The 72,089-nt window shown below is 35.9% G+C and overlaps 2 protein-coding genes and 1 long non-coding RNA gene across 5 annotated transcripts; 1 reads left to right on the top strand and 2 right to left on the bottom strand.

Moving 5' to 3' along the window:
• Positions 1-31,211: 31,211 nt before the first annotated feature.
• LOC114419386 (pentatricopeptide repeat-containing protein At2g15820, chloroplastic-like) lies at positions 31,212-35,684 on the bottom strand. The gene is made up of 2 exons (XM_028385036.1): positions 35,156-35,684; positions 31,212-33,410 (listed from the first exon to the last, which is right to left on the bottom strand). Exons 1-2 carry the CDS (start codon positions 35,606-35,608, stop codon positions 31,572-31,574), a joined length of 2,292 nt encoding a protein of 763 aa, XP_028240837.1. The 5' UTR covers positions 35,609-35,684; the 3' UTR covers positions 31,212-31,571.
• Positions 35,685-37,648: 1,964 nt separating this feature from the next.
• LOC114419385 lies at positions 37,649-41,652 on the bottom strand. 2 transcript variants are annotated; one of them, XR_003668249.1, is made up of 5 exons: positions 41,316-41,652; positions 40,391-41,179; positions 40,233-40,316; positions 39,670-39,902; positions 37,649-38,063 (listed from the first exon to the last, which is right to left on the bottom strand). It is a non-coding gene; the product is annotated as an uncharacterized LOC114419385 (long non-coding RNA). The 2 variants fall into 2 exon arrangements; XR_003668250.1 differs by having other exon boundaries at positions 40,233-40,290.
• Positions 41,653-44,347: 2,695 nt separating this feature from the next.
• On the top strand, positions 44,348-48,492 carry LOC114419383 (serine/threonine-protein kinase SRK2E-like). 2 transcript variants are annotated; one of them, XM_028385034.1, is made up of 9 exons: positions 44,348-45,059; positions 45,914-46,006; positions 46,090-46,191; positions 46,278-46,331; positions 46,421-46,513; positions 46,736-46,828; positions 47,388-47,492; positions 47,573-47,671; positions 47,917-48,492. In XM_028385034.1, exons 1-9 carry the CDS (start codon positions 44,883-44,885, stop codon positions 48,211-48,213), a joined length of 1,113 nt encoding a protein of 370 aa, XP_028240835.1. In that variant the 5' UTR covers positions 44,348-44,882; the 3' UTR covers positions 48,214-48,492. The 2 variants fall into 2 exon arrangements, with proteins under 2 accessions (XP_028240835.1, XP_028240836.1); XM_028385035.1 differs by having other exon boundaries at positions 44,351-45,059; positions 45,914-45,988.
• The last annotated feature ends 23,597 nt before the right edge of the window (positions 48,493-72,089 follow it).

Here is a 72,089-nt window from a genome sequence, read left to right as displayed (position 1 = left end):
TTCATCTTCCTCCGGTGCTTCAACTTCCACCCCTTTAGTGGTTCTCAAACTCGGGAGCCAATCCAGACCTTGCATGTGGGCTTTCAACCACCTACGGTAGCCGTCGATGGGCCCGTTGTTACTGCCTCTGAGTTCCTTGTACTTCTTTTGCACCATCTCCCATGCCTTGCGGACCTTCTGAAGCGCCTCCACGTTGTTGTTATTGAAACATCGTGCAATAATAGGTGCGAGCTCTTCCTCTAGTGGCGCCCCTCTCATAGGGTAGTCAAGCTGTCTTATAGCAAGAACGGGATTGTAACTGATGCAACCTCTTGTCCCCATCAAGGGAACATTTGGAAATCCTCCGCACGAAATAAGAACCCCGGTTCTTCCTTCTTTCCATCGGGGGAACCAGTTGACAGACGCTCCTTCTTTGCTTGCTAAGAGTCGGTTCCAACTTGCCTCTCTCTTCTCTGTGCATAAACGGTGGCTTTCTAGCGGGCAAGCATGTCTCACCTCTTGGTGGAAAAGGTGCGAAACCAACCATACGTAGAGGGCCGGAGTACAGCAAACAATCCTTGTACTGCTCTTTTCACATCTTCGGTCGAAGGTGTCATATAGATCGGCTAAGATAGCGACAACCGGACTTTCCTTGCGGTCATGAAAGGCGAGAAAAGCGTCGATCGCCGCTAGGTCCACCAACCCATCCATATTTGGAAAGAGGACTCCTCCAAAGATCAAAAGTGCGAGGATGTCTATGAACGGGGCCCATTCACCTCTACCTGCCAAGATTCTTGCTTTTGCCTCCAATCATTTCCTCGATACTCCAACCACCCCATTTTCGACTTGCTTTCTGTGGTCTAATTCTTGCGCCGAGATTTGGACTATCTTAGAAATTCTAGCTAAAGAGGGATAGAATCCTGAGAAGAGGTATGGTTTCCTTCCCCCTAGAGGGCATCCTAGGATCTCTTCAAATTCTTCCACCATTGGTGATAGCTGGAAGTCCCCAAAGGTGAAGCACCTCAACAGCTGGTCATAATACTGGGCGAGGGAGGCAATGGCCTCTGTGGAGACTTCTGCCATGGCTAGGTCCCAGATTTTACCATAAGCTTTGCAAAAAGCTTGTCATTGGAGCTGACCCATCAACTGCCCTAACTCTTTCAGACTAGTGATTCCTAGGCTCTTGACCTTGACTTGATAGAACCTCTTTTTAAGCGAAGGCGCCTGACTCGATCCCATGTTTTACTAAAGTGAAACAAAACCCAGTGCGAATCAAAACTCCGACATCTATCATGGGTGGAATGGATGAATGCATGAAGAAATGCACATGGCACAGATGCAATTTATGAATACGGGAGCTCGGGAAATTGTCCCCTTCTTAGATACAACATTTGGGCAGCATGGCGCCCAACGTATGTATTTAAGAAGGCGACATGGACCCTCCGTCGGTTTGACAAAGTGAGGGGATCAAGACGCAATCCGTGCATGATGCATATGCGAAAGGCACAACACGGGGATGTACATAGTACGACAATATCCACAAACAATTATAAGCAAAGGCAGTGTTAAAAATGGCACGCAGGGTGTTTGCTCCATGCCCCTATTTTAGGGACCTACACGGGAGGAAACTAAAAGGGCTTTTAGTGATAATTCCCAAGGTGGTCATATCTCTTTTGATGGTCTCTAGAGGTATCATCCCCTTCAAAGAACATATTGCGGCAGTAGGGACTACTAGCAACAATATGTTATCAAAGAGAAAAACTCTAGATGAGAGTTCACTGTTATCAAGCAAGTCGGAGACCTAGCATGACCACAGATTCACCTCCACTCCTTATGTTCCCATGGACCCGGGTATAGGGCCCATTTTCAACTCACCGTGTGTGCAAATAGTGTTGGTGTTTGTGTGCATCAAATGAATAAATATTTACCTCATGCATACATTTTAAAAAACACACTAAAAGCATTAAAAGAGTTTATATATACAAGAACATAAGGAAAAAGACAAAAAAAGGAACAAAAGGGAAGTCATGGTAAGGAAAGCACACTGATTGATTGGCCTAACTCTCTAAAAAAGTCCCTAGTGGAGTCGCCAACTGTCACAACCTACCCTTCGGCGGGAGGGCGACGCGGGAGCTCACGGGTGCGTCTTCCAAGAAAGGAAAATGTGTGGAGTCGCCACCAACGTTTATTCGAGGAAAACATCGGAAAAACCGAAAATGTGTGGTCTACGAACTTTAAATGTGAAAGGTTCGGGAGTTGTATTTACGCACGGGGAAGATATTAGCACCCCACGCGTCCGTCACAAGGGACAACAGCCTTTAATCAAGTGTGCAAATATGACTTTAATTTGTTTTATTTTCCCTTTTATATATATATATATATATATATATATATATATATATATATATATATATATATATATATATATATATATATATATACGTCTTTGCTCATACAAATACCACCCGCTAAATACTCCCATGTTTGCTCCCACACATGTTTAGGCCTATTTATGCTATTACAGATAAGCATTGTAACAAATAGCTTCCTTAAAAATGGCTTGGTTCTCAATTGCTAGCTTATTTGATAGCATTAATGTATTCTCTATCTTCATGCAAAAATCCCATTGTAAAACATGCATCGCGAAAAGTAGGATAAAGTATTCAAGAAACAATTCTAATATCCTTAAAGCTACATGGTCCCTTTGCAACAAAGAGTATCATCCTCAAATAAAAGAGGCCACCAATGGTGGGAGGTACCCAATTCAATCTCCCAATAGTGTAATCTTGTTTCCTCACTTGCCAACATCTTTTTGAAGGTATGTAGACAAATTGAGACAAACTGTGTGTAAGTTAGATTTCTACCTTCACTATATAGTTTTGTTTGCTTACAACCAAGATGTAAACACTAACACCTTAACAGTTGGCTTAGAAAGCAATGAATCTATATCCTCAAAATCGCCAAATAGGACAAATTGTTCTCTGGGGAAATGAAAGTATAATCTTTCAATTGCAAGTGTTCTTCCATGGATTGGAAAAACAAAGGTTCTCCAACAATCCTCAAATAGTGAAATGTACCTGCAATCCAAATATTGCTTTACTTCATCTTTGCATTGCATTTCAGAATCATCAGCATTCTCTAAAGGTATAATGACAATTGTAATCATATCATAGCCCTTGTTGATGTACTTGATAGAAGTACTTTAGTTGCATTATTTAATATTAAGAAGAGATTTGCACCTTACCAATAACTGTGGATTATAAGGGACCACATAACGATTGTCAAGAGACATGCCATTTTTTTTCAACAACATTTCAATATTCTCTTCTTCTATAAAAAGGGTAATCGTCCTATTTTTCATGCATGGTGATGTCCTATTGACTGACCCACAAGGACCATGCATCATATGATTTTTTACACATTCATACAATTTTGGATCTTCCTTTTGATTGGGTGAGAGCTGAGATGATTTGTCAATATCTGCAAGAGATGGATACTTGTTGGAAGGATGTAGGAATATAAGGATATGGTCATGAGGCAAATCCCTTTCTTGGAACTCTATTGTGTAGATATTTGTATATAGGAAATGAAGTTCATTATAAATCACTATGTATTTATAGATATATAGGTTGAATGCAAAAATAATAGAGAAAATAATTCAAACTAGTAAATTTGACTTACATGCAAGGACTTTGCCAAATATTTGATTCTTCTTCAAGTCCATGAGAAGTTGGTCTAGTTTTATTTTGAACACTCTTGAGATAACATCAAGACGAATAGAAGTAGTTAAATTCATAGGACTCAAGAAACTTTGTATTTCTAGCCATTGGGGATTACATGTAAAAGTCAAGAACAAATTTGAAAAATCAACGTAGTTGCATATTGTCGTACCATCAAAGTACATTTGGTTCAAATACCTTTGACCACCAATAAAGGATGAAGCCAATATAACTCTTTTTCCTAGATTTGATGGTTGAGACTAATTATAGTCCTGAGAATTTTCAAACTGATATATTTATCAACCCTGAGTTGCTTTTGATGAGTCTTGATGTAGAACACGCTTTCTTACTTCATCATGGTATAACCATCAACCACCAATTGTTGAAAAAGCCTTCTAGATCTTAAAGGAATTCTCTTATGGTAATTTTGTTCCTTTTTCTTTCTTTTGAGTTTATCATATGCCTATGTTGTACATCATTTCTATATCCATCTTCTCCATAGGGAAATAGGATTGGATATTGCTAATACAAATAACTTACATGTATTTCATTTATTCTTTACAGCTTACCACTTTGTGTTTCAAGTATTATGCCCATATTCAATGAAATGTCTTCATCACCAACAATTAGAGCATCAACCTTAGAAACTGTGGGCAAGTTATATATCCTTCCATTAGTGTCTCTATTTGAAATCATATTTAATCTAAAGATCATTTGTATAAGTGGTAACAAACCTCTCATTGTCCATTCTAAATGACTGAGCAAAGACATTATGCTGATGAAGCATGGTTTTTTCACTTGATCATAATTTGTTCATCAATATGGCATCTATGGCTGCAAAGCATAACCAAGTGGAATTGTTAGTGATATGGAATGTTAGATGTTAAGATACAATTAATATTTTTCAGATATATGAATTGTTTTAGAAAAGAAATTCTTTACTAACCTCAAGCCTCCAAGTCTATTTTGAATTTTATTTTCAGTGTCATAAATTTAGAGCTGAGCAAATTTGCGAGATTGACTAGGCATAGGCAATAAACTCCCAATGAGATGACAAGATTGGCCTTGTATTCTAAAAGATGGTGGTCCTCCCATTGTTGAAGGATTTGTCAAGCTTTGCTCCTAGTGATGTGAAAACAAACATTCGGTTATAAGCCCGAATATGTTTTTGGTAATTTTTGCTATCACAGGAGTCTTGGTCAAATAAGAGATTGTGAAGAGGATCTGGTGAATGTTTCAAAAGAGGAAGTTGAATCTTTGCTATTCATGTCCCAACCATCTTGAATTAAGTTGAGAAGTGAAATCAAATTAATCTTACTAAAAATATTGGTGTATATATAATTGAAATTTTGTTGTGTAGAGTAGACTGGAACTACATATTATTTCTTCAATTCCACAATCTTAGGGATATCAAGATTGAAAACCACATTAGTGATTGTTGGTTGATTCTTAATCACTACATAACCTAAAAAATAATAATTGATAATAGTTAAGATTTTCTTTTTCATAGCAGGAAAATAATATTGTGAAAGAGAACTAATGAAACAACATATAATCATAAGGTCAGATAATTGCATAATGTATTATTAACATTGAAATAGAGTCATCAGTGTCCTCAAAGAATTCCTTGATAGTGTCAACACATTCATTAGATAAAGCACATCCTATTGAGCCACTAAGTTTAATAAATTATGGACAAAGTCGTCAAAACTCAAATAATAGAAAGTGTGAAAGCAAATTTAAAAAATGGACAAAAAATAGTAAGCTAGAATAAATACGTGTTATTAGTTATTTGCAAGAAAATTCTCCTAACAGCTTGTCCATCTTTTATATAAGTTTTTTAAGATGACATTACAGTTAGCAATCCAACAACGTCAAACATATAGGTTGTGTTAAACAGTATGTACAAAACCCTATTAAATAAAGGAAAACGATCTTAAACACTTTTAATGAAGCCTAACCTATTAGGTGAGTTGCATTATGTCAAGTTGACAATATCCTTAAGTTTTTTCTATTTGATAGATCTAATAACAAAATACCTTGTCAAAACCAACCTATATTTGTGATTTGTTATTCTCTCAATTGTACACTTATTAGCTACATTGAGATTCTGAAACATATAGACCCCATACTTCTATATCAAAATCAAGTAGGGTAAGCTTGTACCTTTGAAACACATCAAATATTCACTTATTAGCTACATTGGATTGGGCTTCTACCAATTCAATTAAATTTATTTTCAACCACACACATCAAATATTCACTTAGTGCATGTGAAATTACAAAACTACCCCTAATACAAAAAACTAGTCTAGGTGCCCTAAAATACAAGGGCTGAAAAATCCTATATTTCTAAGGTACTCTACCTACATTATGGAGCCCTAAATACAAGGCCCAAAAATAATGAAACCTTAATCTAATATTTACAAAGATAAGTGGGCTCATACTTAGCCCATGGGCCCAAAATCTATCCTAAGACTCATAAGAACCCTAGGGCCTTCTCTTGCATCTCTGGCCCAATCTACTTGGAGTCTTCTATCCAATACCCTTGCGGGGTAGGATTGCATCAAAAGGTTACAGAGAACTTACATTGAGAAATCCTTGGTAAATAGCAGATAACCCAAGTAAAGCAATAGGGCAAAACATGGCCAAAATACAAGCCTATATATCAAGCCACATCCAGGTACCTACTACATATTTTGCTAACAGGTAAAGCTTACACGTGATTAGCTAGCTGAAAGAGAAGTATCAGATTTATCACATATTATCTAAGTGTAACACTCTATTTTTCGTAAAATAAATTAAAAAAAGTGTTATTCAAAAATAAATAGAGTTTTTAAAAAATAATGAGATTTTTGTAATTAAATAAATAAGGAGAAATAGTTTTATTAATCAAAATAATGGTTTCGGGATAAATAAAATAAATGTTTTTAGAAAATAAAAAGAATATTTTATTTATTCATTTGAAAAGGAGTAAAATAAAATTCATTTTTATAAAATAATAAAATAAAGAAAAATAGAATAAATAATAGGTTCAGAGTACCCTAACTATAAATAGAAACATATTAGATCAGTTTTTACATTTACAATATGTTTCTACACTGTCTATTCCTCCCAAATTCATTTTCCTTATTCCTCTCCAAAATTCCTTTTTTTTTCACACACTAAAACTTGTTCCAATAAAACTATGATGTCAAACTCGTTAATCGTTGGATCACCCTAAAATTTGGACACCACCTTTAGAACTCATTTTTGCACATTCTCACCATTGCGATTTGTGGAATAATGTTTGTAGAGAGAAATATCCCTCGCACGGAGATAGTGAAATTAAGGCTTTAATATCTTCTCCTTCTCTCTAATGCTTGGAAACCCTAGCAAAGAAACCAAAGGAAAAGCTTGAACAATCTTAGAGAGCTGCTAGAGACACTGCTATCACTACTGGAATACACACGCGATCCCACTTAGAGATAAGAGATGAGTTTATTGCAATTGAGGTTAGAGTGAATATGTGTAGGGATCCTTAGAGAATCAAATTGGGAATAATTTTGGGGCGTTTTATGCGTTTTAATTTTTCATGTACAATTATAACTACAAATTGACTGTATTTGACAGATCGATTGACGTCCCGATGCCGAAATTGTTGTGAAATTGATATGTTCTTGTGTTGAGTGTGAACCCGAGAAATTGGAAATTTTCTAATTAGCGTGAATTGATGAAATTAAATAAGGAAAGATTTCCCATAAGAGTGAGATATTGATTTTGTATTTTTCCCTTTTCGTGCTTTCTAGGGTTTCTTTTATATAGTTTGGAACTAATATTATAATTGAAATTGACCGAAGATTCCTAGTAGATTGTGTGATGTATTCTTAGATAATATATATGAATTCATATATACTTATTTTTACATTTATATATATATATATATATATATATATATATATATATATGTGTGTGTGTGTGTGTGTGTGTGTGTGTGTGTTTTTAAAATATTTGAGATTAAGTCATGTTAATAATATCATATTATGCATGTTAGTTTGGAAAGGTATTTTCAATGACAACTTTAGTTACTATATAAATATTTACTTATGATAATGTTTTTTATATAATTGAGTCCAGTAGATTTGCTTTCTACTTTTTATATATTTGAATTGTTTACTCTTATGCCTTGTGTCATGTTAGTTATGTGTGTGTGGGGGGGGGGGGGTAAAGTGTTCATATGATTATTTGGAATTGGTGTATTGAAAGCTTACTTTGAAATTCATGATCTAGTATGATGTGTGCTAGTTTTATATACATAGATTTGATGTAAATAATATTGTAGTGTTTTTATAGTATGATTCAGAAAATTATTCAAGTATTAGAGTTTGAGAATATTATGGTTAGATTTGATGTACATGTGTATGTTGTACCTTATGAATATTGTTATGAATGTTATGAAAATGTATAAATAAACATGAGGTGTAATGACATATCATTTTGGGATTATGAAATTATGATTGAGATTGAGTATAAGTGACAAGTTGAGCATGTATTAATATGTAGGATACATGTGAACATATGATGATGGATTGTGATATTGTGAGATGTTAAATTATGGACATGGGATATGGTTGTGAATAAGTGTGTGTTTAATACTTGATATGATATTACTTGCGTTATGAGTTGTGGGTATTGTATAATTCATGAGTAGTGCCTACGTGCAAAAGTTGTTTTAGGGGTTGGACCTGAATCAGAAAGGTGAGACCCTAACGGATTCTTCGGAGTCTAGGCCTTGGGGGTAAATACACTCAGTTTAAGTGCTCCTTTAAGCTTATGTTGATCCCATATGGTTAGAAGATTCTCGCAAAAGAGAGTGACCCTGATAAGTCACCTTATAATTTTACTTAATGAGAGTGACCTGACATACCCATTGTATGGCATGTCTTGTTATATACTCCTTAAAACTTTGGTGTTGTTTTTCATTGATATGATATCACATTGCATATATATTTGAGTCTTAATATAATTGTTGCATAATACATGTGAATTGCTTATTATGAATTGGTAAGTGTTGTTACGTCTTAAGTCGAGTGTGTGATTCATGTGTAATGTGATTGGTGATTGAAAAACGAATTTTAAATAATAAAGCGGTGAAGTGATGTGGATTGTATTAAGTTGAACTATGTGATAAATATTTCCATAATGTATTTTGCTTATGTCTTTCTTTATTTGTATTTTATTTTATTCTCTTGTGTTGTTTGTGTTTGAATTTTATGATGATCTCAATCCTTGTGTTCATAAGAGCATATGATTAGGTATATTGTTTTAAGGAACCTCGTGCTAAAGGACGCTAGGACACAATGTTTTAATAGGATGTGACATTAGGATACATTTTTTTGTTTTAATTACATGATATTCCGAATATATTATTTTATTTTGCTATTTAACTTGAGTTTTTTTGTAAACTTGAACGACCTTATTTTTGAGCTAGAAATGTTTCTGAAAAATTTTATTTAGTAACTGTGAAATGAATGTGGATCTTTTACTCACATAGATTTACTTACGATTTTATTAAATAAAAATTAATTTAATTAGATTTCATATTTTATACGTTTTTCCCATTTATATATATGTTTGGGTAGAGAGTGTCACACTAAGTACCCTGATCTCCTATTCAATCATTTATTTTATGATATAAGTTTATTTATATCAGCATAATATGTATACAGTTAGACATGGAATGAAATGAGAAGTAACACCAGCGTAGATAGCATATAAAGTGCAAAATGAAACATTAATTGCAATTAAATTCACCTGTCAAACAGTATGAGTTGCAAATATGGGACTCGTGTATTATCTTTCTTGTCTTGGGTAGTCCACATTTGAATGGTTTTTGCTTTCACGGGCCACGAATGTAAACCTGGATGTATCTCACTTACTTTGATTTGACTAAGTTGAGACCAAGCCATTCTTGTTTCAAGCAACAAAACATGAAAACATAAAGTGAAAAAATATATCAGAGAAGCAAATAACATATTAATCGTGATAGGGTGTTGCTAAGTTAGAAAGTCATGATCTTCATAGAGTAGAAAGACATGGTCTTATGAAGAAGAAAATGGAAACTTGATGTTGGAAGGGAAAACCGGATTGTAAATCAAGTGTAAGAGGAAAAGGAGGGGGAAATGAAAACACGAGAAAACTTGTTGTCTTGCCTTCGTAACAACTGCTTGTATTTCCTCGAGTAAGAACAAGGGAAAGGAAATCTAAAGGTAAAAAAAGTAATGGAAACCCACTTGATGCAAGTATTGAAAAACACAATGAATTAATTATTTTAATTGGAAAAATAAGTACTGATATATGAGCAGAGAAGTCACTTCTAGGGGAAGCTATAGATCTGACAAAGTTGTATTGTCAAATCAAAACTTCATATAAAAAAATATACAAAACAATTGAGGGAAAATGACATGTTAAAAAAACGCTACATGTATAGAACAATTGTAGCTTTTATAGGTACAATATACTTTTATAGAAAGTAGGTACCATAATTCACATGTAAATTTTGTACTTTAATTTAAATGCTTTTTAAATTTTACATGTTACCGAAAAAGGAAAATTTTAAAAATAAATACAAAAAGTTGATTTAGATACAAAGATTAAAAAAATGAAATAAAAAACATAAAATCATTGTTGTAAAACATTATAAAAAAATGTTAACCAAATTTATGAGATAACAAAATAAAAAAAGGTAAAAATATAAAAAATGAAAAAAAAAAAGATAAAATGTTTGTTATAAAACATAAAACATGTTAAGTAAACTTATCAACTGAGAAAAATAAAAATTAAAAAACAGGCCGAAGTTACTTAAAATAATGAAGTGTTAAACACATTATTGTTTTCTTCAAATTCTCCCATTTTTTATATACCGTATCTAATTCTTAGCATCATGAAAGATCATATACTTGAAAATGACAAACGAAATAGTTTTTTTTTTGCATCAAATTCTAATAATCTTAATTTTTAAGAAAAATTTTGTAAGTAAAGGAATCATAAAATGATAAGCACGTGTCCTTAATCATGATATAAGCAAATAATTTTTAAATTACAAAACATTGACCCATGACAACATTCTCAAAAAATGAAACACAAAACTAAGTACAAAATTATATAATATAGTTACAAACCAAAAGGGATCGATACCCAAAAGTGTTACAAGATATTGTAGCTCATACACACTTCCTACTCCAGCTCCATGCATCAGTGTTCTAATATAAAAAAATAAAAAAAATAAAAAAAATACATGTTATAACCATCAATAGATCATATTTAGACCACATTCACACACACATAAAAAAACAGATATGCTTAAAGCACCACATTCATTCATATATAATTTGTTTTGATAACTTTGATGAAGATAGTTGAAGAGGAACACTATCTTTCAGACTAAAATCATCAAGTTAGACTCAGTTGACAATCTCTTAGCTGGTGCATAAGACTACGATAGTTCAGGATCATACTCGGCTAATGCAAAGGCAACTTGCTGAACACTCAAGGCATAATATTAATAAAATTTTAGCTTGGAGAAAATCAAAGCAATTGATAATGTCATATAATATGAAATAAGATAGAGGAAGCTGACTTTTATGTCTCAATGTTTGCAAAATACTAAGGAGATTAAAAGTGCGAACAAATGAATTAGACTTAAAAAGTTTTTTTTCTTAGAATTTATAGAATTGAACATACTATTTAGGACCACTTATACAACATGACATCTTCAAGAGATAGTAAAGAAGAAAGATGGAAACATAAGTAAAACAAAATTAACCTGATCACTTCCAACATAAGTAAAACAAAATTAACCTGACCACTTCCAATTTTTTCATAATTGATTTAATCACCTCTAAATCTTCATATAGTTCCACAACAGAATAATGATTGGTATTCGGAATCACTTTGGCCTTGAAAGAAAATTATTTGCCCAATACATTGTCTATTACCTCGGGCATAGAGTTTGGATCAAACTGACCTTCCTGCATACAATTTGATATAAATATTATTGAAAGTCAATAAAGTGAAAGGTACAAAGTAAAGTAGTATACACTTGTATCCATACCTTATCAATCAATAGTTTCTTATGTCAGCCGCAAATTGCCCTATCAATTGAGTACATTCTTATTCCACAACATAAAAGTTCAAGTGTGTTTCTAGTGTGAAACTCTGACTTTCAATCTGTGAAATAAAACATGATTGATCATATTCCTAGGTAAAAACAAAATTCTTTACTTATTTTTGAACTTTTTTGTCATCACATTCTTTAGCCTAGCTGCACCTTAACATATCCTTACACACATTCACAAAAATTTGCTACAAAATGTCTTGTTGAATATAAACAAATTGCTATTTGCAAAAAAGAAAAAAAAATTGTCTTACAAAATATGATAGTATTTCATATAGATTTCATCTAATACTACCTATACATTTAAAGAATGTAAAAGAGATAGAGTATATATCATCGATCACCTAAGCGTCAAATTTTCATTCCCACACCGTTTGCAAATGAATAGTGACATGGCGACTTCATCTTTTTTGATACATTTAGGACAACCTTCATAGCTTCATCCATTGGCTACCAGTAGCTTCTTAGTGGTTGCAACAGTAACATAGTTGTCATGATGTTAAATTAAAAAATATTAAATTGTCAATAACAAAACCACTAGATAAGCGATTCAATTAATACTTCTTAAGTTCATAACAACCCTTCTTATGTCACTGAGCTCACTTAGAGCCTTGACTTGAGCAATCTAAAGAAACTTGTGATGTGAGTTGATCTAAGAGTTTTGAGACAACTGAATAATTTTTTGATTGAATAAAGCTACTGTATTCTAACTTGAATCCAAATTGCATATAGAAACAAGACACAATGATTATTACATTGTACTGAACAATAATACATTAGGTCAATTAACAAATACCTTTTTTATAAATCTCCAATCTCTTTGATGCTTTCATTAATGAACAACCTTAAAGCATACTTAGATTTTTGAATGCAGGCAAGAGTTTCCTAATTATAGATTAATAAAAATAGGTATCAAATCTATATTTTAAAAAACACACAAAATACACGTGAATATAACAAATAGATTATAGTAAATTCATGGTAACAAACCTTTAGCTATAACAAATAGATTCATTTTGATGCGCATCCATGTAGGCTTTCAATTGGATTGCAAAAGCTCCCCAAAAATTGCATATGAGTGTATTACTCATGGTACCACAAAAACAATTGTGACAATTTGATTGAAACAGAGTAAAAACATTCAAATAGGTATGTTGAGCTTCATTTACCTTTCAGTCCTCAAAGTCAAAATAACTTGTTTTGGGTCATTCTCAAGTTGCCACTGCTTTATGTCAATTAACTGACCAATGATATCTGTTCATTCTAAACATGGATGAAATGAGATTAAAAAAGAAAAAGTCTTGCAAATAAAAGTAATTAATGTATTAGAAAAAGTATTTTAGTATTAGTGATAGATATGCTAATGAATAAACTACCTATTTGAATATCAACACAAGCCTTTCCATTGATAATTGCCTCAAATTGAGTGAAATGATAGACATTTTAGGGTATGTCTGGTTTATCTTGTTCCTTGACAATAGTTGTTTCAGCAAAACATAACTTGTAAGGATGATTTGGTGCCCTAAATTCACCAATGTATTTTTGTATTTCAAAGTTTTGCACAATATAAGTCTGGTCCTATTTCAACTATCCTGGCCATTTTTTCAATGCATATATTTTCCACACGAGCAAATATTTTATCTCCTACAACACCAACCAACAGAACAAACAAAACACATTCACACAGTAACCAATCAAAAATATAGAAACCAAAATTTTCATTCAATTGACAATGTTGCATTTTTGTCCACAAAGATCATTTCAACTATTTCTTTTGAGACCACAATCTACTCCAAATATTTGTTATTCTCACATCCAATTTCCAAGTCTCTCTGAAGTCATCAATCTCTTCAATGATATTTACTTTCAGCAACATCCTTCGATTTTCCACCAAAAATAAAAAACACATCTATAAGTATTACTCTGACTAAATATGATACCAGTAAATATGCACAAACATAAAAAGAAAAGTGATTAAGAACATAGCTGCTAAAAACATACACTAATAATCATAAACAAAAGTCATACAGAAAGTCATGAATAAAGGCATTACTCTGACTAAATACGATACTAGTAATATACACAAACAGAAAAGGAAAGAAAAAGCAACTAAGAATAGAGTGCCCAAACAGAAAAAAGTGATTAAGAAAAAAAGTCATACAAAAAGGTATGAAACAAGCTTTCTCTCTCTCTCTCTCTCCTGTGTTGATTTTTTTGGAGTGACAAGAAAAATACATTAACCATAAACAAAAGGCATACCTAAAGGTATGAACAAAGCTTTGTCTCTCGCTCTCTTCTGTGTTGATTATTTGAAGTGATAGGAAACATGTAACAGCCGTAATTTTTAATAAATAAATAAATAAGTAAAAGTAAATAGGTCATAATTTCTCATTATATAAGCCAAATGTTAACCTAGAGCAACTTTAAAAAAAACACATTCTATTCCTTTCTTCTTCTTCTGATGCACAAGAACCCTAACAGAGTAACCGGAAGAGGAGTTCTAGAGAGCACCAGAAATGCCTCAATTGCTAACGGAGAACATTTGAGCGACTACATCGAGATAAGGGATGAGTTATTCACGCTTGGGGATTAGAATGAACATGTATAGGAATTCCTAGAGGATCAATTTTTGAATATTCTGGGTTGTTTTTATAAAATTTTAATTCATGAACCCTTTCAAATTGAATTTTTCATACGCTAAATTAAGTGTAATATCTATTATTATGAAATTTTATGATCCTATTTAGTGTATATTGATATCATATTGTTTAGTGTATATCAGATTTTTTTTGTTAAATTGTCAATTGTTATTAGTTGATTTATTTTTGTATATTAACGCATTTTGCGCTTGTGATTTACCGCTTTTTTTTATGTGTCAGTGAATTGTTATCATTGGAATGAAAAATTTGATACAAATAATTGTATTTCTTTTTGTTTGTAATCAAATTTTATGAACCACGCATACTGGACTTTGTTATATATATATATAAAGTAGATATTAAGCTTGCCTTTTGGGGGAAAGTGCCTATACGTTGGTTTTGTACATATATATATACTATATATACTAAGCCTTTTTTGTGCAAATGCTTGTACGTTGGTTTTGTACATATATATATATATATATATATATATATATATATATATATATATATGAAGTAGATATTTAGCTTTTTGGGTGAAAATGCCCTATACGTGATTCCTCGTGGCATTGTTTTGCTTTGTTGTTTGAGATTTCTCATAATTTAACATATATATTAGAGCATTAAGAAACATTTGGAAGTATAAAAAAAAGGGTTTGGTACGGTGTTTATTTTGTCTTAGTGTATTTCAAGTATGCATTTTCATTGTAATGTGTAATAATAATAATAATAATAATAAAGTAAATAAATAATAATAATAGGAATAATCAAAATAAGGTTATAGAAATTATTGTTTCATAGTAATTATTTTTTTTATTTTATAAATTAATTGTTGTAGAAGTTTTTTTTATTTATTTTGTTGAGTTAATATATTTCGGTTTAATTTATATTCTTTTTGCTGTGTCAAGTAAATGTTACTATTAAATGATATGTGTAGGATGCATGGAATGCGATAAATTATTTTATTATGAAATTGTGATGGGAATTGTGTGTAAGTGATAATCATTTAGTACGTAATGGATTCTGAATTACATGATTGTTGGGACGTTGTATGTTTTGAGTTGTGAGCCATGAATTATGTAATCACACAACTGTAAGACCTTTTAAGGCGCGATGAGTTGTGATGGGATCCACTATGGGAACCCGACGAGTTTAAACACTTGAGACGCGATGAGTTAATATATATATATATATATATATATATATATATATATATATATATATATATATATATATATATATATATATATATATATATATAATTGAGATTTTGAAAACAATTGAGTAGTTGTGTGCATTGCATAATTCATAGGTAGAGTCTGTGTGTTCAAATGTGTTTTTTGGGTTGGACCTGAATCAGGAGGGAGAGGCCCTGACAGACTCTTCAGAGTGTAGGCCTTAGGATTCATCTAGTTTGAGTGCTCCTTTAAGCCTGTGTCGATCCCACATGGTTGGAGCATTCTCGCAAAACAGCGTGATCCTGACTGGTCTCCCTATGATTTCACTTAGTGAGAGAGACATGACTTATCCATTGTGAGGCATGTCCTTTCATGTACTCCTAGGCGCCCGACGAGGTTTTTCACTGAAAAATGGTACCACATTGCATGTAGGCTTGAGTCTAGTGTATCTGTCACATAACGCTTGTGTTTGACTTTCATTGAGTTAACAATTGTGGTTTGATGTTGTTGTCTAGAGTGTATGAACTCAAATGGGTGTGAATAATGTGTGTGATTTTGTGAAGTGATGTTATTTATATAAATTTAGCTTTAAGTATTATATGTTTCACATGCTCTAATATTTTATTATATACGAATGTGATAACTCACTCCCAGTGTGTGTTTGTGTTTAGGCTGATTGTCATTTTGTTTCAGGTGAGCCATCATATGATGAGTCCATGATAGAGACTGAGAGACTTAGTCTATGATAGAGACATGTTCTGATAAGTGTGACATTGGGGCATAGGATTTTACTTCGCATGTTATAATTTTCCGTAAACAATATAATTGTGTTATGTTTCTGTTTTAGTTTTTTTTTATTTATTCAGCATGGATGGCCTTGTTTTGAGCCAGGATAACTTTGTTTTTATTCAAACAATTTCTACTATGTTTTCATTAAGTGAATGTGAACCCTTTATCTTTTGAAATTAATTTAAATTCAATGTGTTAAAAAATATTCTGCATGATTTTATTTCCTTTTATTCGTTATTTGTGAGGGTAGAGGGTGTCACAACATATGTTAACCATAAACAAAAGTCATTCATAAATGTACGAATAAAGCTATTAACAAAAAAGACAACAAATTAAAGAGATGAAGACATTCACAAACCTTGTAGAAAATCAGTAGAAAATGATAACTTGTTTCTTTAACTTCTGAAAAAATCCCACCAGTTGTCTAGCCAGAAGAGAAAATGTGAGTAAAGCAGGAGAAAAAGAAAGCAAGAGGCTCGCTCTCTACCCATGCTAGAGAGCGTGAAATGAGAAGCAGAAAAAGAGAGGAATAGGTCAATTCTCTACCAGAACATAGGGTGTGAAAAGAGGAGAAAAGGAATGGAAGAGGCGTAAAAGATTGTAGAAGGTTGTAGATGAAAGAAGGGAAAATGAGAATCACAAAAGGTATTTTGATTTGATTTTGGCCAAGAAATAAAAATGGGCAACGTAGAAAATTTCATTTTGGCAGCAGAGAAACATCACATCCACTGGAGAAGTCTAGTCTTGCAGATAAGGATGGGTAAGCGGGTCGGCCCACCTCGCATTCTTACACGAACCTAATAAATTGGTCTGCCCCCGCCTCGCGGACCCCGTGGGCCAAACGGGTCGGTCCACAGGCCTAGTTTTAAAAGAATTACAATTTTAACAAAAATACAACACAATCAAATTAAGTTCAACATAGATATAAATAAAATCTCAACAATTAGTCAATTACATCAATAAATTAAATAATGTGAAGTAGCTCCATGTAGAGCTTGTAGGCCTTGGATCTTCTTCATCAACGGAGTCTTTTGCTTCTTGAAGATCAATGTCAGCGGAATGGAGAAGGAGGAAAGGTGATTGGAGACGCCACTTCAAGGAGAAGATGAGCCAAGAACAAGCTCACCACCACAGGAGGCCATGGATAAGAGCTTGAAGGTAGGAGAAGATCCAAGGCCTACAAGTTCTACATGGAGCTACATCATGTGGTATCAATGAGGACTCTATTTATAGCCTAAGTGTCACACAAAATTGGAGGAAAATTTGAATTTGAATTTGTGGAGCCAAATATGGAGCCAAAATTTCACTAATTATGATTAATGAATTTTAGTTATGGTTCAGCCCACTAATCCAAGTTCAAGTCCAAGATTTTCCACTAAGTGTGCTTAGGTGTCATGAGACATGTAAAACATGAATGACATGCACAAAGTGTGACTATATGATGTGACAATGGGGTGTAGCAAGCAAATGCTCACCTCCCCCTTAGGATGATTCAAAATTTAATTGGATTGGGTTTCTCTCAATTCATTTAAATTTCTCTCCCAACACACACATATCAGATAGTACACTTAATGCATGTGAAATTACAAAACTACCCCTAATACAAAAACTAGTCTAGGTGCCCTAAAATACAAGGGTTGAAAAATCCTACATTACTAAGGTACCCTCCCTACACTATGAAGCCCTAAATACAATGCCCAAAAATAATGAAACCCTAATCTAATATATACAAAGATAAGTGGGTTATACTTAGTCCATTGACCCAAAATCTATATTAAAGCTCATGAGAACTATAGGGCCTTCTCCTACATCTTTGGCCCAATCTTCTTGGAGTTTCCTAGCCATGGCTCTGGTGATGGGTCCCCTCCAAGGGAGGATTTCATCATAATGTCTTAACAAAAGAAAATTCAAACAATAAATCTAAAATATGAAACTTAAATATCTCCAACAACAAATGATTTCATATTTGAAGTAGCTTGAGCCTTCTCCATCTCCACATCTTCATCTTCTTTTCCTAAAACTCAAAACAATAATAAATATTAGAATTAACTCAAGTTAAGTGATTAAAAGACAATGATTATTACACATTATTTACCTTGCACATCAAATCCTAGTAACCAATTTTAGTACATATCAAGGCTTGCACGTTGTCGGCAAGAAACCTAATTCGATATTTGTTAACCACCCATGAGCCAATACTAAATGCCGATTCGGAAGCCACGGTCGTAATTTGGATGCTTAAAATACCACAAGCCAATAATTAAAGATCTAGAAACTGCTTGATTGTCCTTCCAATATTGCAAAACATCAAGATTGGGATGATATTTATTTGGAATATTTGCCTCTTCCAAATATGTATCTAGTTGAGATTTACCCACTTGCGACATATCTTCATCTTCAAATTGTATAAACTCCTATGTTAATTCCACAAAAATAAAAAATAGTTAGTCAAAGTGAAAAAGAATAAATGGTTGATAGTTAAAAAAATTAAGTGAAACCTTGACTTACATCCATAGCATCAACTTGAGCAATACTAATAGTGCTAGTAGTAGCCATAGTCTCTTGTGATGAACCTTGACTTAAACCAACATTGCTTGTTGTTTGTTCAGAATACATTTGAACATACTCATTATATAGAGTATACAACTTGTGCTCCACAACTTTCAACTTTGCTTGACAAGATATTGGATCAAGACCAAGTTTTGAATAACAATACTTCAAAAGTTTGATTTTAAAGCGTGGATCTAGAATGCACCCAAAGGAAAACACATTGATATAATCACTCCAATATTTATCAAACTTTGTTTTCATATCAATTGCCATGATTCTAATCAACTCATCTTCATTACTCAAATTTTGAAGCAACAAACGTTCAATTTTCCACACTTGCATGAAATACAAATTAGATGTTGGGTAAGAGAAACCAAATATCAACTTTGTGATTTGAAAGAAAGGACACAGAAAATCACACATTTTTTGTCCTCTCTCCCATTCTTCATTAGTAGGATAACTTGAATAGCTCCTATCATTAAATGCAAGACTACAAAAAGCACGTCGATATACAAGGGCACTCTCAAGCATCAAAAAAGTAGAATTCCACCTAGTAATGACATCTAAGCGCAAACCCATCTTTGTGTGAATACCACCAACTTTTGCAACACAAACTTTAAAAACTTTCATTCTACCCTTTGATCCCTTAACATACTTAATGTTTTCTCTGATTTTGTTTATAGCAGGACCGACTACTTTCAACCCCTCTTGAACAATAAGGTTTAAAATGTGAGCACAACATCGGATATGAAAAAATTCACCACAACTTACTAAATCATTATTATGCAAAAGAAGTCTTTCCTTCAAATAGTCTTGCATTTTATCATTAGAAGAAGCATTATCCAAAGTTAATGAAAAAAAAATTTCTCAATCCCCCATTCTTCCAAAAAACTATATATAAATTTAGTCATCTCACGCCCCGAGTGTGGAGGAGGAAAATGAGAAAAATTAAGCATTTTACTATTCAACTTCCAATTTGCATCAACATACGAAATATAACCCTCAGAAGTACAAGATGTCCATACATCGTATGTCTAGCTTATTCTACTACAGACTTTAGACAACATGCATTTCATTTTTTTCTTTTCAAAATCATACAAATTGTTCACATTCATGGTAGCAACACGCCTAGAGGGTACCTTCTCATCATGATGCAAATATTGTATTGTAATAACTCTTTAAACCTCTTATGTTCAACAAAAGAGAATGGAAGATCATGCTCAATAATCATCATAGATATCATCTCATGTACCACACTTTGATCAATTTTTTTAGTTCTTAATCTCCCAGCATGATCAAGAATAATATTTACATCACTATTAGAATGCGTCTAAAAATATACATCACATTTCCCCATATGACATAAGATTGAAGTCCCATTCTTATTGTCACTGTCCACATGATCTTTCAAACAATATTTGCATTTACTCCTCACTTTTCCATCACTATGTATAGCAGGTTTGTCAAAAAATTCCACACAAGTGATGAATAATTTCTAGCCCTCTTTTTTGGCATTTTAGACTCAATGGGTTCATCTTCATGAATAACATTTTCATGCACATCCACATCATTACTCTCATTGTCATTCTCATCAACATTAACTTCAAAAGAATCCATATTTAAAAGCTGGAATAGTAAAATTAAATGAACTCAATTCTAAATTCAAATAAATGACACGCAAACTCAATTCATCATGTTTATAACTTGCAAATCAAGAGTTACGTGGTTCATTCCCTTATCCCATGATTTTATCATATAATAATAATTAGAGAAATGACTTCTTTGAAAGTTAATTTTAATTATAGGTATACCCTTTAAATATAAAAACCATTTTAAGAATACTTTGTACAATCTCCATAGTCCATATATAAAAGTAAACGAGATACTTTTCATTCTAAAGTTATAGACTTTTCTCATTTTTCTTTTATTTTAAGACTATTCTCCTTCTAGAAATTTAAGGATGTCAACTGTCCATATTACAACAGCAGTGAATCTCTTAGGCATCCATTGAGCATTCCACATAAAGCCCCAATTTTAGAAAGAAAAAAAAGCCCCAACAAAAATAGGACAAAAATAAATTCTAGACAAAGAGAATAGAAGTACCTTGCGTGGTGGCACGGTGGTGGCGCGGTGATGGCCCAAGGCGTGCGACACAAAGGGATGCGTGACTACGTGAGGCATGTCCTATCGTGTGGAGAAGAAATGTTGCAACCATGAGGAGAAGAAGAAAGAAAAGTTGTGGTGTGTTATGTGTTTAGTCGAATTAGGTTTGTAAGAGAGAGAGAGCAGAATTATGCCTATGTCTATGTCTAATTGTCTATGTGACGATTAATATTATTATAAAATTATTATAAATTTATAAATAATAGTGGTCCTTAAAGTGAAAGAGAGAAAATCCAAGGTACTAAAAGGCACTGTGGCTGGTTGCAAGACAAATGGATAACACCACGTGTCTATCTTTAGAAAACAAGGTGTTGTAGTTGGTGGATTTCTCAAACCATGGATTAAGTGGGGTGGGCCCAAAAATACTGTATAACCATGGATTATTTAAAAAAATTGGTCCGTTACCTGTGACACCCTCTACCCCTCACATATATACTAATAAAGGAATAAAAATTCAAATACTAATTAAAAGTATTTTTAAAACATTTTTAAATACAAGCCTTTCAAAGGGGTAAAAGGCTCACATTCACTTTCTTCTACATCATATTCAAACATGTCCAAATAAATAATAAAGTCATCTCGGCTCAAACAAGGTCGCCTAAGCTTTATACAATTAATATAGAACCTATATCCTAATGTTACATCCTATCAAAGCGTTGTGTTTCCGTGTCCTCTAGCATGAGGTTCTTCATAGTCATCCACCTATTCATCTACTCCCCCGAACACAAAGTTCAAGATCATCACAGGATCCAAACACAAACAACAAACCGGGAGTGAGTTATCGCATTCCTAGCTACTAGAGAGAAACAAGACAACATATAGTAGCCAAATACAATTTACTTAGCATATCTCACATTATTTCATCACTTTGTCATTCAAAATTTACTTTTCAATCATCAATCACAATACACAAGAATCACACACTCCGATCAAGACATAATAACACATCAATTTCTTAATAAACAATTAGCAAGCGTATGCAATAGTTATGCTAAGACTCAAACTTATATGCAATGTGGTACCATGTCAATGAAAAACCTTGTCGGGCGCCTAGGAGTACATGACAAGACAAACCACACACTAGCAAGTCAAGTCACTCTCACTAGGTAATATCATAGGGAGACCAGTCAGGGTCACAGTGTTTTGCGAGAATGCTCCAACCATATGGGATCAACATAGGCTTAAAGGAGCACTCAAACCGTGTGACCCCCAAGGCCTACACTCCGAAGAGTCCGTCAGGGCCTCTCCCTCCTGATTCAGGTCCAACCCAAAAAACATTTTAGTACACAGACTCTATCTATGAATTGTACAAAACACACGACTCCTCAATTGTTCTCAAAATAGTTTTTGTATATTGTTCCTTTTTGGGTATAAGGCTTGACTATGTTGCATTTCTATATTTCGTTTGAACAAGATATTATTAAGCTTGAAGGACCCAAGAAGCTTTTTCACAATAGTTTCTTTCAGACTTCACACCAATTTGTTTCAAACATGAAATTTATTTTTACCTAAAATTCGTCTTGCTTTTGCTTATTTTAATTGTTGAAATTTGTTTTACTTATGAGGTGTTTGACAAAATATTTCTAATAGAATCAAGGTCTTTTTCGGTTTAATTTTTTAGTTTTAGTTTTTGTATATTGTTCCTTTTTCGGTATAAGGCTTGACTAGGTTGCATATCTGTGTTTCATTTGAACATGACCTTATTGAGCTTGAAGGACCCGAGAAGCTTCTTCACAATAGTTTCTTTCAGACACATCGGTTTGTTTCAAACATTAAATTTATTTTTACCTAAAATTAGTCTTGATTTTGCTTATTTTAATTGTTGAAATTTGTTTTGCTTATGAGGTGTTTGACAAAATGTTTAATTTCTAATAGAATCAAGGTCTTTTTTGGTTTAATTTTTTAGTTTCAGATTTTGTATATTGTTCCTTTTTTGGTATAAGGCTTGACTAGGTTGCATTTTTGTGTTTTGTTTGAAAATGACTTTATTAAGCTTGAAGGACCCGAGAAGCTTCTTCACAATAGTTTCTTTCAAACTTCACACCGATTTGTTTCAAACATGAAATTTATTTTTATCTAAAATTAGTCTTGCTTTTGCTTATTTTAATTGTTGAAATTATTTTTCTTATTTTGACAAAATGTTTCTAATAGAATCAAGGTCTTTTTTGGTTAAATTTTTTAGTTTCAGTTTTTGTATATTGTTCCTGTTTTGGTATAAGGCTTGACAAGGTTGCATTTTTGTGTTTCATTTGAACATGATCTTATTAAGCTTGAAGGACCCAAGAAGCTTCTTCACAATATTTTCTTTCAGACTTCACATCGATTTGTTTCAAACATGGAATTTATTTTTACCTAAAAAAGTCATTGGTTCGTATAGATGTTCCTTTTCTTTGCTTGCTTATGATTTTGGGTGTTTATACACTGGTTTGGTTATACATATATTTTTGTTTAAAAACAAAAATCCTTTTCCAGTAAAAGTTTTTCTTTTCTTTCTTTTCTATGATGAAATGCGCTAGCTTGTTGATTTGTTGTGTTTCATTTTTTTGGGTCATTTTATGTTCTTATTTTGGTTGATGTTTCCTGAAACATTTAAATATTTCTTTTTATGTAGGCTTAACAAAATGTCATGTGGTATTATAATGCTCACTTTAGTGGCATAACAAAATGTCATATGGTATTATAATGCTTAATTTGGTGGCATGTGATATACTTAATACTAAGTTTTGAGCTTTGTTTCTATTTCATCCATTCAATTTATATTCTTATTCGTTCCCATTGTTTATAAGACTAGGAACCTGTATTTCAAAATTAAGATTGAACATATGTGAAAATAAACTAAACCAAGTGAACTAATATACTTTTATTGTCCAGGATAATGGATAAAGAGAACAATTCTAGGAACAATGATGCAGCTCAAGCACGACTGAGAAGGAAGATTATATTACATGACAAACATGTATGTAAACCTTCCGTTGGAGAAAAAAGTAAAAATTTATGTGTTGAGACACAATCTAGAAGAAGGACACCACTAGGTGCTATAACACCAAACATAATCAGCCAACAGTCTAAGATTAATAATCATATTATTCAAGTGTGCACTCAACCAAGTCCCACTTATAATTATTTTCAAAGTCATCGATGCACAACTGTGATGCACTTGGCAGGGGTCAATTTAAAGTCAAGGTTTGATGCTTCCAATGTGAATAACTCCACTAATGATTACAATGAGAAAACCTGCAATCTGGTGGAAGATTTGTCAAATTTGAACTGTTCAACATCAACATTGTGATCTTTTGAAGGAACAACAAATACCAATTTTTAAGATGAAATACTGATCTTGATGAAGATAACAATGCATAATATATCAGATCTTTTCCTCAGTTGGAACGGATACAAGGTACAAGATTAAAAATAATTAAGAGCTTTGGTATGCTTTTTGTCACCTGATTAGTTTATCCATGTTACACACAATTTTTTTTTCATAATGCAGAAATAATTTCTAAAAATAATTTCGATTCTGAGGAAGATGACCTATTTACCAATTCCACAACAATTTTTGTTGATGACATACTAGAAGGTATTGTATATTGTATATTGGTTATCAATTTAACTTGAGTCTCAATATCTAATATCATCTTTATTCATTGTAGGATATTTTGATATTGGGGATCCAATAATCCAATGTACACATTGCCAAGCTTATATGTGGTATCAAGAAAGAACACAGAAACACAAACACACCACAATCCCCAAATTTTATCTTTGTTGTGGTGATGGCAAAGTTCAACTCCCTCTTTTGAAAGATCCACCTCCTATGCTCCAGTATCTTCTATTTGATAACAATGCTAATGATAGCAAAAATTATCAACAACATATTAGGATCTATAATATGATGTTTGCATTTACATCACTAGGGGCTAAGCTTGATATATCTATTAACAATGGTGAAGGACCACCAACCATAAGGATATAAGGTCAATCATGTCACCGAATAGGGAGTTTGTTACCTCTTCCTGGCCATACGCAAAAGTTTGCACAACTTTACATTTATGATACAAAAAATGAGATACATAATCGGATTCAATCAATCAGGTATGTATAAACCTTTTCATAACAATGATTAAAATTTTAATGTAGTTTATTCTATTATCTTAGTGTCAAATACTATACTAGCAATGCCTTAATGATACTTTAATTAATGTAGGAACCAAAAGAACATAGATGCTGAAATTGTGTCTAAGTTATCAGTCATGCTAGATGAATACAATGTACATGCAAAGTCCTTCAAAATGGCGAAGGAAAGGCTAAAAACTAAACCTATTCATGATCTGAAACTGGTGCTAATTTCTAACAGAAGTAAAGATGGTAGAATATATAACATACCATCTATACTTGGAGTTGTTGCCCTAGTTGTTGGGGATGTTGATACAGGTTCAAAGAGAGATATTATAATGGAGATGCAGAGTGGAAAACTTCAACGAATTGATGAATTGCATACTAGTTATTTAAGTTTTCAATACCCTCTTTTGTTTCCTTATGGTGAAGATGGTTACAGACATGATGTTCTTCACCAATCAACATATACTTCTCAAAAAAGGATTTGACTTACAATCAGGGAGTGACTGTGTTTTAGAATCCAAACTCGAGCAAATAAGGCACAAACTCTACTTCGGTCTAGGAGAAATTTTCAGCAATTCCTGATAGATGGTTATGCAATTCTAGAGGTAGAGAGACTTAATTTCATTAGAAGGAATCAAGCAAAACTAAGAGTTGACAAATATTGTAACTTGATTGAATCACAGCAAGGTGTCCAAATTGAAGGTTCAAGTAGAGGAAAAAGAGTGATTTTACCTTCATCATTCATAGGAGGTCGATGCTACATTGATCAACTTTATTTTGATGGAATGACTATATGTAGCCATGTTGGATTTCCATATTTGTTTGTTACTTTTACATGTAATCCCTGCTGACCGAAAATTGAACCTAAGTTATACTATTTAGTGAAAGCTCACATGATTCATGGTCCCTGTGGTTCATCCAACAAATCATCACCATGCATGAAAGGTGGAAATTGTTATAGGTATTATCCTAAGAAGTTCCAGAATTCAACCATTGTTGATCAAGATGGCTATCCGGTCTACAGGCAATGAGATAATGGTCATATTGTTTTGAAAAATGGTGTAATAGTTGACAATCGTACCATTGTCCCTTACAATCCCAGGTTATTATTAAAGTTCCAAGCACATATTAACATGGAATGGTGTAACCAGAGTACCTCGATTAAGTACTTATTCAAGTACGTCAACAAGGGTTATGATAGGATTACAACAGCCATCATTCCAACTGAGCACCAAGTATCATGTTCTGGTGGGGTGGTTGATGAAATTAAGCAATACCTGGATTGTGTGTATATATATATATATATATATATATATATATATATATATATATATATATATATATATATATATCACCAGCAAAAGCTTGTGGGAGAATTTTTTCTTTTCCTATTCATAGCAGGAAACCAGCTGTTGAAAGGTTATTCTTTCACTTACCTGGTGAACAAGCAGTTTATTTTAAAGATAACGAAGTGATTGATGATGTTCTTTTAAACCCAAGTGTTACCGAATCGAGGTTCACCTCTTGGATGGATGAAAATAGAAAATATCCAAAGGCAAAGAATCTAACCTATACTTTTTGAGAAAATTGTTTGTGACTATGTTGTTGTCAAATAGCATTAATAAACCCGAAGATTTCTGGATAAAATTCTGGCATTGGCTTTCAGATGGGATTTTGTTTCAACAAAGAAGAATGTCAAATATTCAAGATAAATACTGAATCAAGTATTGACAAATATGAGTCATGTGTTTACTATTTGTGTTTGATTACTTATTATAATGTGTTATGTGTATAGATTTGCAGTTTACTAATCAAGAGTTACAAAATTTAACTTTGATTGAGATTGAGAAATTACTAGAAGAAAAATAGAAAAAGCCTAAAGGACTTTCCATCGATACCTTATCGACAACATTATGTCACAACACATTTGGGAAATAGGTTGATTTATGCAGAGCTGGATTATGATGTTACTGAATTGAAATCTCAATTCGATAATTATTTTAAATCTCTTACAGGTAAAAGAAAACTTTTAAATGTACAAATAAAGGATGTATTGATTAAATTTTTCATTTCAAGTACTATTTTTTCTTCTCTAATATGAAGTATTTTATTTAACTACGTCTACAGATGAGCAAAGAAATATATTTGAAAGAATTATGACAGTTGTGGATAGATAGGAAGGTAGGATGTTTTTTTTCTATACGGCTATGGTGGTACAGGAAAAACCTTTGTGTGGAAAACATTAACTTCTGCATTAAGAAGTCAACGACAGATTGTTTTAACAGTGGCTTCAAGTGGAATAACATCATTGTTGTTACCTGGAGGGCAAACTGCACACTCTAAATTCAAGATTCATGTTCCTACTTTTGATGACTCAATTTGCAATATTCACCAAGGTAGTGAATTAGCTTAGCTTTTGAAAGTGACAAAGTTGATTATATGGGATGAAGCACCTATGGCCCATAAATTTTACTTTGAAGCACTGGATAAAAGCTTGAGAGACATCATGAGACTTGGTAATGAATCATCTACAATATTTGGAGGAAAGGTCATTGCTTTTGGTGGAGATTTTTGTCAAATCTTACCGATTGTTCCAAGAGGAAGCCAATCTGATATTGTTCATTCAACGATTAATGCATCATATGTATGGGATCATTGTGAGGTGTTGATTTTGACAAAAAATATGCATTTGCAATCTAGTATGGACAACTTATCTGCAAGTGAACTTAGCAACTTTTCCCAATGGATACTTGATATTGGAGATGGAAAAATTTTTGAACCAAATGATGGTTTTGCTATAATAGAGATCCCGCAAGAGCTTCTCATCTCAGATTTTAATGACCCTATACATGGCATTGTCAACAGCACCTACCCAAATCTTGATACATGATAAAGAAGGAAGACCATTGAATACTACAACAAATGTAGTCTTCAAAGAAGTGTTCCATAATCTTTAATTGGTAAAATTCTGATTATATCACACATGAAAAGCACTTTATGTTATGACTTCCAACTTTTAGTAGTTCAAACTAATATTGAGGTGTACATTCTACTTTGACTTAAGTCTTATTTCAATCTCAAGTTCTACTTTAAGGAATGTGATGGATGATTTTGGCGATGTCTTGTCCAATTCATCAGTTTCACACTCTTCTAGAAATGTAAGTTGTTCTAAACATCTATTGCAACTTTCAGTTCTATTTCATTTAATTAAATTTAATTTTAGTTTTCATCTTGAACTACCACTAAAAGAATTACTCATAAGATTTTATGAATATGATCAATACGATGATTTACTCAATTAGGTAATTGAATTTGCAGGTTAGGAAATCAAAACACGAGACTACCAATGATTAATTTTTTGGGTTACATTTTCATAATAGAACGTTTAATCTTTTATTTTGTTGCATATCTTTTCACTCATTGTTCTTAATTATTGTTTTAAAAATTGAACGGCTTCAACCTCAAGAGGGTGGAGAATGTGATCAGTTTCCCAAACCTCAGTCACCTGATGCAACCAACTAAAAAGAGATCTTATTTGAAGCAACATTGACCAAGTACAAAGCAATATGAAGCCAATTCATATGGTTAATTTTTTTGTCTTTCACTTATTTTATTTTCACTTTTAATTTGGAATAAAATTATTTCAATTCTTTGCATACCCAAAAATTTTGGTGGCTATTATATTTCATTTTTGCCAGAACTTACCCTTCCATGTTGCGAATTTCTTAATGCAAGCTAAATCTAATTCAATCATTTTTTAGTTCTTGGGTGGAGTTATTACTGAATGCAAAGGTCTGATCCATCAACTTCACAAGAACACAATGAAGATTGAAAAAGATTGGAAACATTACTGCAAATATAGCAAACTACAGAAGGGAGACAAAATTCTCTCTACCCTTGATCCTGCAATGGAAAAGGTGGTTGGAGTGACAAAAGTTAACTACAAGTTATTGGGTTTGGGTTTAATGTTTTATTTTACAACAATAGTTTCACTTATTATAACATTTTGTGTTTATTATTGTTGTACCTCTTTTGGTTTTCCATTGCTAAAATGGTTTTTCTAAAATGTCAGCATGTCTTGACTTACAATGACATACATATAATGATTATAAGTTATGGTATAAAGTCTCTGATTTGGATCAATTATCAACAACGCTCTTATTCTTATCTTTTACTACCTTAGCATATGATGTTTTAGGTTTGGATGAGTTATCGATAATTCTCTTATTCTTATCACAAACTTCCTTAGTATATAATATATTCTTTCCAAATAAAAAAATATGATTCCACATCTAACTTAAAAGACAATTGAATTGAGTTAAAGACACTATCATGGTTGTCAAACTCTAAAGTCAACTCGTAGACTCTTACGAGTTTAAGAGTTTACTTCAATCCCGCGAGTTGACTCGGAAGCAAACTCGTTTTTGAGCATACTCGGAGCAGACTCGGTGGACTCGGAGTGGACTCATGTAAACTCGTAAGAGTTTACGAATTGACTCTAGAGTTTGACAATCATGCATAAGTGTTCAAAATTAAAGCATTTAAATAATTTAAAAAAGCACAAATGTCTTCAAAGAAGCATGTCCAATCCTCTAATAGGATCATCTCCATGAATATCATCACCATCTCCATCATCATCAAGGTCTTCCTCAAATTGTGCATCATCATTAAGTTCCACGAAAATTAAATTATCTAGATCAAAAGTTTAAAATAGATATCAAATATGCTATATTAGAAATAGTTAAAACTTAAAATAATACACAAGCAAATTTTAAATTTGAGAAAGTTCAGAAATTATACCTTTTCTTGGTGTTATTAAAGTTGCTTTTTATCTTCTCCTTTTCATTTTCCATCTCATCATATATGAAAAGTATAATTCTGTTGAATTTCAGTAACAAGATAGATCCAACTCCAACATTGTAGGGTCAGTTGTTGTGTTTTGTAATAGATTAATATGAAGTATGAAGTATGAATTATGAGCTTATTGTCATTTGTTTGCAAATTGATGTATTTTGAATATATTTACTTATTATCCATATTTTTTTTTACGAAGTAGACTCTTACGACTCTACGAGTTGACTTGTAGAAGCTCTCGCGAGTCTACGTAAACTCTCGATATTGATAACCTTGGGCACTACACATATTATTATCAATTAATTCAATTAAATTCTTAAAAGTACTACACGAATGATAATAGAGAATGTGCACATGTGTAAATATAAAGGACGTTCGTGCAGATGCACGGGTAGAATACTAGTTGTTTTATAAAGGAGTAATAGATGTTTCCATAACAAACAAGGAGATAAACTAAATATGGTCACAAGAATGAACCTTTGAGCAACAATAAATCTTTGAATGTTTCCATTAACAAAATTTCAATCCTCTTCAACCCCTTCATCTCAATGTTGTCTTAAAAAACTAACCTAAAAGCTACTTAAGACATTATCCTCATTGAGTCACACTGAAATCATTTAGAGTCTAAACTCTACAAAATCTACAATTTTTTTATACAATGATCACACTAAAGTTTGAACCTCAAACCTGTTGCATACTATTCCAAACTCTCATCACTAGGCTGACCCTAGTGGTTATCTACAGAATCTACATATGTATTTTGCATAACTATAATTTTATTTTTTTTAATTTGATTTCAAAAACTAGTGTAGCATCATCGCACCAAAAAAACAAAATATTATTCCATGAAAATTAAATAATGTAATAATTCATATCCTTGAGAAATTTAGCAAGGCCATCAATGAGCACAGCAATGCAGATAACATTGAATCACAATAATCTTTGACTACATGATTTTGTATGTGAAAACTTTTCCCAGAACAACAGATAGATGACCATGAGATCGTATAATTTCCGTATATGATATCGACTTTTATTTTAGATTAGCTAGTATCATCACTTGCAATAGAGAATAATTCGCAGTTCTCATTTAAAGAACTAAACTGTAGTAGAAAAGAATTACAAACATTCCATGTAATGCTTCAACCATGTTGAATTAGTGTAACAGAGTTTTTAAGTCCCTACTCTAATTTTCTATGCATCGGAAATTAGGAATATACAAGTAGAATATTTCAGAGGATGGATACAAAAATATTCAAGAAAGCCTTCATTTTGCAACCATAGCAGTGACTCTAGTAAAATGAATCTGTGGAAGTACAGAAATCAAACAAGTACTAGAAACAGGTGTAAAAGCACAATCTGGCCAGGAAAACTCCCTTAAAAAACCTTCTCCAAACCATGATCATCAATGTAGTATCATTCTTTTTCATTCATCTGAATCACTATTGAAGTTAATATCTTCAGTTTCCTTTGCATCCTGCTCCTTTGTCTCATCACCTGCTTCAGCAAAATCTTTATTTTCTATGACATATGGCTCAACCAATTTCCAGAACCAAGTTGAATTGCTTCCCAGAATACCAATCCAAAAAACCCTTCCTTTCCTCTTGACTTTACAATCCATGGACATGCCTTTAAATTTTCTGACAATGTTCTCAACACCCTCACGACTTCCCTTTACTTTCAGCAAAATATCCCCTGATGAATTTCGATGGCCACCATACATGTACCAGTATGCAAGAACACATGGTGACAACCACCTATGGACTAGTTTTGGAATACTAGGTTCACCTTTTGACCAAAACTGATCTGCATAAAAGCCAAAATGAGAGCTTGCAATGGTGCAAAACTTATCCGGTATGTTTTCACTATTGTCACCTGGCTTACAAGTAGGATGCAGCCACTCAAAAAACAGGTGATATATATGACTCTTCAGGACATAATGGCTGCCGGAATTGCCATCAAAATCAAAACGAATAATGTGATTCCTCCTTCGGTCATCAGAATCAATTCGCAAACCACCTAAAAGCAACCCAATCATGATTTCTCTTTGCTCTTTGCTTAACTTCATGCTTATTGGTCTTTTAACAACTTTCCTTTTCAAGCTCAGGATATAGTCAAGCTGTTCCATTAATGAGGATTCAATTTCATACTTTTTTAGACACATAAAGTCATAGACCTTCTCTGCCTTTAAGTGTTTTCCTGAAGACAGGTATCCACTTAAGATGATGTTACATGATCGAGCATTAACACCGATGGTCGCATCATGATTCATTTGGTTAAATATATCCTCGGCCTTGTCAATATTACCTATTTTCACCAAAGAATTCAGATATATACTGTATATAGCACAATTAGGACGACATTTCTCCAAGCACTTGTAGAATGACTCTTCCAGTTTGTCATGTAATTCCAAATTGAAGTACATGCTTAGTAAATAAACATACGATGGCGTAAGGGGCTTCAGATCACTCTTGACAAAATCTGCCATGATTGATTCGGCCAATTCTGATTCTTGTGCTTTGCATAGTATCTCTATTATTTGATTATATGCTGCAACATCTGTTCTACCTAGTTTTGACTGCATTTCCCTGAATATATCCAATGACTTCATCGGCATGCCAACCTTTGAGTAGACTTCCATTTTATACACAAAAGCCAGAGCTGGGGGGTCATTTTCAAACTCGAGAAGTTTGACCCAACTCTTTTCTGCTTCCTCCACCTCCCCTTCCCTTGCACAAGCCCTCAAGATTGATAATAGCACCTCTCTATCCTCCTCAAATCCAGCACGGAGCATTGCTTCCCTCAATTCTGCTATCCTTTCTTTATCTATGGAATCCTGATAGCTATGCAGCCAAATTAGGCCCCCATAAATTTCTTTATGCACATCAAGTCCAGTTGTAACCAAATGATGATATATAAACTCAGCTTGCTTAAGGTAATTCTTTGACAAGATCCCCGGATTGCTTACAAGAGCTTTGAAGACGGAATTATGTATGCTAAGACGGGGTTGGTAACCACCCAACTGAATCATCCGATTGTAAATGCTGCATGCTTCATCCAAACAACCTTGAACAGGAGCACTGAGATAAGCAACAACTAATATATGGAAGGTTGACTCACTAGGAACACGGCCTTGATTAATAATATCATCAAATACCTCACGGCACTTTGAAAACTTTCCCTCTTTACCCATGTAATCTGCTAGCTTGGTAGCAAGAGCAAAATCAAATCGATACCAATTACGTTGCATCATCCACTTGTATACCTTTAGGAAGGACAAAAGTAATTAAATTTGTGAAAAAACCTAATAGCTCATGATGAAATTTTGTAAAATGTTCTGGTCAAGTAATCAAGCACATAATATTTACAGCCAAGTATCAATTCCAATTTCGAACCATTAGACGAAATAAAGAACGAACAACCAATTCACAGGAAGGAAGATGGACACATTTAGTAAAACAACAATTCCAGGTTCAAAAACTTTCCATGACAAATAACAATACAAACTAGCGACAGGGAAGCTTTGCACCATTCAATATGCCACACCAAAAATTTATATTAGCCAATAAGAATAGAACGGATTTTCATGTTATCATGCTCCCAGTCACGGAACTTCAGAAATCTAGTTACACCACCTAAGTTAACCAATATCAGCAAAAGCATTCCCTGAATCTACAATAAACTACGACCAAGACCCAATTTCAAAGCACTCGAACTCCATCAAGATGCCAATTTCTTGATTTTCTAGAACAACATTTTCAATACATAATCATTCTCTCACCATTGGCATCCCTTCCGCCATTCTCACAAAAACCATTTCATGCACAACATTAAATAGAAAATCAGTAATGAATTTAATTTATATGCATCATAAAACTCTCACATACATCCAATAGGATTTGACTATCTTACCACATAATCCTATTCATTAATAAAATATGACGACAAGGTGAATTCCTATTAGATGGCTATGTAAAAATGTTTCACACCGACAATGCATATAAATTAAACTCACCCATAAGTATCCTCCAGTTGAAAGCCTAGGGTTCTTATCAATTCCTACAACATAATACGCAACTTCATCCCCAAAAGAGGCAAGTCTAGTTATTTTATTTCCCTGAAAATACTAATACTATATGCAAATTAGTCCTGCATGGGAAGGCACATTACACCTTCAAAGAACTAATTCTTAAAAACACAAATTTGAAGAGGCCAGAGTATTAACGCAAGTTTTTTTTTTTTTTGTGAACCCAAGGTATCTCCTACCAGAAGCTAAAGACTAATCTCTCAATACACTGAGATTCTGAGATTCATTTAAAAGACCAACCTCTTCCATCAGATCTTTTTCCATACACACTGACTCGGGAATTGAACTGCTGACTAAACGATTAAGAGACAACGTTATCAGACAACCATGCGAAACTATGTTGATAGTAATAATAATTAATAACACAAATTAGTGAAGATATAAGGTGGATTAGATGGTTAAGTGAGAAGAGAAACAGAGAAAGATAGTGGATTCTATCCCCTATGCCAACAAATCAATAAAACTAAAATTTTAAAAAATTAACATTTCTCAATAAAAAAAATAATAACGTAAGTTAGCACATTACTCTCTCCATCCGTGATTACAACATGGTCTTTAAAGATTTATTTGTCTCTTTTTTATAACACTTTTTTTTTACTTTCTACTTGATGCCTTAATTATTTTTTCATACATATTCTTATTTAATTTTTTTCTCTCAACATTAATAAGAGAGAATTAAGTAGAATATTAATAAGAAAGAATTAACTACATAAAAAATAAACATAAAAAATTTTAAAATAGTAATATTATTAATTGATAGATTTAATTTGATTAATTAAATTAATTATTTTTCTTTAACTATTTTTTTTAAAATGTGAATTAGTTGAAATGTTCCTTTTTAATTAGATACGGAGAGATTTATGGACGAAATTAAAAAATCAAATTTAAAATTATGGTAACAAGGTAGGAAGATGAAGAGTTACCTTGAATGCGGTTTCGTTTTCGCGAACGCGGAGGCAGTGGACAAGGACGTAGGTGGCGTCCTCCTGCCACATCCACTTCTTCTGCGCGTTCAGTATCCTCACCAGAGTCCCCGCCTTGTGCGCGGGCAGCTCCTTGCAGAGCCACGCCACCCTCGCCCTCCGCCACTCTTCCGGAACCGCGCTCAGCTCCCCCACCTCCACCTCCGGCCCCCGCAGCCCCCTCGCCTCCGCCTCCGCCGACCTGAGAACCTCCCTTTCCGGCACCGTCACGGCGAGGCGCGGGAAGAGCGGAGGAGCGGAGAGGAAGGGGTGGTGGAGATGGGAGAGAGAGAGAGCGAGAGAGTGGAGGAGGGTGGAGGAAGAGCGCATGGTTGGAGGATTAGGGTTTGGGGAAAGAGTAGTTAGTGGAAGTGGAAGAAGAAGGTCGTGACGTGTCACAAACCTCCCCACCATGCTCGGTTACACTCTGCTGCAGCTGCAAGGTTTGTGCTTCAGTGTCATATCATCCTTGTTGAAGCTGAAATGAGACTTGTGGGGAGAGTGAGTTTTTTCAACTTTCGGCCTGTTGGGTCTGTTTTGTCTCGGCCCAACTTAGATACCCTAGGGATGGATGAAAGCTTCATGGTGGGAGTTGCTATTCGCACTAGCAGTTTTTCTAATGACACTACCCACGTGGGTGCACCTTAGACATATCCCAAAACTGCCCCTGAAAAATTGAACAACGAAATCATGTTTATGTTAGTGCAATTTGGAGGTGAAAAAAAATTCACAATGAAAGTACATTTCCATGGTTAATTTTTTTCACCCCCAATTACACAATAAAAACATGATTTCGTTATATAGTGGGGTAACACAACGAAATTGTATTTCCATTGTGTTATTTGATTCCACCCCTCAATTATAAAACGAAATCATGATTCTATTATATAGTGTGATTTAACAATCATATTTATGACGATCTGACAAGCAAATAGTGTCCTTGTAGACCTCGATGCAATCTGAACAATCCATTTTGTCGGTGCAATCTTGGTCGTTGTTGATAATTGACTCACGAGAGAATACTACAAGATGATAATGAATACAATTGGTAAGAGGAAGCTAAATACATTGTGTTGGATCTTTCAACATATTGCATTGAAGATGGAGGGAGTAGTTCTTGTGTATTATGATAGTGATGTGGTATCAACTTCTAAGGGGGTATTGTTTAAATGTCCTAATGGTCTTAAATTCATAAAAATTAGTGAGGAAATGTCTCTTGCTACTTTGAGGGAAGCAATTATAGATGTCACAAGAGGTGGAAGAAGCTTATTTGAGGTTTTTTTTTACCATAAACATGTATATTTAGGTAATGATTGTGTTGAGTATGATTATATGGAGCTTAAAGACGACAATGAAGCGGGGAAGATGTTTTTCATCTTTTCACATTTTAGTTCTAAAAGTCCTATCAAGTTGTATGCAATGGTTGGCCGATCTCCAGAAGAAATCTTTGTCATGTTGCGTAAATCAGGACCTACTGAAGAGATCATTGTTTTGATGCATGGATCAATGACAAAAACAAGCTCTAATAAAGATCATAACTTTATATAATCATGTTTTTAATTGATGAAATAATGTTAGTAGTAGTTGTTGTTGTTTATTTTCTAAATTTAATCAAAATTTTGTTCTTTATTACATTTGTTATGATCTTTTTCACTCATTCAAGTATTAATCAAGTTTTTCGTAAAGATTCAGTTTTATGATTATGAAAGAAAGGGTGTTAATGAATGATCATGTTTAAGGAAAGATTAATTAAATATTGATTATATTATGAGAGATTTTTTACAAGACTTTCCATGACAATTTTCAAATTATCTTAGAACAATACATTTTTTACAACTGTTTTACCCCGAAATCGTCTTAGAATGCTATTTTTAAAAAAAATATATAAAATTGAGAATTCTAAAACTATTTTTTCAAAAACTGTTTTAAAAAGTAAATTTTTAAGATGATTTTTAGAAGAACCGTCTTAGAATGTTTTTTTAAAAAAAATAAAAAATAAGGATTTTAAAATGATTTTTTCATAAATTATCTTAAAAAATAAACATTGTAAGACAATTTTTCAGAGAGAACCATCTTAATATGTATATTTTAATAAAAATAAAAATATTAAAAATATTATTTTCTTTATATTTTTAAAACAATAAATAAAATAAAAATAGTGGAAGACAAAATAAACTTGCATAAATTGGACAATGAGAGATCAAAATGTGGCACCAAACCTTTCTGTTCTTAAGTTTTAAGTAACGTGCATTTTTTAAGATAAAATAGCTAATAGTTATTTTTGGATAAGATCACACTGCATTGCCGCAAGCTGTTTTCCATGAAAAATGTTTGGAGAAAGAAAACCATCCTGGTTTATAATCAACCATATAGCATACCACATCAATTTTTTCATGGAAAACAAAAATTCAACTTAAAAGAGTACATAAAATTTCCTGATATCGCCAAATTCAATTTAAGTAATACTAAATAAACCAACCATTTATATACTTATAATTCCTTTAAATGATATGGTCCCCTAAATTTTTCATGTGATAAATTTCAAGTGACATAGAGCATACCTTTCTTTCTTATAATAACAATAGGAAAAATCAATTAAGAAGTATCCCATACATATGACCTTTCCAACCTTCTCCACAGTTAACTCTCTTCCTTACGTGGCCCTTTGACCTTGAGAGAAGAGATAACTCTCTTCCTTGATATATCAGTGCAAGCAGTTTTTGTGTGAGATTTTGATCCCACTTTCACTTCTTCCTTCTTCCCTTGTCCCTTCTTATGCACCTTCAAAGGCCTGGATTTTTTAGATCCTTTGTTGTTTAACTTCTTCTCACTATCCCGCATACTGATATATTATGTACCAATCCTGAAACTTCAGCACAAAATGGGATCAAGTTACATTCAAGTTAATCCTATAGTGATAGTCTAGATTGAACCATTCCAACACAAACACAAATTTTGTATAAAAAGGACAACGATTAGACATAAATTGCACTTCGCAATGCAGATTAATGTTGCTTCTATCCATTGTTCAAATATAATTACTCAATAACCTTTATCATATTAAGAGAAGAAAAATGTTGACCCGTAAAAAAATGAGCACCACAATTGATCAAATACCTGATGAAATCAAGGTAGGATGAAACAGTGTCAAACATTATACGAATTGGCAAAGAGTGGAGCATTCATTACGTGGATAGTACTCGTAGAAGAAATAACATTGAATCATGAATCACTTGATGAATTGAGCAAAAAAGAAAAAGTCAGGGTATGATGCTTAAGACCCTGATCATTTAATTGCAAATAAGTTGTAACCAGTTATTCAAATCGAGAAGAAAAAAAAAACACAAGAACTGGTGATCAGAAGAAGAAGAACAAACACCAAACACCCCAAGCTGTAAAGAAACAAAAAAAGGCCATAACACAATGAGGCAAAAGACCTTGAGCTTGAATCCAAATGTCAAACCCCACAGGAGTTTAAGGCCAAATAAACAAAACCAACCAGTAACTTGTTCTGGATATTTGAAACTATGCAAGCTAAATTTATTATTTTTATAAAAAAAAATTAAAAATATATCATACATATATCAGTTTATGATTAAATAATACAGTAACGAATATTTTACACTATTAATATATAGATTATTTACTAATTTTTAATTAATAATGTCACAATCTTTTTCACCAACCATGTATCTAATTTAAAAATAAAAGTAGAGATATTGTAAAACGATTAAACTCAAAGTTTAAAATTAAAAGTAGAGATATTATAAATTGCAGTTAAATATAGCTGAAATGTTCGTGTAGTGCTCGACATAAATACATGTCTTCAGGACAAGATATAGCTACTATTTAGGAGCGTATTTGCTTCCGGAATTGGATTTGGTACAGTCATATACTATTTAAGACCCATATTTAAAGTAAAAGTAGGATTAGTCAATGAATGTTTTCTTACGGTGAGTCAATTTAAGAAACCTTTAAATTAAATTTTTTTTATTAGGAATTGATATAAAAAAGAATATTTTTTGGTCAAAATAAACTATAAAAAATGATTTTTGGTCATAATTTGATTATGAAAATCTATTGCTCTGACAATCAAAGTTCCAAACAACCCATATCTTCAAAAACAAAGATGTTTATTACTTTGAATGTTAAAGCAAATCAATCAGAATTCCCAACATGGTATATGCAAGCTATAAAGTTCTTAAGAAATCATAGATACCTAAAAGATGAAGATATAGCTAGGGCTGCAAGGTCATTGCCAGCACATTGTGGAGTGATTAATGTGTTCACAGAAAGAGGGGGCACTTGCTGTTGTTGTACCCCCGGTGCTCTTTCAGGACTAGTAATGGTAATAAATGTTAACATATATACTATAGCCTAGTTAATAAAAAAATGGCATGGCTAACATAGGCACATATAATATTGTTAGCATCACATAGAGGGAAAATAAAATGCCAAAGTGAAAAATATGATACCTTAAAAGCTTGCAAATTGAGGCGCTTGGTTGTTAAACACTTGTGAAGTCGATCCTCCACTGAACCTAGTACCTGAAAGCCCCAGAGTAGCAGAGTTCAATACCGAACAATTTGCAAAGCCAGAGGACAGAGGTGTACGTCCATTCAATGTGGAGCTCTGCTGCTGAAAGCTAAGGTTCTGCAACAATGGATTGTATTGGTTTCCTTGATCATCTTGTGCCCAAAGGGACGACCTTTCAAATTTGAAAATGAATGATACTTTACTGAGTTAATATAGAAAATAAGAAATTATTGTAGAACTCATAAGTAATGATCAACATTTGAGATTAATGTACTGCATTTGGTAAAGAATGTCGCATCATCTTCAAGTATAAAAAATAAGAAATTATTGTAGAACTCATAATCAATTTTACTTCTAATCTCTTGGTCTGACAATCCCAATAATTAGGAAAAATTGAAAAAGATTATCTACAACATAAACACGAAAAGATGGATCATAAGAGTTAAAAACTAAATTTATCATTGTCATATCATATACTTATTTTAGTGCCATCTTTGACTACCTTGCATCTTGCATCTTCTTCAACCAATTTCATCAGCATGTTTCTTCGTTCTTTGCTACTGTTTGTGGCATCAAATATCCCAACCTAAATCCAAATTAAAACTTATGCAAAATAACATGAAAGAACACATTAAAGTAACAAAAATATCATGATCTTACCTGGCCACCTTCTCGCATCCAAGAGATCATATCTTCAAATGCCAGGTGCTGCTACCTAATGGATCGTGATACATTAAAACTATGTACACAGAGAAAGGGTCAGTTGTCACAAACTCACAATTAAATTGTTCTAATTAAATAATTAAGAAAAAGGAAACGGAGGATTACAAAGTAAAATGAAGGTGACCAAGAGGATGGGTTTTATTTTGATCTTACCTCACCACCAGTCTTAGGTGCTGAATTTATACAAACCCAAATGCAAACTCACAAATACATTCTGCTGGTTCCTTAAAATAAATAATATTAATAACACAACCTTTGACACTGCGACTTGGAAATTCTTTCAATTGGAAAAACAAACCCCTTAAAAAAAACTCAAACTCCTATGGCTCTAAATATAATTGCTGATTAGAAAAGAAAAATAAAAGAGAGTAAGAGTAGCAGGACATTATTACAGTGAATTGAAGACAGAAACAAAACAAGATATAGGTAGCTTGAGGAGGGTCATATTATATAAATGATAATCATTGATCGACATCGCAGGGTGTAACTCCGCTTAACATAGAATCCGTAGTGCGCAATTTTGATGGCCCCAGCCTTCAACCTCACTCTGCCCTGAAATATCAGCCTCAGACCCACGACCCCATAAGCCTCATCCACCGCCAGCCAGTGAGACACCTCTACCAACACCGGAAGCGGCATGCCTTCGATCAATGGCGACACGACACCAAGCTTCGCTTCTCCTGGTGTAGAGGCGGCAGCAAAACCTGAAGCGTTATAGCCTGGTTCCTGTACGAGACAAAGGCGGAGAACCACTAGGGATTAAAACTAAGGACAATAATACTATATCAGTAACACAAAATCACAAATTTTGCAATCACAAGGCACAAATCAGAATAAAACCCTAATAATAAAAGTTCAAAACCTCATCATCGTCGGGCTTGCAAACGGTCTCGTCGTGTTCCCTCGTGTTCTCAATGGTGCGAGAATCGTCACCCATATGTAACCAATAACCTTCTTCTCCGGAAGGAAGCTTCAACGGCTGCCCTGGACACCTTCGACGGCGGCAGTGATCACCTTCAACAGCGGCGTTGGACACCTTCGTCGGCGACACGAGCGAGAGAGGGCGCAAAGAGACTATGAGAGGATGCGAGCTAGTGAGACAGGGTGAGATACCGAGAAATGGCAAGAGTATAAAAGCCAAAATACTTGAGCTTCAAAAACGTTTTTGAAAACTGTCTTTGAATTAGGGATTTCAAGTACGGTTTTCCAAAGAACTTTTTTTATTTCAAAATTTGACGTCATTGAAAAAAAAAATCATTATAATTTTACTGATATTTACAAAAATGTCATTTGTATCGACGACTGTTTTGATAAAACCATTGTGAATTCACCGTCTTTGTTTCTCATGTTTTTAAAGTGTGAAGAAAATACCAAATTGATCAAGCATATTCTTAGATGTTTGTGCTTCCAAAGGATGAATTTCTTTGATACTTTGTTAATGATGGGGCTCCAAGTCTGCATTCTCCTAGGTTGACACCAATTGGGATTTCCAAGTAAACAAATAGGAATTGCAAAACTTTACAATTCAAATATCTTGTAAATCTTCCCATAGTTTCTTCCTTCACTCCCACCAATCTACCAAATCTACTTTTATGAAAATTGATTTTCAAGCTAGACACAAGTTTAAAACACCTCAATGTACTCATAATCACCACCACATTATTAGTGGTCATCTCCCCAATAAATACTGTGTCATCCGTATATTAGACTAGCTTGGTATTATATTAATTTGATTATAATTTAGCTTAAATTATTCATATGGTCCTTTAACTTTATTTTAGGTTGTAATTTGATCCCTTATTAAAAGATAAGAGGAACGCCACAGATTCTTGAAGATGGAGACATGATGATTCTGGATTGTACTCTACTAATTCGGCATACAAGTTGCTAATTTCTGCCGGTGACGGGGAGCAAGTCAACGACACCTTTCCTTTGTTGTGGAAGTTGAAGATACCAAATAAAGTGGCATTCATGGTGTGGAGGGCTCTCAAGAATCCATTACCATATAAGGACAATTTGAAGAAACACAATGTTATGACTGATGAGGTTGAGTTGATGTGTGGTACATGTCAATCTGATTTTGAATCAACTCAACATTTGTTTTTATTGTGCAAGGTGGTTAGGCAAATATGGCTACGATGTTAAACTTGGATATCCCCAACATTCTCTACTCTCAAAATTGGAGATTTAGCGGGCCATTTCAAGCAATTTGCAAATGTTATTTCATGTAGGAAAGAAAGTGAGATGTGGCAAATTTTATGGTGTGCAGTAATTTTTTGCATATGGGAGCTAGAAATAACAAGATTTTCAACAATATTGAAGTGAACATACTGAAACTGATGAAGTATATAAAATTTCAATCCTGGTCATGGTTATATCATCAGCAGCGGGGATTTAATCACTCATTTGTGCTTTGGAGTGGCAATCATGTGGCATGTATTAGAGGTGGGAAAGTGAAGCTGTAATGGTGAGTGTGGGTGGGCTCTCAGGTTTGAGGGGTGATGTTGCTGGTTGAATGAATATTTTGGTGGGGGGTTGGAATAGTATATTTAAGGGCAGTACTAGAAATTGTTGGAGGGATATATATTTTTGTTCAGCTATTGGAAGTTGAAGGTTATCTAGTACTTTAGTCATTTGTTAAAGGTTATCTAGTATTTTAGTCATGCGTTGATTGTGGAAATTTTTTTTGAGTAAATTACATTTGTATCCATGTGTTTTTTTTAGTATATTTGAAAAAAAATATAAAAGATATGAATATAATAAAAATTTTAAGATAATTTCATTTACTCACATCACATATTTAAGAAAACGTTACTTAACAATGTTAACAAAACAAAAGTAAAAATAATATAAAGAAAGAAAAGTATCAAATACATTTTAAGAAAAACAAATGGGATATAAATATAATTTATTTAATTATTTTTGTATTTGGTGCTTCCAGTACCATTTATATATATATATATATATATAATATATTATTTTGTTGAAAAAAAATTATTTTATAACACATTGATACTTTTCAAAAAATTGATTGTATTAATTTTAGGATATGGTTTTGAATTATTTTTTATTGATTAAAGATATGAAATTTGTCCTATTAAATTTATTTATATGAAAATTATGAAATGCAATTGATGTTTGAGAAAAAGAAATATAAATAAAATAAAAATGACATTAAAAATAAGTCTCAAGTGTATATTTTAGCTGATTTTGAAAGATTTTTGGGTTTCCAAATTGATTGAGACTTAATTTTCATGTGGTTTTGTTTCATGTTAGGTTTTGAACCTGTTTAAAAAATGTATAATTTTGTATCTAATTGTATAAATGCAGGCATAGATCTAGTAATCTTAACCATAGAAAATTGATTGTTCAAATTTTATTTTTTCTCAAATTCGATTAAAAAGTGATCGTTCTAACATTCGAACTCCTCGTTGCGGAAAATATTTGTCAGTAAATGCTGGCTTTTTGACATGATTCTTACGATCAAGGAAGCTTACTAGTAGTATTGTAGGATGTAATAGGTTTAAGATTTAAGATTTTAGCTAAATGTTTGTTAGTATATAATTAAAATTACGGATAAAAAAGGATAAAGAATTAAAATTAAAATTTAAAAAAGATTTAGAATGAATAAATTTATTATATAAATACACCTAGTAGAGAATCCACTTCCATTAAAAATACTAAAAAGAAGAATGTGTTACTAAAATTATGTCATTCATCACGCTTTTCTATAAGTCTAAACACAAAGGTGTAGTAACTTAGTTGAACTAAAAATACCAAAGGTTCACCTTAATTTCTAAGTTTGTGGATCACACGTTTCACTGATTCAGTGACAAATAAATAAATACTTCTCTAAACTCATCATCATCATTGGTATTGCTGAAAAAGTCTGAAAGCACAAAAAAGAAAGAAAATCCAAAGCCAAAAAAAAATTAAAAATTAAAAATTTGCTGTCTCATGCATCTCAGATTCTCAGGTTTGGATAAAATCAAAAAGATAAACTTTGGTGTAAGAAAGAAAGAGAGAGAGAGAAAAAAGGAAAAGCAACGAGACGATACGTTCACGTTCTGGTTCACACTTTCACGAGCCTATCACCGACCCTCTGCACCTGCAACTGCAACTTCCAACTTCTACTTCAACTTCAACCACTGCAAGCTCTGAAAGAAGAAGAAAAAAAAAATATCCCCATTTGGTTTGGTTGGTGAAAGTTGCAACCTTTTTTCACGGGCTCAAGCTGAAGTAACTTTTTAACTTGGCAGTCTCTTTTTTTCAGCATCGACCATCGTTTTGTTTTGCAAAGATCTGATCTGGGTCGTGGATATTTCAATGTGAAAGTTAAGGTTTTTTTTGTTGGGGTGTTGGTGTTTTTGTTGCATAATAGTATAATAGAAAGAAAAAAAAGGTGGGATTTTTAAAAGGGGTGGTGGATATGGATCGTTCTGCTATGACTGTTGGGCCAGGAATGGATATGCCGATCATGCATGACAGTGACAAGTATGAGCTGGTCCGTGATATTGGGTCTGGGAATTTTGGGGTGGCAAGGCTCATGAGAGACAAGCACACTGAGGAGCTTGTTGCTGTCAAGTATATTGAGAGAGGTGACAAGGTTTGTTTCTATTTGTTTTTTTTCCTTTTTCTTTTTTACTAAATTAAGTTTTCTTTTCTTGTTTTGTTGCTGGTTGTAAAGTTTTGGTTTTTGTGTGTGCGCGCGCGTGCTTGTGTGGGTGGGATTTTTGGCAGCTGAATTGTTTGTTGGTTATAAACTTATAATTGATTTGTGGTTTTGGTGGTGGTGTTTTGGTTGTCTGTTGGATATGGTGCTAAAAGTGGTGATGGTGATTAATGGGGGTGTACATGTTGATTTCAGTCTTTTCAAGTTTTGAGATGTGTACGTGTTGCCTAATCTAACTGTGTGTACTGATTTTGTTATTCTTGTTTTTTGGATGGAATTTGAGGCCCTTTGGGGTAATAGAGGATGCTTAGTTGAATGTGAACCTAGTTTTTGCTTTCCTCTTCTACCTATTTTATTGATCTTAATATGGTGGTGCCCCCCCATCTGCCTCTTATGCGAATTAGTGGACATAATAAGATACCCTAGAACTCTGTTTGTTTTCAAAGGCATAATGATATGTGTTGTTGTTGGGTCTAAATGTTTGTTGCGGTGGTTAAATTGAAGTTAAAATGCTACAGTATGCTTGATGGCAGAACTTCTGAATAGTAAATGAGAATTTATAACTAATGGTATAACTAATGTGTTGTGTTGGTTCAATAAGCCACATGTACGCCTCCATTCCCCTGTATGAGGAAGCTTATTTCTTCTGGAGTTCATGTGAGTCAATTTCATTGGATTTTGCATGCTAAGCTGTGGGGTAGGTTAATTGAAGTTCGAAAGAAACTGTGTTGTGTGCATGTGGATTTCCCTATGTGATGTTGAGCTCAACCGTGTTTTCTTCTAAACAGATAGATGAAAATGTACGAAGGGAAATTATAAATCACCGATCACTGAGGCATCCCAATATTGTCAGGTTCAAGGAGGTTTGTTCTCTGAACTCTGTACGCATCCAATGCCTTAGCCTATTTCCTCCTACCTATAACTGAGATATATTTTAATTAGTTCTCATTCTCTGCAAGTATAGATCATATTAACCCCTACACATTTGGCTATTGTGATGGAGTACGCTTCTGGGGGAGAGTTATTTGAGCGGATATGCAATGCAGGACGGTTTAGTGAAGATGAGGTTCTTTTCTATTCCTTTCATGCATTTTTGTTGCAGTTCTGTTGCAGTTACTGCTTACCATTAATGCCTATTATGTTTTGTTGCAGGCACGCTTCTTCTTCCAACAACTTATATCAGGGGTTAGCTACTGTCATGCAATGGTACATAAGTTCGGCATCTTTAGTCTTTACTCTTACAATAGGTATAATGAGTTGCTGACTTGAATGTCTATTTATCTTATTTAATAAAGCAAGTATGCCATCGTGACTTGAAGTTGGAGAACACATTGTTGGATGGTAGTCCAGCTCCTCGTTTGAAGATTTGTGATTTTGGGTATTCAAAGGTATACTTCTTTCTTCATACTGTTTTATCTGTTAGTACCTTCAGGCTTATATTACCTGCATTCCAGATTGTTGAAATCACATTTGAACTGGGCATTGTTTAGAAAGTTCATTGCAAAATTGTTTTACTCCAAGATCAAGAATATTTCTTTGTATGTCCTTTGCCTTTGGTGGATTAATTTGTAATATCTGTGACACAAATCTTGACTGTCTTACTTTTGCAGTCCTCCGTGCTACATTCACAACCTAAATCTACAGTCGGTACCCCTGCATACATTGCTCCTGAAGTTTTGCTTAAGAAGGAATATGACGGCAAGGTATTATGTAACTTCTATCCTTGAAGAAAATTCATTGAGCTGTATTTGTTAGCATATGTGGACCTTTGTTGTTTTCCTTACTACAATATAACTCAGATCATAATTTTAAAATTGTGACGACGACAACCAGTTGTTAATTGGTTCCGTGCCCTGTAGAATCTTTGAACTTAATGTCAGGAAAGACACAATCAACTTAAACTTCAAGGTGTCGCCTGGGAACAAGCTTAGAATGATATATTCTGCAATGACTAGGGGTTTAATTGGATTGTCACTTTTATAGCTTCCCCAGTGTGAAAGGCTCGTTGCTTCTCATTCCTTTTTCAATGTGAGTTTCAGCTGAGTGGTTGTGAATCTTGAAGAGAAAAGATTGATAAATGTGAATAACATTTATCAAATTTTCATTTACGGTTAGAAATAGGCTTGTGAGTAACATTAGGCTTTATCTCCTGCACAAGAAACTAGATATTAGATGTTAATGCAAAAGATTCCTGGCTAGCTATGCATTTTTTTCTTATTTAGTAATGCCTTGTATTGATGTTTCCATTCTACTATGATTCAGATTGCAGATGTGTGGTCTTGTGGGGTGACCTTATATGTCATGTTGGTGGGTGCATATCCTTTTGAGGATCCAGAGGAACCTAAAAATTTCCGGAAGACAATTCATGTAACCTACTGCACCATTTTTAGGTCAATGTAGTAATAATATTGAATTACTTTTCTTAAACTGTTGGATTATGCTTGCAGAGGATTTTGAAAGTCCAGTACTCAATTCCTGATTATGTTCATATATCTTCTGAGTGCCGTCATCTAATCTCTAGGATCTTTGTGGCAGACCCTGCACAGGTCAGTTTTTTTTTTTAATCTGAAAATTATGTGCGATATTTATATAATCTGAAAATTGTTAGCAACACACTCTAATACTCTTTCTAACACACTATTACTAATACACTATCTATTATTAGTTGAAATTTATTGGGAACTACAATGCTCAATTCCAAGGCATGCTCCTCTTATTTTTTTTTCTTTCTTTCTTTCCTGAAATATGATGGCATCAACTTTCAATTGGAGGCTAATATTGTTTTAAATAGAGAATAAGTATTCCCGAGATTCGAAACCACGAATGGTTTTTGAAGAACCTGCCGGCCGATCTCATGGTTGAGAACACGATGAACAGGCAATTTGAGGAGCCTGATCAACCAATGCAGAGCATTGAAGAAATCATGCAGATAATCAGTGAGGCTACAATTCCTGCAGCCGGAACTCAGTCTCTCAACCAGTATCTTACTGGTAGCTTGGACATTGATGACGACGACATGGACGAGGACCTAGAGACCGATCCCGACCTCGACATTGATAGCAGTGGAGAAATAGTTTATGCAATATGAGCTGCTGGCAGACAATGCAAACTGACTTCTCTGATCAATTTATATATATAGTATGCCATGGGTTGTTCAAAGGGTTTGGAATATCTGGAAGGAAAAGATTTCACATCTGAAGGGAAGGATTCTGTGAAAAAGTTTATGTTGTGAGGATCATTCCTGCTTATAGTCAATGGTCCTTTCATGATTACATGCTGCTTTGTATTGATAGTGTGTCATTGTTATATTATGAAGTGGTTGCCTTTCCCTTTTCATTTCCTTGGAATTAGTACTTTGTTCTCGTCATATGGTCATATGTTAGGTTATTTTCATTTTGAAAAATGATAGTTTATAAAGGAGATAAGGGTCATACATTAATAGTGTGAAATAATTTTATCCCGTCATTTAATTACAATCTATCATTCATGATAAGTTTGTTAAGTTTTATAATAATTACTTAAAAATCGTATAATGGGATGACAGGATAAGTGTATAATCATTAAACTTCGTAAAAAGAGAAGAAAGATAAGTGATAAGATTAATGATTTGAGTGTTGCACTCTTTAAGGTGTCAATGAAAGTCTAGCATCTATTTGATGGGTTGCGGTCCGCTCTTTAGAAATTTGGGAGTTTAGAAATTTGGGAGTTTAATTTGTAAGCATGGTTAGTAGAATCTTTTTACACACATCTTATACAACGCTAATTTTGTCCCTATATTATAGTTATACTAATGAATAGATCACATTGTAAAATGGTTATATTTTATTGGATGTTTATTTTACACCGACTTGGTATCTAAATGAAACTAAAAAAATGGTGGTTTGAATTTTGATGCATGCATGCTTAATGGGTTCGCATACAAGGATGCGTAAACAGCTTTGTTGCGTTGCATTGCCAATGGATTGGAATCATTAAATTTAAGCCTAACTTTTTGCCCAATAAATGAAGTGCACTAATGAGTCATAATCATTGGTGATCCATGAAAACTTAGGGCTAGTTTCATTTAAGAGATATGGTTTAGATATTTTGGTTTACTAATAGTTATAAAATTGTTATTTTGCTTTTCCTGGTTTTAAAATTTTGAAACAGAAATAATAAAAATATTTTGTTATTAGTTTTTGAATGCAGAAAAAAAGAAGACAGTATTCAATAAATAACAAACTAAAATGTAAGTCAGAAGTTGCTTTTCATCTGCAGGGATCGATGCTTAGTTTTGTCAACTGCCAATTGCTAGACAAGGTAGGAAATTGAAACAAAAAACAAAACGTCAAAGTAGTAGCAACCGGCAATGACAAAAATAGATAGAGACAAGCGGCAAAAACACTAAAAGGGGGCAGTTTTACAAATTATTTACTAAAAAGGAACTCTTTTGAAATTATTTCTGGAGGGTCTGTTTTTTTATTACAAAGCGCCCCCAGACAGGCGCCTCCACTGTGCACGTGCCACGTGGCACAGCAGGTAGCGCCCCTGACACGGGCGCCTTTGGTAGCGCCCAGGGTCAGGCTCCACTAGTGGCGCCCCTGCTGCAGGCGCTACGGCTAGCGCAGGGCAGCCAGGCGCCACCCCCCAACCCCCCCAGCCCCTTCCCACACCCCCCAGCCTCTTCTTCTCACACCCTCCAGTCTCTTCCCACACCCCCAGCCTCTTCCCACACCCCCACCCCAAAATTGTATATTTTTTATATTGTTTATAAAAAATTTAAATTTTGTTTCATTTTTGTTATTAGTATTATTTGTTATTTTTTTATATTCCCCCACCCCAAAATTTCAATAAGATTATTTTTTATACACTCTAAATTGTATATTTTTTAATTTGTTTATCAAAAATTTAAATTTTTTTCATTTTTATTATTAGTATTATTTATTATTTTTTTATATTTTATTATTCTCTCTTTTTGAAGTATATATAAGTACATTTTCAATAAAATACATTTTCACCTAAAATACATTTTGAAATCCTAAAATGTTTTAAAATGCTTTTTGATTTGGTTAATTCTTTTTTGATTTGGTCATTAAATTACGTTAGAGATCACTTTTGGTTTATGTGTCATTAACATTATGGTTATTTATTTTTATTTATTTTAAAAGAATTGCACAATAAGATTGAAACGTTGAAGTGACAATAATATAAAATTAACATGAAAAAAAATCATACAAAGTACATGACAATATGAAACACATGGAAAAAAATAATACAAAGTACATGAAAATGTTAAACCATGCGGAAAAAATGTAAACTCATTATTAATCAATCATCACTATGTCTGTGATGCCGCGACGAAGTCCCACATGGCCAGTCCCAATTTCTAGCTGCCCTATCAGGATTTCTTCTTCTAGGATTCGCCCTTTGATCCACTTGGTCAGCCTTGGCAGAGAAATCATGACGTAAATCGACCCCTAATAAGTCGTCCATGTCGGGTATATCTCCAGGTACATTCCACGGACCAGCAAGTGGGGCATTTGGGGTCAATACTTGACCACTTTGGGTAAATGAAGGAGTTTCCGTTGAAGAAGGAGAGGACCCAAATATGCTTGCAAAACTATACCCTGGTTGAAAATCATGTGGGTATGAATACATCGGCGACATCTGAGACGGTTCTTGGGTGAATGTCGGCGGTGTGTAATACATTCCATGTTGTCATTCTGGCATCGGAGGCAAACTATATGTTGCTGCATCAACAGTTTCCCGACGTCGCGCTAAGCCTCGAGTCTCCACACTTTGCCGTAGTATATTAAACTGTTGATGTTCAAATTGTGGCTGAGAAGGGGAAGCATCTTCATGTGCCTCAAGTATCCTATCCTCTTCCTTAGACAAAAGAGTGATCTTTTCGATACATGGTGTCATACCCTAATTTCGTCCGGGGACCTTTGCTTGATGACATGCGACCATTCTTTGGTCCTCGTGAGGTGCTTGGCACCCATCATTAGGCAATTTATGAAATTCCAGGACATGCCGAAAAACCAAAAAAATATTGATGCACAATCCGTAAGTTTCCGTGACACACCGGAAATCAAGCGGAAGCATCGTTGCATAATTAAGTGAGGTTCCGTAACATTCCGTAAGTCAAAAAGGGGATGATTATGTAATCCGCAAGGTTCCGTAACATTACGGAAAGAAAACAAGTATCGTTACGAAATTCGTAAGTTTCCGTAACTTTACGAAAAAAGAATCACCAAAAAACAGCAGAGGGGGGTGTACTTAGTAAAAATGGGGGTGCAAATAGCACCCAGGCCCACTTGGGCCCTCCGGAATATTCCTCCAGAAGGCGGTTGCTTCTGGAGGAAGCAACCCTGCTCACCTGGGCGAGCTGAGCTCGCCTGGGCGAGCTGGGCGGCAACCACCTCCCCTATTTTGCTATAAATAGGGGAGGAAGTGAAGAAGGAAGGGGTTCAGCCCCTTAGGCACTTCTCTCTCTTTCGAATTTGCTTGGAAAAATTGTTTCCGTGAAGAAAATCTAAGCCGAGGCGCTTCCGAAACGTTTCCGTAACGTTTTCCATGAGGAATTTCGCAAAGATTTCAACCGTTCTTCGACGTTCTTCATTCGTTCTTCATCGTTCTTCGATCTTCAACGGGTAAGTACCTCGAACCAAGCTTTTCGATTCATTCTATGTGCCCGTAGTGGTCCACATTGTGTTTCGTGCATTTTTATTCTCGTTTTGTTTACTTTTTATACCCCCTGTTGACGTGCTTAAGCCGTTTTACTTAAGTCATTTCTCGCTTAACTTAAAAATAAAATAAATTTCCACCGAACGTTTGAATTGTATTATCCATTAACTTCGGTTAAAATAAATTCCGACCGTTCGGTCGTGCCGTAACCACGTTGGAAATCAAAAAGAGGTAAAAAATAATATAATAATCAAAAAGACATCTTTTAGTAAAATAAAGCGGAAAATCAAGTGGACGTTTTCTCTTTGGGATTTCTCATTCTTAATCGAATTGATTAATAACTAAAGTGAAACTAAAGGCTAAAATCAATTCGCCTAGTCAAGCTCGTCCATAAAAAATAGGCTTTTGAAGTTTGTCATTTCAATTTCTCACTAAGTAAAATGGATCATTTTTAAGGTCCAAACGCCTTAAAATGATCACCACTTAAGTAAAAAAGAATCACTTGACAAAAAGCAAGAACTACGTAGGTCTGAGTTCCTCATTGAGGATACGTAGGAGCAAAAGCCCCGCTTTTGTCGACCACCCCAAGAGATCGTTAATGGTCCAATGCCTTAACATTTCTCTCCTTTCAAAAACAAGAGGTCGTTAATGGTCCAACGCCTTAACGTTTCTCTCCTTTCAAAATCAAAAGACCGTTTAATGGTCCAACACCTTAAATGACCTTTTGTTCAAATAAAAACATATTTTACAAAAAAGACAAAAATAACTTAACCAAACACTTTTGTTCCAAAAGAACTACGTAGGTCTGATTTCCTCATCGCAAATTGAGGAATACGTAGGAGCAAAGGGAAACACCCTTGTCGACCACAAAAAGAAAAAAATATAAAAAGGATATAAAGGATATAAGGACATAAAAGGGAACATAAAAATCAAAGTCATGTTTGCACATTCGATTAAAGGCTGTCGTCCCTTGGGACGGACGTGTGGGGTGCTAATACCTTCCCCGCGCGTAAATACAACTCCCGAACCTTTTCACTTAAAAGTTCGTAGATCGCGTCTTTTCCGGTTTTTCCGACGTTTTCCTCAAATAAACGTTGGTGGCGACTCCGCGCGTATTCCTTTCGTGGAACACGCATCCCGCGAGTCACGCGTCGCCCTCCCGCCGAAGGGTAGGTTGCGACAGTTGGCGACTCCACTGGGGACTGTTTTTTAGAGAGTTAGGCCATTTAATCTTGTGCAATGTTTTATCATGACTTTCTCCTTTGTTGGTTTCCCTTTATTTGTCTTATGTTCTTGTGTATATAAACTATTTGTTGCTTTTAGTGCGTTTTAGAATGTATGCATGAGGTAAATATTTATTCATTTGATGCACACAAACACTAACACTATTTGCACACACTGTGAATGAAAAAGGGCCCTATACCCGGGTTCATGGGAACATAAGGAGTGGAGGTGAATCTGTGATCATGCTAGGTCTCCGACTTGCTTGATTACAGTGAACCCTCATCTAGAGCTTTTCTCTTTGAAAACTTATTGTTGCTAGTAGTCCCTACTGCTGCAATATGTTCTTCGAAGGGGATGATACCTCTAGAAACTATCAAAAGAGATATGACTACCTTGGGGGTTATTACTAAAAGCCTAGTTAGCTCTCTCCCTTATAGGTCCCTTAAATAGGGGCACGGAGCAAACACGCTGCGTGCCATTTTTCACACTGCCATGCATAAGTGTCATATACCCTTTTACTTATATTCAGTGAGTATTGTCATACTATGTACATTCCCGTGTTGCGCCTTTCGCATATGCATCGCACATGGGTTCTGTCTTGATCCCCTCTGTAAACAAACCAACGAAGGGTCCGTGTCACCATTTTAAATACATACGTTGGGGCACTTTGCTACCCCTAGACGTTGTATCTAAGAAGGAGACAGTTTCTCGGGCTCCCGTATTCGTAAATTGCATCTGTGTCATATGCATTTCTTCATGCATTCATTCATTCCACCCATGATAGATGTCAGAGTTTTGATTCGCACTAGATTTTATTTCACTTTAGTAAAACATGGGATCAAGTCAAAAGCCTTCGCTTAAAAAGAGGTTCTATCAAGTCAAAATCAAGAGCTTAGAGGTCACTAGTTTAGGAGAGTTGGGGCAATTAATGGGTCAACTTCAACGGTAAGCCTTCCGCAAAGCCTATGGTAAGATTTGGGACCTAGCTAGGGTAGAAGTCTCCATGGAACCGATTGCACCCCTTTCCCAGTATTATGACCAGCCCCTAAGGTGCTTCACATTTGAGGACTTCCAGCTAGTGCCGACTGTGAAAGAGTTGGAAGAAATCCTTGGATGCCAACTGGGAGGAAGGAAGCCATATCTTTTCTTTGGGTTCTATCCCTCCACGACAAGAGTTGCCAAGGTAGTGAAAATCTCAGCACAAGAGTTGGAACGTCTAAAGCAAAACAGAAATGGAGTAGTCGGAGTACCAAGGAAGTGTTTGGAGGAAAGGGCAAAGGCCTTGGAAAATCAAGGCGAATGGGCTTTCTTTTATTGACATCTTGGCGTTTTTTATCTTTGGAGTTGTCCTCTTTCCGAATATGGAAGGGTTAGTGGACCTAGCAGCGATTGACGCTTTCCTCGCCTTTCATCATGGCAAGGAAAGCCCGGTCGTCGCCATTTTGGCCATGTATGACACGTTCGACCGGGGATGTGAAAAGAGCAGCGCAAGAATTGTTTGTTGTGCACTGGCTCTCTATGTGTGGCTGGTTTCACACCTTTTTTCTCCAAGAAGGTAGGCTCGTCTATCCACTACAAGGTCACCGCTCGTGCGTCGAAAAGGGAAAGGGTAATTGATTCATTGCACCAAGAGGCAACAATGTGGACGGACTGATTTGCTCTTACTTTGAACAGGAGTCAAGAACTTCCCCGATTGCTAGCCAAGGCCAAAGCAGTGGCGGACACCTACTCCGCCCCCGAGGAGATCCACGGACTTCTCAGCTATTGTCAGCATATGATAGACTTAATGGACCATATGATTAGAAACCGCTAGGAAGTTTGTATTGTCGCTCAGATCTTGACTAGTTATAACTTTTTGAAAAAAATGAGTTTATCCCACGTTTTTACTCCAAAAATCAGTGCGAATCAAGTCACTCCCACATTTTATCTCTAGCATGCATTGTATGTTGGTCTCGTCCTTTGTCACGGGAAGCCGGAAGGTCCATATCACCTTCTTAATTGTACACATGGGGCACTGCGCCCCCAAATGCGCAAGTAAGAAGAGATAATTTTCCGGGCTCTCGTGTCCGTAAAATGCATTCATATCATGCATCACATAAGCATCTCTTCATAATATCATAATGAACATATCGTTCCTGCATTTGTCCGTTATCATATTCCAGCCTCACATTTTGCATGAGTCATTGCATCATCATATGCGTTCAACATACTTTTTGTTTGATCATACATGATCCTTGTATTTTCCTCTACAAAACAAAAACAAAAAAAAAGGGAAGTACGAAAATTCACGCTGCATTCTTAGTTGCATATATTCGGTACCATGAGCCAACCATGTTGGGATCATAAACCCGTTTCACAACAACAAAACAAAATAATTGAACATGGTACCTAATGCATGGTTAACTAGGAAATGGTGTTTCTTCGGGCATCTCAATTTCATAATTACATTTTCCATGCATAGCTTAAAGTATGCCCGAGTCATTCATCCCTATGAGATGTTGTTGAAATATTGGCGATCAGAATTGCCATTCCTTGGATTATAGGGTTGAACCAAGCTCATGCTTTTATAAAAAGGTTCATCAAGTCAAGTTGAAATATGGAAGTAACCGTCTTGCAAAATTGGGGCAAAAGATGCATCGAGTCACATCACTGCTTCGTCTACTGCCAAACATATTTAGGATTGTTGATGTCCTTGTTACTTCCAGTTTCACCTTGACAAAGATGTCATGGACCATGTTGAAAATCTAAATTGATTCAACCCCATATCCTGCGTAAAAATTCGCAATACTTCAACTGTACATCATTCGCATACATCCATGCTTTTCATTGGTTGCATTGCTCATTGCATTCTTTCCTTGAAAAATAAAATAAAATAAAATAAAATGAACTTATCAAAAAGAAAAGGACACGTTTTACAACGCCCTTACCGAACTTGTGCTAGAGCTAGAGTAATGGGTGAAGCAGAGGAGGTGCAAGAGAAGATGAAGGCCGAAAATGGAGGCCATAAAAGAGCAAATGGCCACAATGATGAAGGCCATGATGAGCATGAAGAAGATAATGGAAGCCAATGCGGTTATAGTTGCCGCTATTAGCGCTGTCGCTAAGGTGAACCCGATGCTCCCATCTGGCCTCAAGCAAATGAATCATCCAACCTCAAATATGTTAGGCAAAGATTTGGGAAGTACGGACGACCCCATGATGTGCAAATTCAAAACAAGCACGCCTTCCCATCATATGGCTTGCCTCTCGACTATACACCACCCAATGTGGCATACACTCTCAATGAAAATCTCAATAACTCCACTCCGATACTCATTGAGAACCAATAACCTCATCAGGCACATATCTCTCAAACCATGGGGGAGACACATGAAATTCCCCACCACAATCTAGCTGACTTCGAGCCTTGGCTCGGATATGCCACTGAAGGGCAAGCAGTTGGTGGTATACCCTTTGAAAACACTTTGGAGGGCCCTCAGTTTCGCCCACAACCACAACCATTGCATTTTGCGGTGGGAAGAGCCCCTCCTGCTATGGCCGAAAAGGGAAAGGCGGATCATCTAAAGGAAAGGCTCAGGGCCATTGAAGGAGGTGAAGATTATGCCTTTGCTAACCTAAAAGAGTTGTTCCTAGAACCCAATATCATCACCCCTCCCAAGTTCAAGGTGCTAGACCTTGACAAGTACAAGGGGACTACTTGTCCCAAGAACCATCTAAAGATGTATTGTCAGAAGATGGGGGAATACGCAAAAGATGAGGAATTGCTGATACATTCCTTCCAAGAAAGTTTTACTGGGGTAGCTGTTACCTGGTACACTAACTTGGAACCTTCCCGAGTCCATTCTTGGAAGGACCTAATGGTTGCCTTTGTTAGGCAGTATCAGTACAATTTTGATATGGTTCCGGATAGGATGCAACTACAGAACATGTGCAAAAAGGGGGACGGATCTTTCAAAGAACACGCCCAAAAGGTGGAGGGATCTGGCGGCCCAGGTGGTACCCCCAATAATGGAAAGGGAGACGATAATCGTGATGGTAGACACATTATCGGTACTCCACTATGAAAAGATGGTGGGCTGCGCACCCTCAAAGCTTTGCAGATTTGGTCTTCGCCAATGAAAGGATCAATGTGGGTCCGAAAAGAGGCAAATTTGATCATCCTACTAGGACGACTGAGAAAACTGGGGCAAATAAAGAGGGTGAGGATGAGGGAGAAACCCATGCTCTGACTGCCATTCCTGTACGGCCAAGTTTCCCACCAACCCAACAATATCTTTACTCAGCCAATAACAAACTTTCTCCTTACCCACCACCCAGTTATCCACAAAGGCCATCCCTAAATCTACCACAAAGTCTGTCTACCGCACTTCCAATGACGAACACCACCTTTAGCACAAACCAAAAACACCAACCAAGAAGTGAATTTTGCAGCGAGAAAGCCTGTAGAATTCACCCCAATTCCAGTGTCCTATGCTGACTTGCTCCCATATCTACTTGATAATTCAATGGTAGCCATAACCCTAGCCAAGGTTCATCAACCTCCATTTCTCCGAGAATACGACTCAAACGCAACGTGTGCTTGTCACGGAGAAGCCCCAGGGCGTTCCATTGAGCATGGTAGGGCTCTGAAGCGTAAGGTGCAATGTCTAATTGATGCGGGCTGGCTGAAATTTGAGGAGAATTGCGTGTAAATCCTGACATTGACAAGAGATGCCACACATGGGGCAATTTTGAAAGCTGTTGTTAGGTGTCCCTAATGACTCATCAGGGTTTCCAAGTTTATGCCATTATTGTAAACCACAGCTACAATGTTAAATGAAATGGATAAAGTTGATATCTTTGTCCCTCATCCTCTCACAAACGCATGTTTGCTTATTCAACTTTCACCGGAATGTGGGTGTAAGCCATTGGTCTGTTTGCTCAAGCAACCTGCGCTCCTGAGTGTTGACTTCCAAGACCGTTCAATCAGAGATTACTCATCTTGCACGTTGGTGGGGGTGCCGTAAAACAACGAGTAAAGTTCAAAACAAATAAGTTTCAAAATAAAAAAATAAGTTTCAAAATAAAAAAAAAAAAGGCATTTGATTGACTGTGTTTTCAAGTAAAAATATAGACGTTCATGTGACTTCATTTTATCATTCCAGAAAGTTTGTCTTCTTAGAGAAGCGAGTTGTCAAGAATAGGATGTTGGACAAATGGCCTCAGTTACCTTAATAAAAAGGGGGGTTGAATTAAGATGCAAAGACTATTCCCCAATTGAACTATCACTCTTTCTTTTTGGATTAACAATGCACCCTTAACATGAATTACTCAAAAGACAAATCAAAATAAACTTCTTTAAAGCAAAAGATAAATAGCAATAAAAGAAGTTTAAAGGAAGAGAGGAATGCAAACTTGATTTATACTGGTTCGGCCACTTCCCGCGCCTACGTCCAGTCCTCAAGAAACCCACTTGAGATTTTCCACTCTCTTTGTAAAACTCCTTTTACAAAGTCTGAACCACACAGGGACAACCCTTCCCTTGTGTTCAAGAATCCTCTACAATAAGAGACTCTCAGTCTCTTAATCCCTTTTCAGAAGTAAGAAGAAGAGAAGAAGAATTCTCTCTTAAAAGGGATAGATTGTACAATGAAGACCAATCAAAATTCCTTATTGAATATGCAAGTGGTTGACCAAGGAATCTTTTTGAGAGGATAAGACAGTTCAGTTTAGAAAAACTCTTAATCTTTTGAGAGGATAAACTTTGTGGGCAATGAAAACTCTCTTTAAATTCGTGTTTCCAAGTCACCTTTGATGGCCATTCATAAACCATTTGAATAGATGTGACTCTTGGAAATTATTTTCTGAAAATCTCCTCTGGTAATCGATTACAAGACTTGTGTAATAGATCACAGGCTTTAAAATTTGAATAAATTGCTGGTAATCAATTACCATCCATGTGTAATCGATTACACATTATAAATTTTGAATTCAAATTTCTAGTGACTGTTATAAACATTTTCAGCTGCTGGTAATCGATTACCGGAGAGCAAATCTCAATTTGAAATGATAGAATTCTTTGGTCAAACCTTTTGTTTTTTCAATTTGGAAACTTCTTCCAAAAGATTCTAGAAATCAACTTGATCATATATCTTGACTTTCTTGGATTCTTGTCTTGAATAAAACTTAGAAGCACTTGATCCTTTAGCATCATCAAGACATCAAAACATCTTGCTTCTACATAGGAGTCATTTGACTTAATCCATCAGCTGAAAAATCCTTCAACTATTTCTCGTCCTTGGAAAATTCTTTTTGCAAGAATCAATTGCGTCTTTCATTCTTCCTCACTACGAGGTTGTGAAAACAAGACAACAATTGGTACCTCTAAGCCCTACACTGGGGCAATGAAAGGCCCCATGCATAAACCTCAAACGAACCTAGGGGCAGATTAGAAGTTCTCACTCAATAGGTTCCCAGCTACAAGGTCATGACGAAAGACAACGATTGGTACCTCAAAGCCTTACACTGGGGCAATGAGGGGCACCGTGCATGAGCCTCAAGTGAACATAGGGGCCGATCAAAAGTTCTCACCCATCGATGTTTTTAACAAAAAAAAGGGGACAAACCCTAGGATTTCAATGTTTTTATTAAACATCAAACGACTCCATTGTCGTCACTCCAAAATGGTCAAGTGACTAAATCAAACAGAACATACACTCTGAGGGAGTTCCCGGAGAGATTTGCAAAAAGATGGGATGAGGTTGCATGAATTATCACCTCTTTCAAAAGGACAGTCAATCTATGTTTTCCAAAAAAAAATCAAATCAAAATCAAAATCACAAAATAGGGAAAGAATGCCATGAACATTGTACAACTTTCCATTACATTGCATTGTTTCATACAAAGTCCGCATTTACCCAAATTTCACAACAAAGGTTGCATGCATTTGCATCCCTCAAAATCATGTTAACTACATAGATTCCCTACATCTAAATGTCCAAATCTTTTGAATTTGGGATGACCGGCTCTCTCGATGAGTCGATCTCTTGCTTTCTCATAAGGATGGACCCTCGGGTACTAGTACCCTGGTCTTCAGAGGACTACACGTCCTCGCCAACAGAGGGCTGCACGCCCTCACCTTAAGAGGACTGTGTGTCCTCACTTTCAGAGGACTGCGTGTCCTCACTTTCAGAGGACTGCATGTCCTCACCTTCAGAGGGCTACACGCCCTCGCCAACGTAGGGCTACACGCCCTCACCTTGAGAGGACTAAACGTCCTCGCCTTGAGAGGACTACGTCCTCACCATCAGAGGGCTGCATGCCCTCACCTCCAGAGGACTACATGTCCTCACCTTGAGAGGGCTACACGCCCTCACCTTGGGTACTAGTTACCCTCACCGTTGTGAGGACTACACGTCCTCGCCTTGGGAGGACTACACGTCCTCGCCAACAGAGGGCTGCACGCCCTCACCTTCAGAGGACTACATGTCCTCGCCTTGAGAGGGCTACACGCCCTCACCTTGGGTACTAGTTACCCTCACCGTTGAGAGGACTACACGTCCTCGCCTTGAGAGGACTACACGTCCTCACCATCATAGGGCTGCACGCCCTCACCTCCAGAGGACTACACGTCCTCGCCTTGAGAGGGCTACTCGCCCTCGCCTTGGGTACTAGTTACCCTCATCTTCAGAGGACTACATGTCCTCACCTTCGTAGGGCTACACGCCCTCACCTTTAGAGGACCACACGCCCTCACCTTTAGAGGACTACACGTCCTCGCCATCAGAGGACTACATGTTCCCCATTTTCAAAGGGGGGCATGCCCTCACCGCTGAGAGGACTACACGTCCTCGCCTTGAGAGGACTACGCGTCCTCACCATCAGAGGGCTGCACGCCCTCACCATCAGAGGACTACACGTCCTCGCCTTGAGAGGGCTACACGCCCTCATCTTGGGTACTAGTTACCCTCACCGTTGTGAGGACTACACGTCCTCGCCTTGGGAGGACTACACGTCCTCGCCAACAAAGGGCTGCACGCCCTCACCTTCAGAGGACTACATGTCCTCGCCTTGAGAGGGCTACACGCCCTCACCTTGGGTACTAGTTACCCTCACCGTTGAGAGGACTACACGTCCTCGCCTTGAGAGGACTACACGTCCTCACCATCAGAGGGCTGCACGCCCTCACCTCCAAAGGACTACATGTCCTCGCCTTGAGAGGGCTACACGCCCTCACCTTGGGTACTAGTTACCTTCACCTTCAGAGGACTACACGTCCTCGCCTTCAAAGGGTCATGTAACTTCAACTTCAGAGGACTACACGTCCTCGCCGTCAAAGGGTCATGTGCCTTCACCTTTGTAGGGCTACACGTCCTCACCTTTAGAGGACTACACGTCCTCGCCATCAGAGGACTACATGTTCCCCATTTTCAAAGGGGGGCATGCCCTCACCTTTAGAGGATTGCACGTCCTTGCCATCATAGGACTACATTCCCTCGCCTTCGAAAGGCAACACGTCCTGAACTTCAGAGGGCTACACGCCCTCGCCTTTAGAGGACTACGCGTCCTCACTTTCAGTGGGCTCCATATCCACACCTTAAGATAATTTAAGGTCCTCTGTCCTTAAATGCTTAACCGAGACTTGCACTCCCGATTAAGGGACCAGTAGTTTCCTTTTAACGGTTCCTGGGCCACCCCCTGATATTGGAGGAGGGCCAACTGTGCGAGCACAACCAGAGAGGGAGGCTATCACACAGCTACTATGCATACTGGGGCAAGATTTCACCCGTGCCGCTGCAAAGAGAAGAGTGCGGACCATGCGCACCAACATGACCACTCTTACACAGATATAGATGACATTGCTATTTAGCAACATTCTGCCCAGCGACCGCAATGCCAATCTCCCCCTGCGGAAGTATCAGTTGGGATCGCACCCACAAAGACACCCAGTGAACCTGAAGAAGTCCAACAGGGCCCTGGGGTTTCCAGCTCTGGTTACGGGCCTCTATCAGTCCTACAGGGTGCCCGTACCCCCCCGGCAAGGTCACGTCATCATAGGTAAGTATGCACATCGCTCAACTGATTTCTGATTTCATCTATTGTTTGCAGGGATCGCGACTGCAAGACACCTAGTGGACCCGAAGAAGTCCAACAGGGTCTTGGAATTGTCAAGCTCTAATTACGGGTCTCTGTCAGTTCTACGGAGTACCTGTCACCTCCAGCAAGGGCATCAGGCCCCCTACTAATCGAGCTTTCATCAAGAAGTACTGCGCCCCAGACAGGCGCAGGGCGAAACACCACAACAGCATTGGGATGGTCGGCAGCGGGAAACAGACGCACCGCCATCACCTCTAGAGTTCACCTCTGCTCATCCACAAAAAGGTTTGAGTATTGCCTACACACATGGCCGACCAGTAGGCGACCAAGTCCAAAGCCAAAGGTAAGCAAAGTACTAGGTCCGTGACCAACAAGTCATATAGCGTCCAGCTAAAGACGTTAAAGAAGCGCTACTAGGAGGCAACCTAGTACCTTTTGAATCTATGCTTGTTATTTGATCACTTTTTATAGTAGGATGCACCTAGTTGCTCATGATCCTGGGGATTTAAATAAAACAAGCGCAAGCTCGAAAGGTAGTCATACCTCACAAAATATATATATGTATGTTTAGGTAGTGAAAATACCTTAGATATGCATGTATGTAAACAAAAAACACTTCACAAAATATATATATGTATGTTTAGGTAGAAAGATACCTTAGATATGCATGTATGTAAACAAAAAAACACTTCACAAAATATATATATGTATGTTTAGGTAGAAAGATACCTTAGATATGCATGTATGTAAACAAAAAAATACTTCACAAAATATATATATGTATGTTTAGGTAGAGAGATACCTTAGATGTGCGTGTATGTAGCAAAAAAATACCTCACAAAACATATATATGTATGTTTAGGTGGCAAGATACCTTGGATATGCATGTATATAGCAAAAATACCTCACAAAAATATGCACATGTTTAGGTAGCAAAATACCTCATGAAAAAAAAAAAAAACAAACAAACAAGAAAGAGAAATAAACAAATGATAATGATAAAAAAAAAAAGAAGGAGAAAAAAAGGAAAAATAAGTTGTCAAGCTGAAAAACCAACATGCTTTTGAAAAGAGATGACTTCCAACTTTTCTTTGGAAAAATTCACTGATCATAACTAGTTTTTGAAAAAATGTGTATACACCTGAAGGGTGAATGCTGTGAAGATTTTCCCAGACGCCCGAAATGGACTCGGATGAATGCACAAATTGATAAAAGAACATATTTTGGAAACATTGGGTTGATTTAAAATAGAGGAAATGAATCCTGAGCCCTAGCATCACATGACCATAAAAATTTGACACTTGAGTGTCCGCATAGGTGCATGCATGACCAGTTTTGCATAAAGTTTCTAAATCATCATTTTTTGCATTTGTGTCATGGAAATAATGTGGGGCATCCCTTTTATCCTTGAACCAAACCAAACCCCGACATGTATCATGTCTAGCCATTCTACAAACCTTGAGCCAAAATCCTGACTCACCATAAACCTTGACCTAGGGTGAGAATGTCAATCCTTACCCTAGGAAGCAAAAAAGAAAAGAAGGAAAATTTCCAATCAAAGAGAAAGCAAAAAAAGAAAAGAAAGGAAATTCCCAATCAAAGAGTGGGAGAAAGCAAAAAGAAAAGAAAGAAAATTCCCAATCAAAGAATGGGAGAAAGTAAAAAAAAAAAAAAGAAAGAAGAAGAAGAAGAAGAAGGAAAGAAAGCCCCTGATCGGGGATCGAAGGAAAAATAGAAGAAATATGCAGAGAGGTCTTTGGACCGGACAATATCTGAACAATACAAAATTGTCACCAAATGAACGAAAAAGAAGGAAAGGGAACCACGACCTAAAATAGTCTTCTCCCTTTGATTACCAACCAAAATTTCGTGCGCTAGCGACCTTTTTCTCGCCCCGCACTAAACAAAAAAAACAGAAAAAGAAAAAGCCAGAAAAATCAAAAGCCAGAAACACACAAAAGCCGAAAGAAGAAACCACCAAAAGAACCCATTCCCAAGGGAAGTCCTATTTGATCCATGATCACGCATGTAATTTTTGATTTGATAGGAAATAATTTGCAAAGTCAAGTCATGACATATCTATGGTTCGGAATTAGGATGAAACACTTACCTGTGCGAGATTGATACACTTTGAGTGGATTTCTTCTATTTTTGTCGAACCCAGTGTTTCCTCTAAATGGTCATTTAGAAACGAAAGGCTAACATCCAAAATCTCATTTATGGTTATGGGAGATTTCATCAGCAGACTCTCCTTCCCCGATAGACGCATTGTTTTTCACTCAAAAAAGCATATGCTGCTCTAAATCAGTTGGAATATTTGTCTCCTTGCTAAAGCATGTTTGCATTTTAGTGGAGAAAACACCGAGACTTTTTCAAGTCTCACAAGTTATCCAGAACTACGTAGGTCTGAGTTCCTCATTGGAGGATACGTAGGAGCAAGAGCCTTGCTTTTGTCGGCCGCCCCATAATCTTTGTCATACTGACCCTGAGGTCATGTGACGTGCACCCTTGTATCATCCAGAGGCGGCGGGCCCGATGATACGCGGAGATACCTTACGGTTATCCGCACCCTTTTGTCATCCAGAGGCGGCGGGCCCGATGACAAGCAGAGACCAAATTTGGTCATTCTGCACCCTTGTATCATCCAGAGGCGGCGGGCCCGATGATACGCGGAGATACCTTACGGTTATCCGCACCCTTTTGTCATCCAGAGGCGGCGGGCCCGATGACAAGCAGAGACCAAATTTGGTCATTCTGCACCCTTGTATCATCCAGAGGCGGCGGGCCCGATGATACGCGGAGATACCTTACGGTTATCCGCACCCTTTTGTCATCCAGAGGCGGCGGGCCCGATGACAAGCAGAGACCAAGTTTGGTCATTCTGCACCCTTGTATCATCCAGAGGCGGCGGGCCCGATGATACGCGGAGATACCTTACGGTTATCCGCACCCTTTTGTCATCCAGAGGCGGCGGGCCCGATGACAAGCAGAGACCAAGTTTGGTCATTCTGCACCCTTGTATCATCCAGAGGCGGCGGGCCCGATGATACGCGGAGATACCTTATGGTTATTCGCACCCTTTTGTCATCCAGAGGCGGCGGGCCTGATGACAAGCAGAGACCAAGTTTGGTCATTCTGCACCCTTGTATCATCCAGAGGCGGCGGGCCCGATGATACGCGGAGATACCTTATGGTTATTCGCACCCTTTTGTCATCCAGAGGCGGCGGGCCCGATGACAAGCAGAGACCAAGTTTGGTCATCCTGCACCCTTGTATCATCCAGAGGCGGCGGGCCCGATGATACGCGGAGATACCTTACGGTTATTCGCACCCTTTTGTCATCCAGAGGCGGCGGGCCCGATGACAAGCAGAGACCAAGTTTGGTCATTCTGCACCCTTGTATCGTCCAGAGGCGGCGGGCCCGATGATACGCGGAAATACCCGAGTGGTTATCCGTATAAACATTCTTTTGCTATCTGTAAGACAGAACGCTTGATAGCATGCAGAGGCTGACATAGTCTTCTGCACCTTTTGTTCCTCCGGGAACAACAAGTCATTTACATGCGGAAATTTCATGGTCGCCCGCGACTCTCGTCAACCGAGAGGAGCCAAATTAGTGTCATACACTAATTTTCGGGGACCTTTGCTTGATTACATGCGACCATTCTTTGGTCCTTGTGAGATGCTTGGCATCCATCATTAGGCAATTTGTGAAATTCTAGGAACGACAAGTCATGGTCACCCGCGACTCTCGTCAACCGAGAGGAACGAAATTAGTGTCATACACTGATTTTCGGGGACCTTTGCTTGATGACAAGCGACCATTCTTTGGTCCTTGTGAGGTGCTTGGCACCCATCATTAGGCAATTTGTGAAATTCTGGGAACAACAAGTCATTTGCATGTGGAGATTTTATGGTCACCCGCGACTCTCGTCAAATCGAGAGGAACGAAATTAGTGTCTTATCTTTACTTTCCTTTTATCTCCAATAAAAGACAAGTAAAGAGGGGCAACTGTCATACCCTAATTTCGTCCGGGGACCTTTGCTTGATGACATGCGACCTTTCTTTGGTCCTTGTGAGGTGCTTGGCATCCATCATTAGGCAATTTGTGAAATTCCAGGACATGCCGAAAAACCAAAAAGATATTGATGCACAATCCGTAAGTTTCCGTGACACACCGGAAATCAAGCGGAAGCATCGTTGCATAATTAAGTGAGGTTCCGTAACATTCCGTAAGTCAAAAAGGGGATGATTATGTAATCCGCAAGGTTCCGTAACATTACGGAAAGAAAACAAGTATCGTTACGAAATTCGTAAGTTTCCGTAACTTTACGAAAAAAGAATCACCAAAAAACAGCAGAGGGGGGTGTACTTAGTAAAAATGGGGGTGCAAATAGCACCCAGGCCCACTTGGGCCCTCCGGAATATTCCTCCAGAAGGCGGTTGCTTCTGGAGGAAGCAACCCTGCTCACCTGGGCGAGCTGAGCTCGCCTGGGCGAGCTGGGCGGCAACCACCTCCCCTATTTTGCTATAAATAGGGGAGGAAGTGAAGAAGGAAGGGGTTCAGCCCCTTAGGCACTTCTCTCTCTTTCGAATTTGCTTGGAAAAATTGTTTCCGTGAAGAAAATCTAAGCCGAGGCGCTTCCGAAACGTTTCCGTAACGTTTTCCGTGAGGAATTTCGCAAAGATTTCAACCGTTCTTCGACGTTCTTCATTCGTTCTTCATCGTTCTTCGATCTTCAACGGGTAAGTACCTCGAACCAAGCTTTTCGATTCATTCTATGTGCCCGTAGTGGTCCACATTGTGTTTCGTGCATTTTTATTCTCGTTTTGTTTACTTTTTATACCCCCTGTTGACGTGCTTAAGCCGTTTTACTTAAGTCATTTCTCGCTTAACTTAAAAATAAAATAAATTTCCACCGAACGTTTGAATTGTATTATCCATTAACTTCGGTTAAAATAAATTCCGACCGTTCGGTCGTGCCGTAACCACGTTGGAAATCAAAAAGAGGTAAAAAATAATATAATAATAAAAAAGACATCTTTTAGTAAAATAAAGCGGAAAATCAAGTGGACGTTTTCTCTTTGGGATTTCTCATTCTTAATCGAATTGATTAATAACTAAAGTGAAACTAAAGGCTAAAATCAATTCGCCTAGTCAAGCTCGTCCATAAAAAATAGGCTTTTGAAGTTTGTCATTTCAATTTCTCACTAAGTAAAATGGATCATTTTTAAGGTCCAAACGCCTTAAAATGATCACCACTTAAGTAAAAAAGAATCACTTGACAAAAAGCAAGAACTACGTAGGTCTGAGTTCCTCATTGAGGATACGTAGGAGCAAAAGCCCCGCTTTTGTCGACCACCCCAAGAGATCGTTAATGGTCCAATGCCTTAACATTTCTCTCCTTTCAAAAACAAGAGGTCGTTAATGGTCCAACGCCTTAACGTTTCTCTCCTTTCAAAATCAAAAGACCGTTTAATGGTCCAACACCTTAAATGACCTTTTGTTCAAATAAAAACATATTTTACAAAAAAGACAAAAATAACTTAACCAAACACTTTTGTTCCAAAAGAACTACGTAGGTCTGATTTCCTCATCGCAAATTGAGGAATACGTAGGAGCAAAGGGAAACACCCTTGTCGACCACAAAAAGAAAAAAATATAAAAAGGATATAAAGGATATAAGGACATAAAAGGGAACATAAAAATCAAAGTCATGTTTGCACATTCGATTAAAGGCTGTCGTCCCTTGGGACGGACGTGTGGGGTGCTAATACCTTCCCCGCGCGTAAATACAACTCCCGAACCTTTTCACTTAAAAGTTCGTAGATCGCGTCTTTTCCGGTTTTTCCGACGTTTTCCTCAAATAAACGTTGGTGGCGACTCCGCGCGTATTCCTTTCGTGGAACACGCATCCCGCGAGTCACGCGTCGCCCTCCCGCCGAAGGGTAGGTTGCGACAGTAGTTAATCTCATAATTGACTTCAAGGAATTGCCAGTTAAGTATGGGTAGGATCCTATACCAATCAAAAAGAAAAGCATCAGCTCCATGGGGTAAACAGGGAAAACAACAATCTCTATATGACAGTATACACCAACCTTCCCTAATTTCCACATTGGACAACAACACAGTAATGTGGTTTTGACTGTGATGATCATCTAAGAAGTACAGCAACGAAGCACAAAATATGAACGCAAGCATGCAGTAAAAGAAACTAAAAAACAAAGGAGAACAACCAAGAAAAAAACCCAACAAAGTCAGCCAAGCACCAAACAGGTGAAAAAAAACATATATAGGAAAGAAGCACAAAAGCCACAAAAGCACACCTTGAGTGGAGGAAGGAAGCAAAGAGAAAGTGAAGAATCAAGGAGGAACTGAATGAAGAAGCAAGTGAAGAACTGAGGGAACAGAAACGAAGAAGCAATCAACTGATACAAACCAAAAAAACTGAAGAAGAAACAAAAGAGTGAGGCAACGTAGCACAGTGGAGGGGCACAACAACAAATGCACCTGGAAAGAAGACCAAGGCAACACAGCAAAAGTGCCACATGGAAAAAAACAAACCCAACACAACAAGCTAGATGACACAAGACTAATGCCAAAGTTGGAGGGGGTAAAATTACCAAAAAACCAACAAAAGTGCCACATGTCAAGCTCTCAGCCATGGGCATTTTAGAGATTCCATTGGGCTTCTCTTTTAACATCAAACGGAGCAGAATCACAAAAGAACAATCAACAACCAAACACACATAAATGTGAATAAGCAATGGAATAACATCTTACCTATTTTTCGATTGTCCTAACCTGGTTAAATGACAACCAACACATACCAGACATGGAGAGATATTAGAAAACATACCATGTATGGCCACATGTTACCTATCTTCCAATTTTATTGATCCTATTTAAATGCCAACATAAACAACAACAAAAGTTCACAAATAAGACCATAGGGGAATAGAAACAACATTTCATTGTTGATTGTAACTTTTTTTTATCCTGACCAAACAAAATAACCATAAATGCATAGATATTAAATATAATTGAACCACGGGGGCAACATCTTATCAACCTGATCATTGGCTCAACCGTGAGTAAAAATGGAAGACCATAGCAGCTGGCAAACTCAACTGGAACTGAAAATAGGAAAAATTAAGAAAAAAGAAAGCAAACTGAGGAACCAAAATAAGGAAAACAGAATTCTTCACGTGGAGCAACCAACCGAAAACAAAGGCAACACAGTAGTAAAATTACCAAAAATCTAGCAAAAGTGCCACATGTCAAGCTCTCAGCCATGGGCATTTTAGGGATTTCATTAGGCTCCTCTTTTATTATATACCTTGGATCCGCGACCATAATTTTAGCCTTGATATCAAAGTTTTAATAGTTTCTTTTCTTTCATATATCAAATCATGACCACAATGAAGCCCACATCAACTATATTTGTTTGGAACTTTTCACAATATGGAAGATGACAAAAAATTGTTGATAGTGACCACAACAACAATGCAAAATCTTGTAATAGTATGTTTCAATGGCATATGGGGAGAGGAAAAGAAGGAATATATAAGGGCTCAGGCCAATGATGCAACATATTGCTGCAATAAAAAAAATCATTATTTTCTCAGTTAGCATGGAATTTTGTAATCCACAAAGAACAATATATGGGGAGAGGCAAAGAAGGAATGTTTTGTATGATATATACTTACAATAGTTACACACCTTTGATTGAAATATTTACATTTTTGTGATTCCTTGTAAAGATCGCCTTATAGATAATTCAGAAATCATAAACACGGAGGTATCCCAAAACCAGCACACACATGAATTTTTTAAGATTAAAAACTAAAACTTCATTTAGGCATTTGACCAAACACATAACTTAGAACCCATTTCACCAGCACTGTACATGGCATAAAACAAAAGCAAGCAAGCAAGCCAGTTGGAACATCATTTTCAGCCTCATTCAAGTACTCTAAGAACTGCAACCAATAATCATCCCATAGAGTGCAAGACAGTATATAATAGACATGCATAAGAAAAAGCAGACATCCATAGGAATCAGCCAACCTGTGGGCATAAGTGTATAATAGACATGCAAGTGTCAGCATCACACCGAAAAAATATAGAAACAAACAATTGACAATGTATCAGTTTATAATCAAAACACACCCCAATTTTTTGGAAACATGCGTTCAGAAAAAGAAAAAAATCTCAGGAAAACACCAACGAAAAAAGCACAAAAAAATACTTAAGCTAAAACAGCTCTACCAAACGTCAATCGCCTCAAAAGTTAGATAGAAAACAAGGGATTTATTTCCCAAAAATATACAACCAAAAGGAAGGCCAAACCAAAGTTGATGCCTATGTGAGAAGGTATTACCTTCACTCCCCACAACCAAAGAGAACATCGTACCAAACTAAATTGCAAAACAAACGGAAACAGCCTCAAAATAGAAAAGCAAAGTAAGGAAAAATCCAAAAATACCCGTAATCAAACACAAAAAAGAGGAAATAAAAGGACACAGCAAGGAACCACAAAACATGAACGCAAACATGCAGCAAAAGAAACCCAAAAACAAAGGAGAACAACCTGGAAAAAAACCCAGCAAACTCAGCCAAGCACCAAACAACCAAAAAAAACATATATAGGAAAGAAGCACAAAAGCCACAGAATCACACCTTGAGAAAAAGCAAGTGAAGAACTGAGGGAACAAAAACGAAGAAGCAATCAATTGATACAAACCATGCATAAAAATGGAAGACCATAGCAGCTGCCAAACTCAACTGGAACTGAAAACAAAAAAAATTAAGAAAAAAGAAAGCAAACCGACGAAGCAAATTAAGGAAAACAGAGGAAACAAATTAGTAGTTGTTAAAGAATTAAAGCATGAATGGATCCAGACACAGGAAGCATTAATGCAAATGAGAGGAAGAAAGAGAAGTAGTGGAGCAACTAGGAAGCATTAACGCAAATGTGCCTCTAGATTCAGCATGTGGAGCAACCAACAGAAAACAAAGACAACACAGCAAGCCGGGTGGCAGAAGACTAAGCCCAAAGATGGAGGGGTAAAATTACCAAAAACCCAGCAAAAGTGTCACATGTCAAGCTCTCAGCCATTGGCATTTTAGGGATTTTATTGGCCTTCTCTTTTATTATATACCTTGGATAAGTTTTTTATTTTATTAAAATAAGCTTGTTTGGTACACAAATTTATTTTATAGTAGCATACTTTTCATAGGCTACTTCAAGTAGCTTATTTGATAAGTTACTTGAAAATAAGTTAGCTTACAAGTTACTAGTTTTTTCTTCTTCTCAATTTTATCATTATTGTTTTATTTCAAATTCCATTATACCCTTTTGTTCAATTTAAAAACCCTCTTATGAAAACTAGACACTAGATGACAATATTTGTTCTATGTTATTATGCAAGCACAACCTTTGTAATGTTTAATGAGGCATTTGAGAAGCTTATAAATTCTTTTGACTAGCTTCTAAGTTTCTTTGACTAAAATAAATTTATTCGATAAATGAACTTATTTTATAGTAACTTATTTTGATAGACTACTTGAAATGATTTGTGGAAAATAAGCTAGTCTATAAGTTATTAATTTTTTCTTCTTCTCAATTTTATTCTTACTATTTTATTTCATATTTAATTAATTTTATCCTTTGGAAACTACACACTAGATAACACATTTATCATCTTTGTTATTATGCAGCTTATAATTCTACTTTTTTATTAGTTCGTTTAATGTCAAACTTATTTTTTTAATGAATCATTACATTGTTTATTTTGATTTGTAGTTAAAATATATGGTTACTAAATCAAAGTTGATAAAAAAAAGAATATACACACTCCATTGTATAGCAGCAAAACCCCAACAAAATAGATTAATTTTTACCAATCAATCATAGTTAGAAGATAAGATCGTATACATCCAAGTTCTTCTTGTACAAATAAAAAAATATTTAAGAAAAATTATAAAGAAAAAA

The sequence above is a fragment of the Glycine soja genome, chromosome 7 (assembly GCF_004193775.1).
Source record: "Glycine soja cultivar W05 chromosome 7, ASM419377v2, whole genome shotgun sequence".
Lineage (NCBI taxonomy): Eukaryota > Viridiplantae > Streptophyta > Magnoliopsida > Fabales > Fabaceae > Glycine > Glycine soja.
This window is presented reverse-complemented; position numbering and strand designations above follow the sequence as displayed.

What these genes read in the sequence shown, in the direction of transcription:
- LOC114419386 (XM_028385036.1), bottom strand. Translation starts at nt 35,608, where the DNA reads ATGGTGGGGAGGTTTGTGACACGTCACGACCTTCTTCTTCCACTTCCA. An exon ending in AAAACGAAACCGCATTCAAG is followed by an intron (nt 33,411 to 35,155) that starts GTAACTCTTCAT and finishes TCCTTCCTAAAG; the next exon opens with GTATACAAGTGGATGATGCA.
- LOC114419383 (XM_028385034.1), top strand. Translation starts at nt 44,883, where the DNA reads ATGGATCGTTCTGCTATGACTGTTGGGCCAGGAATGGATATGCCGATC. An exon ending in AGGTTTGTTCTCTGAACTCT is followed by an intron (nt 46,007 to 46,089) that starts GTACGCATCCAA and finishes CTGCAAGTATAG; the next exon opens with ATCATATTAACCCCTACACA. An exon ending in TTGTGGCAGACCCTGCACAG is followed by an intron (nt 47,672 to 47,916) that starts GTCAGTTTTTTT and finishes TGTTTTAAATAG; the next exon opens with AGAATAAGTATTCCCGAGAT.